Raw genomic sequence first — 72,089 nt, 5'->3', positions numbered from 1 at the left:
CTTATTATATCAACTGTCTTAGAACAAATTTACATTTCCAAAATAAGTGCTATAGCAGAATTGACTGTGTAAGAAAATATAGGCATGCATATTCCTTGGACATTGAGGTCTGGAAAAAACTTCCTAAATAGATGGAAAAAATTTAAACCAAAAATAGGGATAAATTTGACTGTACTTAATAAAATGATATCAGAAACAAAAAGTAAGAACCTTACCAAGTGGCTGATTTGGGGAGGATTAGAATTTTGCTTTTACAGAGAACTTCTCCACATTAATATGAGAAAGGTTACCTTTTCTACTTAAATCATCTGTGCAGATTTTTGTCCTTTAGGAAAGGGGTCATGGGAGCATTGTGGATATGAGGTGGACCCGAACTTGGGCCCCATGAATGGCAGACTATAAGTATAGTTGCTTTAGAAAACACATCTGATTTTGGGAGAGAGAAAGGCCCCAGGATGCAGAGTAACAGAAGGTTTATTTTGAAGCCAGTAAGCTATAAATTTTATAATATAAAGAAAATTCTGCCTGGAAATTCTCAGAGTTGGCCCTTCCTGGTGGAAGCAGAGAAAATGCGATAGACTGTGACCATCAGTTGCTCTACTGGCCTTAACCCTCTCACAGCTGGAAATGAGGAGCCTAGGCAATATCACATCCCTGATGAGGGATGCTGTGATGCCAAGGGGTTAACAGGCACTTTGTGTGAAGTTTTAATATTCCACAAATGAAATGTGCATGTGAAATGGGAAAAAAAGAGGAAAAGATTATATTTGTCAGCTGGGCTGCCATATGCTGTTCTGGCCGGAGTGCAGCAAAAATGGTGACAGTTCTTTCCTGAATGAGAATCTCCATCAACTCCTGATTTCATGCCTTTTCTTTGGGCAACCAAGAGGCTTCTTCATCACCAGAGAGTCTACTGTGGGGCATCCTACACCCACTTTTAAAAGCAGAATGATGGTAGTTTGTTTTGAGTTTTTGGAAATAGAAAAGGCACATAAGTCCCAGAACTCACTGTGTGTGTTTTTCTTTTATTTCGTACATAAAATTGGCCTTGAGGCTAAAAACAGCCCTCTCAAACAATGAACTGAGTAACAAATGAATGAGCTGAGTGACAAAGAGAGAGGAAGGAAGATTTACTATGGACCTATCAGTTGTCATCAAAGTCAGATCAGTTTCAAAGAATTGATTCTGTCAGGTTTCCCCTGAGCCAGGCTGTGGTTGCATGCTCCTTTAATCTCAACAGAGGTGGACCAATCTCTGTGAGTTCAAGGCTAGCCTTAACCTGTCTCAAAAAAAAAATTCTTGTTCAAATTTGGCTTAAGAAATAAATGTCCAAATCTATGTATCATAAAAAAAAATGAATAAGATGATACAGTCTCGGGGTGTGAGAATGTAGCTGTTTTAAAATTACATTTTTCTGTCTTTGCATTTGAAAATCCTACACTAAACAGAATTACTTTTTCTTTAAATAAATTTTCATAAGTTCTCTTTATGGACTGAATAAATGATATAATCCAGAAATCTTAGAAATGTAAAAGTTTATAAAACAAAAACTTGCCATAATCTAAAGATAATATTACAATAGCTTGCTTACTGTCAGTTAGTATATAAACATAGCATAACATATTTGACAATATATTATTATGCTGTACATATGATTCTTAACAGCTTTATATATCCTCCTGATAGAATGCTTCAATCTTTGTGAAGAACCCCCCTATTATTGGCATTTCCTTTTTTTTTCTCAGTTTATTTCCCACTCGTTGACAAGGGAGTCAAATCTTTTGACTCTGTGGCTTTTCTTTGCAGAAGTGGAACTCTTTGAAAGAAATGAAAGTGGAGGTCACTTTGACCCATCAACAGTTAGAGTCCTATAGAAATTGTTCTAAGTTATTTAATATAGTTCATTATTTTACCTGAAAGATTACATGGGATAATACTTACTCTATACCTACCTGACTACCTGGGTTGGGCTCAAGTAATATAAACATAAAGAGTAAAATCAATGCTTTTTATAGTCAGTTGCTATGGTGTCTGATATGAGGCATAGTTTAAAGAAGACATACTATCAGTGGGAACAAATTCTGACAAGTGCTAGCATGTTGAGAGTTCTAGTTGTAGATGGAAAAATAAAACTAGAACATAGGGCTTCGTTTCTTTGAATTTCAATAAGTTTGCTAAAAATTAGAAAATAAAAAAGTAAGCAAACAAACAAAAAAAGGGATAAAAACCAAGTGGAATTTCAGAGGTGGAGGATTACTAGGCATTATGACACAAACCTTTAATTCTGTCACTTGGGAACCTCAGACAGGAGAGTAGGAGTTTAAGACCCAACCTAGGCTACATTGTCTGTTCAAGACAGGCTGAATATATAGTGAGACTTTATCTCAAAAAATCAAGGTCTCTTGATGTGTTGTAGTTTTCTATAATTGAAACATTCCCTCTAGAAAATAGGAAGGAAGCTCATGAGACTCGGGAGCTAAACAACTCACAAGTTTCAATGAAGTCCTAAAACTAACAAGATCCTCAAGGCCCTCCTCTCAAGGTTACAAAAGCAGTAAATGGCTGCTGGGGGAGGAGACTTCCAGACTTGTTAAGCAGCATGGCATCATGCAGAGAGTTCTAGAATGATAACTTTTGTGAATCAGTACCTAGTTTTGATGCTACAGCTGATTTGAAATGTTTTTGTTAGTAACCCCCTGGCCATATGCCTGTAAGTAACTCCAGTAAACTTAGTGTTTCTCCGAGATGACCTTTGGTGGAATCATTTCTTTGATTTGTCATTGGTGCCCTATGAGGTGAGCCGACACATCTCAGGAAAATATGTCACAATAGTTGGATTTACAGTTCAGTGCGACAGTGCTTGCTTAGTATATGCAAAGCCCTGGATTTGGTCCAAAGCTCTGCAACCATCAATCAATCAATCAATGAATAATAAGACAAACAAAGAGAAAGAAGATTGTGGCATTATGTGATACCTAAGTACTTATTTGCTCCATCTATGCAGAAGCAGAGTGCTGCATCAGTAAGGGCTGGTAGCGGCAAGTGTGAAGGGAGGCAGATGCAGGGCTTTGTCTCTTTTTCTCACTCCTGAATAGTAGGGAGGACTGGGAGGACTATATGAGTAGAGAAGGTGAAGATAGGCTAGAGTTGGATGGCGGTGAAACCCGAGGCTCTACACTGAATGAGCACAACATCTGAACAGAGGAATCCTTCTGTGGTGGTGCAATCTTCTATCTGCTCTGGATTAGAGCAGACTCACAAGCAGTTGAGTATTTCCCAAAGTCTAAAAGGAAGAGCAAATAGCAAGAACTATGTTGAGCCTGGAACACCTGTACTTTTCTTCACAGAGCTACCTGCTGGGAACGTGACAAGAGTAGAAGGGGCAGAAAAGGAAGAGGAGGAAGAGGTGAAAGAGGAGGAGGAGGAAAGATTATAGACACATTTGACAGCAAGTCCCATAACTTTCATTGAGAACAACCTAACATGAAAAATAAATTTTTTGAAAATGATGACAAAAGCCACTGAATGAGGAGAAAGAGGAGACAGCAGAATTAAGAAAGTAATGGTTGGACTAAGTTAGTATCATAAAAGACTAATAAACCATTTTCTAGGGTTACTGTTAGGACTCACATTGTTTCATGGGTCAGTGTGTTTGGTCCTTTAGATGTTCTATGAGTAAGTGGCATCTCAACGTCAACGGAGGAAACTAAAGGCACATGGGTTATTCACTAGAAAGTAAGGAAAGCAAGATTTACCCCAGATATGTTCTTTGAGTTCGAGTTCTTAAAAGTTAAGTTTTTTCAATCAGGATGTAAACTAAGTAAATAAATAAACAAATGCAAAAAAGTTAAGTTTTTTATTTGGCCATCTTCTACCTTATCTATGCAGAGACAAAAATCACCAAATACTAACAATAGATCTTCCCATGGGATTTTTTTTTCCTCCTGTATTTCAGGAATTAAAACAACAACAACAACAGTATTTTACTAATTTCTTAAAACAATTAACTTAATATTATAACAGTATAACAATGTGATTGTAATAAGCCTTTTATTTTATTCTTCACACACTCAATTTGCCTACTTGTTTGAAATTTACAGAAGTAATATTTAATGTTACTTTCATGCTGCACATAACTGTTGATTGCTTGCAATCATTCTTGATCAGCTTTGGACATTTGAAGACATCTCAGAACACCACACAGATAGTATTTTGGTTTTAGGTATTCTTCACATTTGAAAGTTGTGAATCTAATCTCCCACACACATCATGTTCCAGTAAAATTAACTTTTAAAGATGAATTGTTAGTCTCTGCTTCCCATTAGAATGTAAGTTTCATGAAGGCAGGGAGTCTTATATCCCTTACATGTAGAACAGAGGTACTCCATATGTGTTTGCTGAATGAATGAGTGAATAAAAACATGAATAGGAGACGTATTTCATTAATAGCAAATAAAATGGGTAGAAAAGATGGTTAGAATTGTAAAATCCTTGAGATTAATTTAAGTGCTATCCAACTTAATTATGATTGTTAACATAATGTTTTTCCACATTTAAACAAACCACATTAATAGTTCTAAATGAATATAATAAGCATTTCATATGCTTCAAGTATTTGAAAGCCAGGTATCTTATCTAATGCTAATCCAAGTGTTGATCTTGAAAGAATTAGATGCAGGATATGAGCAAACACTTCTGACTAGGTCCCTCTGCAGGTGTGTGACAATAGTTTTCTTTCAGAAATTCCAGGCTGGGATTAGTGGGTTTAGCACAGTTGAAAGAGTGAATAAGGTTCGCTTCTCTAGCAAAGAAGATGATAAAACAAAAGAAAACAAGACAGAAAACCACCTTTGAGGACTGGTTTAGTCTATTTTGGTAATGATAAAGAGAATTGATAGAATTTTCATGTGCCCTTTCTGTCTATGAGAGTTCCAGTTTATTCCTAGTAAATTGCTCTAATTATTAATTGTATTATGTTTACTCTCAAAGTGTCCTTGTTTAGATGATTAAATTATAGGGGCACTCTATTAATTAGGCCTTAGAAAATCAGAAGCTCTTTTTGCCACTAGTTCAGGGACTTAAGCATTTTCCATAGTATTATTTTGGTAGAAGATGAAGATTATGTGACTAAAATTGAAATTACAAAATTTCACTGTCATACATACATACAGTACCTTTGTGATAGTGCCTTGTGTTATTTTTTTTTAATTTTTTTATTGGCTTCATTAAGAACATGTCCATGTAAAGATTATATTTATTTTAGTTTTTTTCTCAACACCTTACAAAGGATTTTATACTCAATTAATATTAGTTGAATGGAATTACATAAATTGGAACCAAATTGTAAAATTGTTTCATGATGGATAATCTGTGTGTTTGCATTTTAATCATAAAATGGGGAAGAACAATGGGCCTATATAAAAATTCCAAATTTATTATACTAAATGACCTCTTCAAGCTTCTTTATAGTCACTTTACTACTTCCTTGGGGCTCCTGTTGTCTATCATTGCAAAACATTTGTACTCTGAAGTAGATTTTTAAAAATCTTCAAATGCAAAACACTCTGTTCACTATGGAAAATCTCTACGATGGGCTTTGATCTGGGGTTATTCTGTATAGAACAGAGATATATCTTTATCGACCCGGGTTTTCAGCAGAAGGACAACAGAGAATTACCAATAGAATAGTTGGCCATAGATTACAATTTTCATTAGTCAAAAATCCAATGAATAATTTTTTGGCCCTGGTGAAATTTCAAGAGCCTGAAATAAGAACCAGATAGAGGACCGATCTTGGAGACTGTGCGTTTTGTATTTGAGTGCCGAAATGCTTGGCCAACTGGCAGGGTACTTAACTCTTCTCACAAGTTATAGGGTAGAAATTATTTCTCTCTTCACCCATCTGCTCTTGGAGCTCATGTTTAGTAGCACAATTTACTGTTAGGGGAAAAAGAAGATCAACGAATTTGAAAAGAAGAGAAAAATGAAACACCCACATTGACATAATAGCAAATATGATGGCAATGAGGGTTAGTCACTGTGTGCATTCATACAAAGTCCTACCTTTATGTTATTATCACCAAGTCTAATCAGCTCACAGAGGTTCTTGTATTACCTCTGGAAAGGGAGGAAATGACATTTTAATAATATTAGTGTTTCTCAGTGAAGGAAAATCAATAGCCCTTTACTAAGTACTTACTTAAGCAGAGACAAAGGAGTTGAGAGTCTGGATATGAAAAAAATTCACAGCAGGTACAAAGAATCAAAGAAGGAAAGATTGTGTGGAGAGATGAGGAAAGAGTATGCTTCCTTCTGTGTTTAATTTTCTTTCATTAGCTTTAAACATCAAAGGAAGTTAACTTATCCTCCCACCTTGGCTACACTTCCTTAAAACCCAACCTCTGCAACTAGCAGAGAGGAAGATACTGTCTGCTATTGGGAGGGGGAACTCTTGAGGTACAGCTGAGTTCATAGCTGGACATAGAAGCATTAGGTCCTCAAATGCACACTGTTGCATTTTCAAAGAGCTTCTTACTCAAATGGAAGGATACATTCCATCGTAAGACAAACTTTGAAAAAAAGGGCGATACAAGTCATTTCAAAGGATTATATCACCTTAAGAATTATAAACTGTCTTAGTTACTTTATAACTTGTGACAAAATACCTGACCAAAAGAAAAAAAAAAAAAGCTTAAGGGAAGGAATGTATTATGGCTCACAGTTTCAAGGATACACAGTCCATCATGATGGGCAAGGCATGAAAGGAGGAACGTTAGTCTAGCTGGTAACATGTGTCGAAGCAGAGAGAGAGCAGTAAGATGCTGGGGGGGGGGAGTTAAGAACTACAAAGGCCCTTCCTATTGAAGTTTCTCCAGCAAGTCTCTAGCTCCTAAAGGTTCCACAACTCTCTCAAACAGTACCATCAGCTGAGATCCAAATGAGCCTGCAGGGGACATTTCACATTGAAATCATAATCCTTTCATTATAATGCCTCTTAAAAGGCTGCCTTGACTTGCATGTCTTTGAGTTGACCCAAATAGGGTAACAGAAAGTGGAGAAATGACAGACACACAAAGAGAAATGCTATGATTGGGTGGGCCATACACTCTGGTGGAGACAGATCAACAGCTCAGAAACTCTGAATGTTTATTGTATACAGTTGGATGAGGAAGTGGACTTATCTATCATATACATCTAAATGAGGAGGCAAGCTAGCTAATCTCAGGAATGACATGGCTAGGAGACAGTCTCAGCTATGGCAATCTGGGAGAAGAAAGCTGTGGGTAACAACTTTCTGCATGCGCTTTCAACAACCATACCCCTACCAGGGCAAGGCCTGGCCCTAGGCATTGGACTGAGGCATTGCTGTTCTTTCCATTGCTATGCTCATATCAATAATACCCATTTACTTAGAATCTCATCCATGCCCCACAAAAGACTAATGTTTTATGAAACTGAATGCATCTGATGGTTTAATGAGTGATTTGTCCTTTAAAATATGTTTTCACACACACACACACACACACACACACACACACACACACACACACACAACTCTCACTCAGCTAGTGTGAGCTCTGTTCATATACATAACCTATTGTCTTATCTACCAGAGAAAAACTTACACATCTCTTTCCAAACCCATAGTCTAGAAGAAAAGAATAAAAACAGTAGGTATGCTAGCTTGTTTTAAAGTGTATACAGTTTCTAATTCTTGGAATTTTTAAAATATATTTTCCTTCTACTACACTTACTCTACAAAAATTATAGGATTTTTCAATATCTGAGGAGCTCTTAACTGGAATGTTGCAAAATTTGTCTACTCTGAATTTATGTGTCTTTGAGACTCAGTTAAAAAGCCATCTCCTTTTGTATTCCCTGACTCTCAGAATGTATTTGCCTCTCCTTGTCTCCAGTTGTGCTATAGTGCTATAGTAGAGTGATTAGGGAAGGGTGGATAAGATTAGGTCTAAGTGGAAGAGTCAGAGAAGATTTTGGAAAATGATAAGCAAGCCTTCCTTAGAAGAAAGTGTGGCCCACCAAATGAAAAATAATGTTTTTAGAGTTTGTAATTCCTTACCTTCTGCCTTTGTGAATAGAAAATAATTCCACAGAATTTTCTCCAGTAATGATCACCTGTATGCAATAAAGTTGATATTTAACAGTGAGTACTTGATTGAATGACTGTTAAGCTGAGATAGGCATGCTGTTCTGTCATTTAGTTCCTCATATAGGAACTCATTGAGTTTTCCCACCAGATCCTTCCTAAGTATATGAGGCTCCTATGTATGTAGAAGATTCAACTAGCCGTGATGACATTCTATATTTTTTTTCTATTTTGTCCAGGGGTTTTTAAGAAGGCATTTTATTTCCAAGGAAAGACAATGCTCTAAGACTTCTAAAATGTGTTGCCAATAACTTCATGGTATTCCATACATGGTTGCCTATACAAAGAATGTGGCATCATTAATGTGACTATTAGTACTTTTTAAGGTGTCATTACATGGCTTTTATATTCAGATTTGGTCTGGTGAATCTTAGCTAGAAGCAGTAAGATCTCTAGCCCTGTCCCCTTGAATTTCACCATCATGTAAATGCTGGGAGAGAGATTTTTATGTAGCAAGTCTCACTGGAACGAGAAATCATGGTTATGCTCACAGGGCATAGATGTTTTACAAGAAACATTTAAGGGCTGTCATCTTATGGATCTTGACTTAATAAATTTGTTCCTTTCTACCAAAGACTTAACCAGAAATAGATTTGAAAAAAAATTTGCATTTTGGGAAGGGTTTATGTTATTGCCTTTTCTGAGTGCTTGCTGTAATTGTTGAAATATATTTCATGGTATCTTCATCTTTTTTTTTTTCCTATCACTGAGCAAACAGCCTTATTTTTTTGAGACAGAAAAATGCATGTTGGGAAAGTGAGAAATCTTCCTTAGGTAACCTCAGAACAGAGGAACTTTGTGCATTATGCAGCCAAGGCCATGCCAAAATGCAATTTGGAGGGTGTCCAGCCCTTCATTGGAAAGTAATGGTTTTCACTGAACTGAGTTATGACCAGCTGTTTACAGACAGTCTGTGACATACTGATAGAGCAGAACACCGTATGTTGCTTTCCAAATCAAATGATACAAGAAGTGTGACAGAGTGGAGAAACATCTGTCATTAGCAATTTTCAGCACGCTTCACTAATTCTGGACAAAATACGAGTAATGAACTTACCGCAGGAAACTTCAAATACTACCACTGCTGAAACAAGCATGGAAACAGTGAGTCCTCCTAATGGTGTCTTATTTAATTCATTTGCAGTAAGAAACAAACGAAATGGGTTATTTGTTTTTGATCATGGGATAGTAAATACTAATGTGAATCACAATGCTTATTTTAATCAAAGAGAAGAGATCTGGGAATTTGGCTTTCTTTGAGTTCAGATAGGCAGCTTTATTCTTTTTTTAATTGTTGACGAGTAGGGGTTTATTTTTGTAAGCAGCAGAGTTAAAAAAATGTGCCCTGATGCAATATTCGCCAAGTTGTGTCTAAGACCGATGCTCTAAGCTCAGGCATTCTTGGTGTTTGTTGAATCCATGTGCTATTTGCATATTGCGTTTTCCCAGTCTTTCTACTAAGCCACTCGTATAGAAGAATGTGTCAGGTCTTTCTCAAGCTGTTTTCTTTCTACCATTTCTTCTTGCCTTTTTATTTTTTTTTTCCTGGCTGATAATTTTCATTTTGCGGTCCCACAAATTTTCACAGTTCTGTAACGAGCGCATGGTCCTCATACAGTATCCACATGGTTCTCTACTGGTCGACGTCACACTGTTTATGAGATCTCAGAGCCAAACCAAGTGAAGGCTGCAATCTGTGAACATTTTCCTTTTGTATCCTTGCAATCAATTGAGCTATTAAGCCATTAACATTCAAGGCCTACTCTGTGCTCAGTTTATTCCCACACTTAACCGCCAAAAGGGCAAAATTCCTAAACAGATGAAGATGTTCTTGACTCCAGAAGGAAATGTGGTGAATAAAGATAATAATAAAGATAATAATTCTTTATCCAAAGTTTCAACTAACATTCAGAAAATAGTCATGTGGAATTCAGACATGAGAGATTGCCCAACCCATTGGTGCTCTACCAAGGGGACCTACTTTGGACTGTGTCCCAGAACAAAAAGACTGAATACCATTTGAAATTGTTGACTGTAAAATGTCTGGAGGAAGACTTCAAGGAGCTTCTTAATTACAAAGTTATTCATGATAAAATGATAGTAACCTCAGATTTCCAGTTTCTTGTAAATTTTAGTGTGATGTCACATAAAAATGGTTTGTAGCTTCTTGACATCCTAGAGAAACCAGATTTAGCCTTGGAATGCTATGGGGCATCATCTTCATCTCTAAAATCTTTAACTCTTTTTTTTTTCTTTTTCTTTTTTTTTTTTTTTTTTTTTGAGGAGAATGCTTCTCTTACTGATGTATTTATTTTTTAAAGCAGTTCCTGAAATTATTTTATGGTTGAGAAGAAATATTCCAAGATATGCAAATGCTAAATTCTTCCATTTTTATAGACATCTGCATTGAAAAACAAAACAAAGCAAAAATATAGATGCCATTGAAACCCATCATTACATTTGTGATCTAGATAATAAAGTAAGCAGACCCGAGCAATTCGCTAACACTAACGCTATTCTTTACATAAACAGTAAATGTTTAGATTTTCCTGTTCACTGACTAACAGCACACATATCATAAACACTAAGCTGTTATAGTACGTTTCGTGTGTTGATTCACTTTAACAGTTGTTAGTGTGAAGACAGGAAAAGAAAAGTGGGTGTAATGAGACCATGTGCAGTATGCTGTGAAAACAGAGGCCCTTATTTGGCATAATGGGTTGCACCATAAGGGCCATAAAATTGTGCATGTGTTAGTATCATTTTAATTATTACGGGTGCCACATGTTAAGCAGAATAGCGGAACTACTAAAACAGCTTCAAAATCCTTACTGCTGATCGCTGCATTTAATTACAAATAGGAACATTTGGAGATAGGTCACCATAAACCCTTCTGTTGTCCAAATGAGCTCAAATCTGATTTGTGCAATTATGTTTTTATACCACAGATCCTGTTGAATAACTATCGGGAATAAAATTTTAATAAGTGCTGATTAAATGTAGGTACATCTTGCTTCCTAAGAATATTTATGAGCGTACATCAAACTTAAATCAAGGTATCATCTCTATTTTTCTATGGACAGGGTCTTGATCATTCACTCGTAATGCAAATAAGCCAAATAAATTTATGTGCTATGAAATATTGTTATTTTTCTATTGGAGCATAACAGCTCTGGACTTCAATTATTCACTGTGTTTGTGATCCCCATGCACTATACTGTAATTCTCTGGAACTGTGGTCCCCATGCACTACACTGTCACTCTCTAGAACTGTGTTCTCATTACCACACTACATCTCAGACTTCATGGTTTTGTTGCTACGTGTCCTTCCAAAGCTTTTATGGGAAGTGAAAAGGAAGTTTTGCCCTCAACTAGAATACATATGATTGGAGAAGTTAAGTTCACTTTCCAAAATTGCTCTTCTATGCAATTATTTATTTATTCATCTGTTCATTTGTTTGTTGGTTACTTGGGCTGTAAAAATCATGAGTCCATTGTGAGAAAGCTGGTACTCTCGGGTGCTTCACATATGTTACTTCTCTGTCTCATGAAACATGTTTTTGAACCTTTACATCAGGCTTAGGCCTCATTGGTACTTTGAACATGAAATTACCACTGTGTTTCCAACAGAGATAAGAGAAATACATGATGAACCAAGAATTTACTGATGGGTAATAGCACCATGAAAGTTGTGAGTTAATACAGAGAAAAAGACCTAGCCTAGAACTGGAATCTGTTTATACTGTTATATGAGATAATAACAGATATCCATATTCATCCATATGGACGTATGGATTTGTGGATTGTATAATCCCAGATGGCATGAACTCCTTGTTACTCTGATCTTCTGAGTTAGTGCCGTCCTTTTAGAGCATCCCCATCCTTTTGTTTGCACTAGAAGATTGTGAAGAAGTCACTCGCTGTGCTGGAAGCATAGAATCCATTTCTCTACCAAAGAATATTTCTCAAGATAAGTTGTGATGTGTTTGTAAGGCTCTCTGGGTTGTGTATGGTTAAGCACCTATCCACATGGCTCTACTGTATAGTCCCAAATGTACTCTAGCCCACGCCTCTATACCCAGTTTCAGGTGGAAGGAAGACAAGGGACCACTTCAGTAAAGACCTTAAAATCTGTCCACCATAGAGACAGATGCCAGCCTGAATGCCTTGTTCTGTCTCAGAGGGTACAAAACAAGGATAACAGAAAAAACCATGCTTCTCTTTGACATAAACTCCCAGTGTACATGTGTAGGCCTGAAGATACAGGACAGCTACATTCTCAGAATCCAGCATCTATCATTTCAATCTATTGTCTCATAGCAATTGCATTTAAGAAACAAGGAGACAGCTAGGCAATGCTAAAAGCAAGGGTTTCAAAATTCTCTTTTGAAAGTTTCACTTGACAGTGTGAAGTTATTCAGCTAAGTTCTACTGTGTCTACAAAACTCTCGTTGCCATTAAGCAGCTTCTTTTAACTTTGGTAGTGAGACACTGAAGAGAGACTACCAGTTTTATTAGGATTACATCTTTGATGGACTAATTAACTAATTAATTATGGAAAACTCTGAAAGTCAATTAAATCATTCATAAGAATAGGTCAGGAGAAACCCTATGTATTCTAAGAGCATTTGTGAGGAGTCATGTTCAACACACTGATCTCCACTAACTTTTACCTCTCAACACATTTTATAATCAGTAAGAATAAAATGAAAGGGAAGCAGAAATGAGTAACAGATGGGAGTGGAAGAATTTCTCATTTTCCAAATTATTGATCCCTTCATTTGTAAATGTGTAATATTGAGCTTTGAACCGAAATTCATCATGAAGACTGTTTTAACAATTTTCTGAAAGTATCACATCAGTGTTGGCCTCTGGGTGTTCACTTTAGCTTCCCACTGTGGTGGGGAAGCATCTTAGTGCAGGGCATCTGTGCCCTGGGAATATCCTTCTGGGTTGCAGTGCACTCCCATGGAGACTTTTTGTGCTAGCTTTTAGCGATTATTCCTTTGCATGAAGAAGAAGCAAATGAATTAACCCTTTGACCCTTTTATTACATGGAGCCCTGGTATGTGTTTGGTAGTGGAGACTGGATGATTAGTCTTAGGGTGGTTGATTTGTCTTTAGGGAGCCTGTGTCTACATGGAGAGGCAGGACACAGACCAGAAAATATATACCAAACACGTCAAATTCCTGGTAAATCAAAGTGATATGCCCATAGCTTTGGATTTTTAAATGTAGCCAGGCTCTCTTCCCCTACTAATGAATTGGCTGCATCGTGAGCTTCAGTTGCAGATCAGTTGAGAAGCTATTACCACTACCTCTGCCATTATTCTCTGCCACTACCCATCACTTTGGTCTGAGCTAGAGTCCTTAGAAACCTTTCACTGGAAATTCTTATGATTTTTTTTTTGAGGAAAATTAGTGTTCTTTCCAGCTGCAGGAGGACTAAGAGGGAGCACCAGTGACTTTAAGAAGCCTTTTAACTATTTTATTTATGCCATCAGGGTCAAGAAGCATGAGTATCAGAAATTACCTTCTAAGCAGAACCACTTACCTCCCAAGATTCCTATGTCTCCTGATATTCCTAAGGGAAGTTTGTGTTCACTGCTAACTCTAGGTATAAAAGAACAGATTCCTTTATGACATATTTTATGAAGATAATTAAAGTTTAGCAATTTTTTATTTAAATTGAGAATTCCCATGAAAATGATAACCATCAATTTTCTATCCTTTATGACATTTTTATACATGCTTAGTTTTGGTTGATTCTCCTCTTCCCCCATTTCCCTCCCCCCACCCCTAGCTTGTAGCCTTCTACTCCCTGTAATTTTCTTGTCACATGTATTCTATTACACACCCAAAACACACACACACACACACACACACACACACACACACACACACACACACGAGAGAGAGAGAGAGAGAGAGAGAGAGAGTGAGAGAGAGACTGCTTTTTAAAATCTCATTTTCTTCTCTCATGTCTCCTTCCTAATGTGACGAACTCCATGAACTCTTACCACACTTAATGTCACAGAACTATAACTACATAAAAGCTGGAGTGAACAGATGATGGAGAATGGTGACATGTATTTCTGAGCCTATGTTACCTTGCTTAATATTTTCCAGCTTCATTCATTTGCTTTTAAATTTTATAATTTTGTTTTTCTTTATGGCTAAACAAACTTCCATTGTACATATCGACCAACTTTTCATTAGCCATTTATCTGTTGATGGAAACCTAGGTTGATTTCATTTTCTTGCTGTTGTAAAATGAGCATCAAAGAATGTGCAAGCACAGTAGGATATAGAGCTCCTTGGGTATGTTCATGGGAGTGGTATGGCTCGGTCATGTGGTAATTTTAATTTTAGATTTTTTGAAAACTCCACACTATTTATTTTTTTTTTTTATGGCAGTGCTAGTTTGTATTCCCACCAACAGTGAATAATCATTCCTCTTTTCCCACATACTCATTAGCATTTGTTATTACTTGTTTTAATTGGAGGACACAATTGCTCATGACCATGGTCAGAGTTCATTATTTACATAGGTAGGTATAGTTAGATGCCTGTCACTTTCTTATGACCCATCATGGTCTCTGGTTTTCTTTCCTTCCCAGTGTTCAGATCTCTTTTGAAAAATCTGTCACAAATAAAACAATTCCAGGGCTGTGATTTCATAAGGATTTTAAGCATAGTAAGTTAGATTATGCAACATCTCAAAAGTTGTCACTATGATGGAATTTAGTTGCCTTCCTGTCTATTGGAAAATTCAGTTGTGTTTATCTTGATGTCTTCTTTCTTCAATGCAACAAGAGTGATGGTCACCGAAGTTTCATTTCCCTAAGACATGAAGTATTTAAAAACATTTTCTGAAATGAATCTGAAAGACAAAAGTCAGTTGTGCTTTTGAAAAAATTGATAGAATAATTTGTTGTAGGAGATTACATCTTTTGGTGGATATATTTTGAGGAACACCGCATTCATCGGCTACCCACCAATTTTCCAAGTTTCAGATGTTTTTGTTTGTCATCTCTTGAATTTTCTGTACAAACTAGAAGTGAAGCTTATCCCAATAATATCTAGTGTTATTTTAAAATTTGGTGGCAAACATAAGCAAATATATAAACAAGAGTACCATATCATGTGTATATATACCCTTAATGTAAACATATATGCCTTTAGTTTATGCTTCAAGTTGTCTCAATACTTTTCTATTGCTGTGATTAAAAAAAATCATTACCAAGACAACTTATTAAAGAAAGCATTTGATTTGGGACACAATGAATTCCTGTTAGACCCAGGCAGGTCCTGATTAGATTCACTTTCCTACCTGCACTCTGGGACGTTTTGGGGAATCATCAATTATAGAGTGAATGAGACAATCAATTATTTAATTTATTCCTATGGATACATTTACCAAATGCTTATATTTTGCTGAATTTTCAACACGCAGTACAGATGAAGTGATTTCTGGATCATTCTCAAAGGGAAAAATGCATTCATTGGTACTACACCCATGCCAGGACCTCAGACTTCAGCAATACAACATAGCTAGAAGTAAAGACTTGGATTTTTGGCCAGAATTGTTTATTATAGAAGATGAAAGTAGAAAGCGCCTTGACGACACGACCTTGCATGCTGAGTCCCACACTCTGCTCCAACAGAAGAGAGGAGGATCAGAGTCCAGATGTGCTTCATAGACACGGAGCACACGTGCTCAGTCTACACCAAACACACCGTGTTTGCCTGTGTGGCAGAGTTCTTTTAATCGCCAAAAAAATTTGTACCAAACTCAAAAGATGCTCAGGCTCCAATTTAATTTTGCACTTCTCAGTGCTTCCCCAAACCTTCATATTGTTTGACAGTATGTTGCATGACTGTTGCCTGTAAGTGTGAAAAGTCAGTATGAGAGTTCACAGCAGGTTGATGGCCTGGAGAAGAGAAGTGTGTCTGAGGACATTTGAAAGTTGTAAAGGTATTATTCTCACATGGAGTTATTTCTCAGTGGGTGTGAACAACAGCAACTCAGCAAGATGGTGTAGTGTGAAAAAGAGTTTCCTGAAAAATGATGTGCAGACATATGCAGGAAGCCACATGCTTAATACATGCACAGACTGCATGCTGAACTTCCAAGGGTGGGGATATTTGCCCATGAGATGAACTGAGGATGAAACAGCCCCCGGTGTAACACAAGCCAGAAAGAAATGCACTGGGGCTGTCACTGACCCTCGCAGGCAAGCTGTACACCTCCTGATGGTTGAAAAAGGATGCGTGCAGTTGCACAGGAGATGGGGGTGGATGAGATAGAACACCAGAAATCTTTCTATAAATAGTGCTAGAGGACCTACCTCTCCTCTGAAAAATGTTTTGTTTATTTTTTGGTAAATTGTGTCACCATTGTGGAGTCCCACGGGGGTTTTATGGATCCCCGTAATGGAGTGAAGGGATTCATATATAAAACTATACCATTCTTCCAGTCGCGTCGATCTGCTGAGGAAACACGCGTTCAAGTTCGTGTCTAGCCTTTGAACTCAGTGTGCTATTTACATGCCAGGTTTGTCTGGAACTTTTCTCTATGTGGCATAAAGATCTTTTTTAGAATCCTCTTCTTTGCATGTTAGTGTGTGTGTTTGTGGGCTGTGTGGTGGTGGTAGTTATAAGCGTGTGCCCCAGGACACACAGTTTGTGGGGATCAGTAGAAATCAGTTCTCTGTGCCATGTGGTTTTTCAGGGACAGAACACAGGTCATTAGTCCGGAAGGTAGGTGCCTTCACCTACTGAAGCAGTTCACTGACCTGCATAAGAGTCTTCATGGGAACTTTTCTTCTCAGCTGTATACTTCTCCTGAGGCTTCTGTTAACTGCAGGTAAGGGAGATGTGATAGTTAGAAGAGGGAACAGCATGATGTGACTAAGACATAATACAGATAATTATCCAGTCAAAAGGAGAAGTGGAAAAATATGTATTCAGTATGTATTTATTTTACTCCACATGCTTTTAAAAAGGAATTTGATGTGGCTTACAAAAAAATAAATAAATAAAAGGTATGTATGCCATAAGGCCTGCAAAAATGTAAACAGAAAATAAGAATTTAAAAAGGAGGAAGATTCAAATATGCTAACTAAGAGGGTTAATGAGAATCAGAATTAGTCATTTCACTACACAGATGGAGGTTTACTTATGCGCCTTGGCTGGCAGGTGTGCTGGATCCGTGGTGTTAATCTCCAGGTTCATTGTGTGGGAGGCCCCAGTGCATTTTCCCCTTCAGTTAGAAAAGACCCAAATAAAGAGCTGCAACTTGCCATGAGTCCTAAAACTGGACAATCTGGGGTCAGATATGACTTCATTTTCCAGACCTGTAACTTGCTATTCTGAGGTTTGGTCACCCTGCAACAAGGGGCTGCTGACCGCAGAAACACGCACTATGGCCACCTGTTTCTCATTGGTGTGGCATTAGTTTATTTTCTAAAATAGCTTTTTAAATGATCGAAGCAGCACACGCTTCTTGCAAAACTCCAAACAAGAGCTGAAGGATGAAAATGAAGATCTGCTATCCAGTCACACTCGAGGAACCTGTTATTTTAGGAGAGCATCATCTGCGGGAGGCTCTGCTTGCACACTACACGCAACCTGTGGGTCGTTCTTGGCTCGCTGTTTTCCCACTCATATCAGATACACTGGGAAATACCACTTGCTTGACCATCTCATTTATAGGCTCCCAGAACTTTTCCTACTCTGTGCTTTTGGCACCTGTTCTGTGCTGTCAACAGTCCTCCCCGGGTGTATTGCCATTGCCTCCTCCTACAGTGCTGCCACAATCTTTTCTCATCACAGCATGAAAATAATCCTTTGAGTATGAAGCACAAATTTGTGCCTTCTATGTTTAAAAATCTCCGATGACTTTCTAATTCAATTAAGAAAAGGTGAAAATACTATATTTTATAACCTACATTTCCTTCACAGCCTGGTCTTAACCTGTCCACTCTCACTTGCTTTAACATTTATATTTCAATTAACAATTGTATTATACTTAAATTAACCAACCACCTGCTATAGGTTAACGCTATTGCTTCTAATATTTCCTATTATGAGTAATGTCAGGATCAGTGTATTGATGAGTCTGTGATTGTGCAATTATATAATTTCACTTTCACTAGAGCTATGTTGTTGAATTTCTCTGAAAAAGGGTAGAGTGGTTGCACTGAAAATGACCCACCCTGGTCACAGTTATGGTGCAGGCTCCATGGAAGTGATAACAGGCTATGCAAGCCATGTATTTTGCATCCAGATTCCTATTTGGATAGTGGTTAAGATTTTTGAACTACTGTTGGCACCAAATTTAGTGCCAGTCTTCTTGCTTTGCCTTGTCAAATTGGACAGGGAAACGGCTGTCTTGCAAAAGTGGAATTGTCACTAATTGGCCACAGAGGAAAGATTCAAATTCTTGCCAAAAGTCTCCTGCTTTCTAACGGAATAAAATCTTCTATATAACTTTCCTCTCTCATTAAAAAGAAACAAACTCAATAGGAAAAGCACATTGTATGCTAGACGGTGCTCTGTGGCTGAGAGTTGCTGATGTTGATCTGGCCCAGGTGAGGCTGTCTGTCCTCTGTGGGAGGATTGCTGGACACAGGAGTAAGGAGATTCCTGTATGCAGACTTGCTTTCTTCGCTAGTTTGTAATGTCTGGTTAAGGGACGTCATGGAAGGAGCAACAGAAAATAACTTTTGACTTCACTTTGGCTTTTTCATTTAGTGAGAGAAGAGTGCTCCAGGTGCTGTCCACACAGGAAATGAATGCTTTGTAAAATGTTTTGTCACTTGGAATGTTTGGGAGTCAACTTGCTTCTCTTTATTGTGACAAAGTGAATTTAACAAGAATTAAACATTGATTTGTAGCGAAATACAAATCTCCTTACATTTTACTGCAAAGTGGACATTGTCAAAAGTTAGTGCTCTGAGAAATGAGAAGGAAATCATTGTCACATTTCTAAAGGTTTTTTTTTATTAACATGTGATATATAATTTATAAAAATCTAGCCAGATGATACTTTCCTGAACATTTCTGAGAACTGGATTTTAACAAATCTATTTCTATTTAAATTTAAAAGAATGCAAATATGTTTACAAGTCTAGAAATATGTATGTTGGAGTTTAAAATGTGATTGAATAAATTTTCAGGAGTTAAACCACTTATTTTTAGAATGTAAAGTAGGTTTTAATTTTAGAATTTCCTAAAATGAATAAAAAAGTATGAATGCTGCCTTCCATACCATGTCAGAACTTTGGGATATAGTTCATCTTTGAGTTATTCACTGACACAAATGATTTCATTAGTATTTAAGGTCTTTGCTGTTGTTTTATTATAAAGGATTTTTTATGAAATTCTCACTCTGGATCCTCCTTTCTTGTACTTGCCAAGGCATCCAGCCCATGTGAGTCCATTCCTTAAATACCCCAAGAATGAGACCTGGCAAATGGGAGCAACAGATAACTGAGAAATATTGCTATATTAGACTGTGACATTTGTTACGGGTTAATATCTATGCACAATTGAGTGCTTATGAGTTTAGTATTGTGCTGGTATCTCAAAAAAATTTCCCCAAGGCTCCATGGCTTTAGCATCAAACTATTGCATGCAAGCATAACCTAAGTTAACTTGGAATGCTTAAAAGTTAGAGAATCAATTTAAAATTTTTCATGAAAATATAACCAGATTTTGTTTAATTTCATTAACTTTTAGAAATCACAAGAAATTTAAAAAATTCTCTCCTCTCTCTCTGTCTCTCTATCTCTCTGTCTCTATCTAAGCATATATATATATATATATATATCTAAGCATATATATATATATATATATATATATATATATACACTAATTAAGCACCTCTATTCTATTCTTTCCTTCTGAACCAGGTATATGAAGGGTGAAAACTGTCACAAGAGATTCTACCATCAGATTCTACCATGTCTCACTTTATCTTAGCTCTATGACTAGAGATGTCAACTCATCACTTTCAGTAGTATATAAATAATAAACAATGATCTATAAAAGACCAATAAGACAATGACCTGCCTCTTGACAAAGACAATGTGCCATTTTCTCTCAATACTCAATAGCAGGTGTTCACTTCATGCTCTCAAAATACATTCTGTCCAGAACTAGCACACTACATGTGTCCTTTACCTCCTCCCCTCCTTACTTTTCCTGAATGTTTTGTGAGTACATTCTTCTAAGTCTGTATACTGGCATTCTGTAGTGTTTGTTTCTTTGCTCATTTGCCATTTTACAGGCAAACACATTTCATTTCCATGTAACTTCACTCAAATGATCTTCAGAGTCTCCCTTGAACTAAAATTCAAGTATTCTTTTGGCTGTTTCTCCCCTTCCCCAGAGAGGCCTTTTCCTCTTCTGCCCAGTCACTTTCCACAGATTTATCATATTTTACTTTGCCATGACACTTTCTATTACTGTTTGTTCATATGCTTTTTGTTGGTCTTTCCATTCCTTCTACTAAGATATACAGAAGGATAAAACTCTGGTCATAGTTAGGTGTCTTGTTGACTACCTGTAATACTAGCACTTGGAAAATATATGTAGGAAGATCAGGAGTTCAAAGTTATTCTGGCCTAAACAGTGAGTTCAAGGCCAACATGGGTTATATGAAATCCTTTCTCAAAAAGACAAAATAAAGAAGGTTAGATGGACTAAACAGAAAAACAAGCAAACAACAACAAAAAATCCCTCTTGAGATCACCAATGCATTCCCAAAATTTAAAATGGGGAAGAACACCCATGTTCATCTCTCTGTGACTATTTAACCTCCTCATTTAACAGATCAGAACACTAAGACCAGGAATGGTTAAGTAACTTGCCCAAAGCTTAGAAATTAACCAAAATAGAGGTGCCATATATACAAAACAAGTTGTTGAATGGAGACATATACAGAGAGCTATGGAAGCAGAGGTGGAGGAAGCTTTGAGATGACCACCTTGGGAAGAAAAGGTGTCCTAGCTATTCTGATCTTGAGAAAGCCATTTAGACAGAAGATATGGCCTGTCCAGAGTCTAGGTGCAGAAAGCCATGTGGAGTCCAGAACAACATCAACCACCATTAAGATTTTATCCAAAGCAGTATCCTGGCCACAGATATATTTTGTATCTGTTAAAGATGTTAAAGAAGACAAGCCATGTGAACTTTGTTCTTTTCTGTGACTACAGGGAATTTTAAAGACTTTTTAATGAGTAATGTGAAGAAAAGTACACCCAGCTTTGAGCTAGATAGGGTGAGGGGCTACGTCTTTGCCATAGAGGTGTACCCCAGCTGGTATGAAAGCACGTCCAGGATTTGGAGGCCTCTCTGGATAGAAGCAAAGACCTTCAGAGTAGGCACTTCCTGCTGGATTAGCACCAGACAGTATTTAGGTCTTGATCTAACCCTGATGGCCGTACTTAAACTTGTCAACCTGGGGGAATACTTGTTACAACTCTGATCATCTTCTGTAACCAACAATGTGAGGGTTGCCTCTGTATTTGTGAGAGAACACTGTCCAGGCCTCTTTGTGGACACTAAGCCAAAGCATACTTGAGTCTTTTATAGGAAACAGTAAAGCATTTGTGTCTAACCTCCAGCGTCCTTCTATGCATTATATATCCTCTTTGGATCACTTTTGTATATTGCATGGCATTAATTTTGTTGAATGAGTTGTCCTGTATTTCTAATGACTAATAATAAGAAAAAGTTTGTATGTATTCATACAGATGTAATTTTTTTTTCAATTGGCACTGGGAGATGAATCTTCAGACGTATAGAGGGCATGACAGAAAGAATCCCACCATCCTAGAAAATTCATCTGCTTGTGCAGAGAAATTAGAAAGGAGATCAGTCAGACTGAGAACGTGGTTTGTGTAAGGGCTCCAGTTAGAGCCAGAAGTCTAACCTTTCCTTTTTGATTTAGTGTGGTCAACTCATTGTCTTTTACAGTTTGGCTGGGAATCCCTGCCAGTTCTTTCTTTCCAGGAACCTTTCATCACTTAACCTCTCTTAGTGAGACTCTGTGGGTAAATTTCCCAGATTTTTAATTTTATAAGTCCTAACTACAATAAAAACTATTACATTGTGTGTACTCTTATCTTCCTGTAATATAATCATATTTATTTTTATTTAACATAATTTATCATACGGTTTTTGTTATCTTAATCATAAAATGTTTTACAGAAAAACCTACATAAAATATCCAGCATATTTAATTCACTCAAGGCCTGGAAGTTTATGTAATCCAAAAAAGACTTAATGACCCCATAAATTTATACTTTGATTTTGAATATATTCTGGCAAACAAGAAGAATATGAGATTGGAAGTCATTCTGGCTTCCACACTTGATTTATATTTATTTGTGAACTGCGGTTCCATTGGCTGGAATGCACTGAAAACTGGTGCTAATGAGATTTAAGTCCCTGTGAAAACTGAATCTCAGATGCTATCATGTTCTAAAGTGTGATTTTTCACTCACTTTTTTCAATTTTATTTCTAAAATAATTATTATGTTAATCTCTTTCTAACAATCCCAAATATGCCACCAGCTTTAAATTCAATAATCCTTTATGAGACAGGCAAGAACCAAACACAATTAACCCTTAGTTACAACTTCAGAGAAATCTGTCCATATCTGCAGGCTGATTGCTAAGATTTGGGTGTTGATTGTTCACCCAAGAGGGCCAGAGTGGTGCTAACTAGGAGGTGATGAAACTTTGGGGGGAGGGACATAGCAGAAGGCCCTTAGTTCATTGGGAGTGTGCCCCCAAAAGGTACACTCATCTGTCTTATCTCTCTATTTCAATTCAAAATGCTTTATGGTTTCTGTTGTGATGTGTTGCCCTCACCTAAGGCCAAATCAAGGGAGTTGCCCAATCTTGGCCTTGAACCCCCCAAACTGAATGAAGCAAAATTTTCTGAAAGACTTTACTGTAACATAAAACTGACTAATCTATAGACATTCCTAGGTGATTTTAGCAGTGTATCTCCTGGAGTAAAAAAGGGTTATGTAGCTCTACTGTGTTTGCATTAATGTGTTTTGGGTTTTTTTCCCCCAATGTATAGAGAGTTTCTAATTCTATCTGTACTCTATTTAAAACAATAATCTTAATGGCGATTTTGTTTAATCAAAGCAACTGCATTTGCAGAGATCTATCTGTATATTCGACATTTTTTAAATGAAACAACCACTGTTCTGGTATAGCCAACAGGCATAGGTTAGCAAGCTCACCATTTTCTTTTAAACAATATAGAACTTTTATGTGAATAGGACTATCTTTGCTTGCCTTCTTTCCATTTCTTTTGCAATTGTTCAACTGAGATTTTTTTTTTTTCTGGGCATGTAAGATCTCAAGGCATCCCAGCATGCCTTGGGATTTTACATAGCACAGTGAATTCTCAAGCTGATTTTCCATCCCCCTTTTCGTGTTACATTTTCCAGAGTTATTTGTGTGTTAAGCTATACTGTGAAAACATTATCTTTTAAAGCTAACTTAGGAGTGGAAATTTTTTCGTATTCCTTTATAAATTTGGAACCGATAGAAGTTGTCTTATATAGACAATACAGGATGGTAGATTTTGCTTGTTATTACTTAAAATGTGAAGTTCTGAACCATGAACATGAGCACCTATTAGGTAACTCTGATTCTGTATGCTGCTGAATTCAGATATATGTGTATAGGAATTTCCAGCCCTGTTGCACCTGAAGCATGTTTGAATAGCATGGCTGTTTGATGGCTAGGGATTCAGAAATCATCACTGCCATCACAGTCATAAGACATCCAGAATTGGCATCTAAAACCATATAAACAGAAAACCTGAAGCCCAAAAAAGCAATTAACTTATCTTTACAAATTTTCATCTAGTTCCTTGCAGGTCTGTGTCAACACAGATTGACAGAATCATGAAATTTTATTAGACAATGTGAAAACTCATTTATTGTTTTGTTTTGTTTTGCCATCCATCATTGCTTGCAACCACAATCCACAGGCACTCCATTGTTGTGAATAACAACTGGGAGCCATGGCTGGCTGTGGCTGGTATGGAAGTACAATTTCTCACTGACAAGTGTTTTCTTCTAATGACTTTATTGAAGGCCTCTCTGTCCTGAGTCCTGATTTCTTTACTGAACACCAAACCAGAACTAGCAGCTTTGATGTGGTGCAAGACCAGTTGGTGCCCCCACCTGCCATATTCTGTTTCAGTTCAGGGTCTGCAATGGATCAGGCTGTGCCCATCCCATAGGTTGACTGCTTGCTGTCTCATCTGTGTAGTATAGACTGCACGGGAAAGAAATCAAGCAGAAAGTAAAATTTGTGATCAATAACCAGCGAAAGGTACAAAGAGAGAAGACACATGCTTCGGGAGGATGTGGTCACTGAACTCATTGCACAGGACACCAAACTTTCCCCTGAGGGAAAACCAGAGGCAACTGTAGTGTACTGGGTTTGTATCTACAGGCTATCTTACAATTGTGCCTTTATTAAGTCTTACAGCAGTCATGGCTTGTTTTCTTGGATTACTTTTTTTTTTTTTTTTTTTTTTTACAACATGCAGGGACTATTCACAGTATCTAAAGTAACATTTACAAGAAAGAACATTATATGATGTCCTGCATTACATATGCATTTGTGTTCTATACTTACTAATTTTTCACTATGGCCCTAAAACATGATTATTTCTACCTTCTTGTTTCTCTTCCTTCTTCCCACATTTAACAATTCCTTTTTCTGTGTGTTAGCTTTCTATCACTATAAAGAATGTTTGAGATAATTAACTAATAAACTGAAAAGATTAGCCAGTAAGGTGGCACATACCTGTGATCCCAGGACTTAGGAAGCAAAAGCAGGAAGAGTAGGAGTTCATGGCCATTGATTTTGATTTGTGGTGGTTCCAGCATGCCATCAGGTGGACCCAATGCTCTTAGACTCTTTGTGGGTGGTTGTAGTGGTTTGAATGAGAATGGCCACCATAGGCCCATATAGTTAAACGTTTGGTTCCCAGTTGGTGGACTGTTTAGGAAGGTTAGGAGATGCAGCCTTGTGGGAGGAGGTATATTACTGGGGGTGGGCTTGAGTTTTCTAAAGCTGTACCAGGCCCAGGCTCTAGCTCTCTGTCTCCTGATGTAGATCAGATGTAAGCTCTCAGCTACTCTCTGGTGTGCGTGCTTGACTGACACTAAGCTTCTGGCTTTGATGATCCTGGGCTCAGCCTCTGAACCTATAAGCAAGTTCCCAATGAAATGATTTTTATTGTAAGTTTCCTTGGCCATGGTGTCTTTTTACAGCAGTAGAATGGTGACTAAGATAGTGGTCATGCTGGGAGGCAATGGCACTGGGATCATGATGAACTCCTCTTTCGGCCAGGAAACAAAGGGGTCTGGGGAGCAATATTTCCTTCAAGACCCCTCATTCATTACATAAAGACACTTCTCAAGAGCTCAACATCTCCCAATAGCATCAACCTAGGAACCAGGCCTGTTGCACAGGGCTTTTGGGAGATTTTCCTGATCTAAACTATAGCACTCTTTGCCTTCCTTAGATCTTCCTCCCTTTACAAAGCAAGTAAGGAGATCTGAGGCCTTGTCTGTCTTTTTTTTTTCCTAGTTTATTTTTATCTTTTTTTTTTTTAAATTACAGTTTATTCACTTTGTATCCTAACTGTAGCCCCCCTCCCTCATCCCCTCACAATCTCACCCTCCCTCTCTTTTCTCCTCCCATGCCCCTCCCCTAGTCCACTGATAGGAGAAGTCTTCCTCTTCTATCTGACCCTAGTCTATCAGGTCTCATCAAGACTGGCTGCATTGTCTTCCTCTCTGGACTGGTAAGGCTGCCCTCCCTCCCAGGGGGAGCAGATCAGAGAGACAGCCACTTAGTTCATGTCAGAGACAGCCCCTTTCCCCTTACTAGGGTACCTGCTTGGAGACTGAGCTGCCATGAGCTACATCTGTGTGGAGGTTCTAGGTTATCTCCATGGAGCTCCTGTCCTCTCCAGGTCTTTCTGTCTTCCCCTTCTTTCATATGATTCCCTGCGCTCTGCCCAAAGTTTGGCTGTGAGTCTCAGCATCTGCTTCAATACCCTGCTGGGTAGATTCTTTCATAGGTCCTCTGTGGTAGGCTCCTGTCCTATATTACCCTGTTTTCTCTCTCTTCCAATGTCTGTCCCGTTTGCCTTTCTGGATGAAGATTAAGCATCTTACCCAGGGTCCTCCTTCTTGCTTAGCCTCTTTAGGTGTACAGATTTTAGTATGTTTGTCCTATATTATATGTCTAATATCCCATCCACTTATAAGTGAGTATATACCATGTGTGTCTTTCTGCTTCTGGGATACCTCACTCAGGATTATCTTTTCTAGTTTCCACCATTTGCCTGCAAATTTCATCATTTCCTTGTTTTTAATTGCTGAGTAGTATTCCATTGTGTAAATGTATCACAATTTCTGTATCCATTTCACAGTTGAGGGGCATCTGGGTTGTCTTCAGATTCTGGCTATTAAAAGTAAAGCTCCTACAAACATGATTGAGCAAATGTCCTTGTTGTACACTTGAGCATAGTTTGCCTATATGCCTAGGAATGGTATAGCTGGATCTTGAGGTAGCACTATTCCTAATTGTCTGAGGAACTGCCAGATTGATTTCCAGAGTGGATGTAGAAGTTTACATTCCCACCAGCAGTGGAGTAGGGTTTCCCTTTCTCCACATCCTCTCAAGCATATATTGTTACTTGAGTTTTTTATCTTAGCCATTCTGATGAGTGTAAGAAGAAAACTCAGGGTCATTTTGATTTGCATTTGCCTGATGACTAAGGACATTAAACATTTCTTTATGTGTTTCTCTGCCATTCAATATTCCTCTATTGAGAATTTTCTGTTTAGCTCTGTACACCATTTTTAATTACATTACTTAATTTGTTGCTGTTTAACTACTCTGTTTTTTTTTTTTTTGTTTGTTTGTTTGTTTTTTTCTTTTTGAGGTTTCAACAGAAGAGATGAGACAAGAAATTTGCTAGATTCCAAGGATTAGGTCTCCTCCCCCACTCTCTTCTGGATACTGTTTTATGGACTGTATATCAATAAAATCATGATAAGAAAAAAAAAGATCTTGTCACCAGTTGGAATCTGAAGAGTTGTATATGTGTCGTCATTCAAATGAAACATTTAAGTGACTGATGACACCCTCCCTTTCTGCCTCAATAAAGTCCAAGTGCAAATCCCTCTTGAAAGTACTTTTTTTTTACTTTTATTAATTACACTTTATTCACTTTGTATCCCCCCATAAGCCCCACCCTCCTCCCCTTCCAATCCCACCCTCCCTTCCCCTTCTTCATGCATGCCCCTCCCCAAGTCCACTGATAGGGGAGGTCCTCCTCTCCTTCCTTCTGATCCTAGTCTATCAGATCACATCAGGAATGGTTGCATTGTCATTTTCTGTGGCCTGGTAAGGCTGCTCCCCCCTCAGGGGGAGGTGGTCAAAGAGCAGGCCAATCAGATTATGTCAGAGGCAGTCCCTCTTCCCATTACTATGGAACCCACTTGCACACTAAACTGCCATGGGCTATATCTGTGCAGGGGTTCTAGGTTATCTCCTTGGTTGGAGTATGAGTCTCTGGGCAGACCCCTGTGTTCAAATTTTCTGGTTCTGTTGCTCTCCTTGTGGAGTTCCTGTCCTCTCCAGATCTTACTATTTCCCACTTCTTACATAAGATTCCATGCACTCTGCCCAAGAGTAGGCCATAAGTCTCAGTGTCTGCTTTGATAGTCTGCAGGGCAGAGCCTTTCAGAGGCCCTCTGTGGCAGGTTCCTAGTTTGTTTCCTGTTTTCTTCTTCTTCTGATGTCCATCCAACCTCTTTGCCTTTCGGGTGGGAATTGAGCATTTTAGTCAGGGTCCTCTCTCTTGATTAGTTTCTTTAGATGTACAGATTTTAGTAGGTTTATCCTATATTATATGTCTATATGAGTGAGTATATACCATGTGTGTCTTTCTGCTTCTGGGACAGCTCACTCAGGATGATCCTTTCCAGGTCCCACTATTTACCTGCAAATTTCATGATTTTCTTATTTTTCATTGCTGAGTAATATTCCATTATATAGATGTACCACAATTTCTGCATCCATTCTTCAGTTGGGGGGCATCTGGGCTGTTTCAAGCTTCTGGCTATTACAAATAAAGCTGCTACAAAGTATTTTTAATAAAACTTTATCTTTCTGCCCCCTTTAAATCCAAGGAAGAGGAACTCTTCTTCAGTTGATATACTACTTCACTGGGAAACTGGTCCTTGGGAATAAAAGATAAAGCCCGCAGAACTGAGGATGAAGCTCAGATATTCTCAATGGAACAGAAAACAAGTATTTGTCAGAAATTTAGAGTGCAACATTTAAAGGTATATTGATATCATATGAAAAATAAAAAATGTTATTTTATTTAAAGAAGTTGGGTAAGTCAAGGTACAACATTGAATGGAAATGTCTTTCAAATTCTATCTCAAATAACAGGTTTAGATTGAGAGCTTTCATTTTTGAATTATAAAGACACATCAAGTTACCCTATTGCTATATGATGTTTCTATTTCTTGTCTTTTCTATTTTCCTGTGCCCAGCCCTTCTTTCTCTTTCTCTGTTGCTAGATAACAAAACGAGGGCCTTGCATATGAAGACTGTAGCAAGGAGCTATCACCCTAATTCTTTCTCTAGGTCTGTTTTTGAAATGTCTGGAGTGGTAGCCGGGTTTGGGAGGGTATGAGTGTGGGGCTGTGTATTTCTCTCTGTCTGTCTTATTTAGCAAGCTCAGAAGTCATCTTGGTGTTTACACAGAGTTCCAGTGTGTTTCCTTAGAACAGCTGTGATTTGGGTTTTGGTTTCAAGTGATATAGACTGCAAACTTGGTAGAGAATGCTGTGCCCATGATGCCATCTCTGAAGGTGGTGTCTTCCCTGTCTCCCGCATCTTTTCATGATGTCACTTATTCCTTATGTTCCACTGATTGCCCCACACCATCCTAGATTCCCCCATGCTGTTTTGAGACCTTTTACAACCAGCCTACACACAGAATGTCTCCTGCAGAGATATCCTTTCATTAGTTTAACCACCTGTGGAAAAGCTGTACTGTTTAATCTATTTGTAAGCTTGTTATGTTCTGGTTTGTATCTTCAAAAATATTTAGAATTGTTTAAAAGAGGCTTGGCCCCTTTAAAAAGCAGCTTCAGCAGGCAGGATGACACAGGCAGTGATGAAAACCAAAGCTGTTGAGAGCTGCAGCTGTCTGGTCCTTTCGTATGCAGATTTATGGAGTTCGGAGGGTTTGGAGAAAGAGCTAAGGGAAGAATAACTAGTTGGCAAACACTGAAGAAAAGGGGCCTCCTGCTCAGGCTCTGAGTGTTTCAGGCTCACTTAGAAATCAATAGCTGTTAGAGTTGGCCAAGGTGTTTTCTAATCCAAATAATGTTACTTGGTCCAATTTCCTCTTCTGCAAAATGTCAGGTGATTTGCTGAAGGTCAGAATACTTCTAGAGAACATATGTAGTGGAGAGCAGGTAACCAATACAAGTGTTTCTACTGAATGAACAGAAACACACTTACAGAAACCAGTAGGTGTGCTGTACACATCTATTCTCTTCAAGCACAACACAGAATGTTAGAAGTCAAGGCAAGTGTGTCAGCAGCAGTGGAACACAGGCTGAAAAGAGCTCTGTGTTATTGCCTGCATAGCCTGAGAAGACCTTTCCAGGGACCTCTACCCAGATGGAGGAGAGATTCCCAACCTTGCATCAGAAAAGAAAAAAATCAATACAAGCCAGTATGAAGCAGAGTTGAAATTTACTAGAAAGAAAGTTTATCATAAATGCAAGAACAGGGGTTAATAGAGAGAGAGAGAGGCTCTAAGGGTGGAGATGGGGTAATATACATCCAAGTGTAGGCTTGCTTTGAGTGTGTTTAGAATAATTACATATACCTGGTTTTGGAGGCTTCTACAGGTATATCTCAAAGGGTTGGGAAGAACTTAAATAGATAATAGAGTGGTTCTGGAGGTAAACTGGATAAGATTATAGCTGATGAGGTACCCGAGTCACAGTGATTTCATGAGAAGTTGAGAGGTTCTCTTGTTTTTGTTGATTTATTTTTTTTTTCTGAAATCAAAAGTATATCATCTTGTTTGTGAGATTATAGGTTTACTCTGGGAAAGAAAAAAAATCGTATACACTTAAGCCTTAAGCACAACTCATTTGAGATATCTTTATGTAAAAGGTGAATTTCTTCTGTGTAGTCAACCTTTATAGCAAATTTTATCAATTGTGCTGAAAGTGTTGGCTCAACTAGTAAGGAATGCCAACTGGATTCTAGGGTGAGTGGCTCATTCCTATCTTTGGCTTCCTTAATCTTTTAAACATTCTGTCTTGCTTTAAGGAGATAGGTAGACAAGTAAACCCTGTTGCATTGTAACAAGACCTCAGACTTTAGTACAAACCACTTCATAGTTGGAGCAGCATCAGGACATAAAACTCAGCACATGGATAGTACCAGCTACTAAAATGAAAACAAAGACATGACTCATCCAAGTCCATAGTTCTGCAAAAGCATCAAAATATACTGATCTGGCTTTTAGCTTCTCTAGACCTGCTTCTGACTAATTGTTCTTGTTAACTGAAGTATGGATAGACTTTCCCTCAATCTTTGTTCCCTCATTATCTCTGCACTTCTTGTAGACAGAGTAATTTTTGGATCACAGGTTTTGCCAGTGGGTTGTTGTCTCCCTCCCTCCACTAGTCCTGCCTGGCTAGGAGGTGGTCACTTCAGTCTTCATGTCCTCTCTCCTCCATTAGGAGTCTCAGCCAGAGTCACACCCATGTCTTCCCAGGAGCCTACCCTGACAAAAAAATTTCCCTCCTCATATTCTTTTCTTGTTCCTCGCCCTCTCACCTTCCTTCCATTCTACCCACATCCGATCCCTACCCTTGTTTGTCTCCCCATTCCATCCCCTGCCCAGTTCCCTCTCTTCTTCTACTTCTGCTGTCTATTCTATTTCCCCTTCTGAGTGACAGTCCCTTGGGCCATCCTTGTTATTTAGCTTCTTTGGGTGTGTGGATTGTAGTATGGTTATCCAGTATTATAGGTCTAATATCCTAAATGAGTAAATACCATGTGTGTCTTTCTGGGTTTGTGTTACCTCACTTAGAATGATCTTTTCTAGTTCCTACCACTTCACTGCAAATTTCATGATGTTGTTTTGTTTTTAATAGCTGAGTAGTATTCCATTGTGCAAATGTTCCACAATTTCTGTATCCATGCTTCGATTGAGGAACATGTAGATTTGTTTCCAGTTTCCGGCTATTATGAATAAAGCCACTATGAACAGAGTTGAGAAAATGTTCTTGTTGAATGGTGGAACATCTTTTGGGTAAATGCCCAGGAGTGGTATAGCTAGATTTTGAGGTAGAACTATTTCCAATTTTCTGAGAAAGCACCAGATTGATTTCCAGAGAGATTTTACAAGTTTGCACTCCCACCAGCAATGGAGGAGTGTTCCCTTTCTCCACATTTTCACCAATATGTGTTGTCACTTGAGTTTTTGATCTTAGCCATTGTGACTGGTATAAGATGAAATCTTAGAATCATTTTAATTTTCATTTCTCTGCATTTACGTTTTTAAAGTTAGTTTTATTTAAGTGTATGGGTATATATCTGCATTTATATCTGTGCACCACATGCATGCTTGGTACCTTTGGAGGCCAGAAGAGGGCATCAGGTTCCCTGGGACTGGAGTGTAGAAAGTCTTTCAAATAAAGCTTTGAAATTTTCTATTGCATGATTTTCCAATCTCAACATTCTTAATATGTTAGTGAGGGATCTAATAACTCCAAAGCCCCTGAGAGGCCCCCAGAAGGCCCCCATCTGTTTGGCTAATCTGACTCCATGACAGGCTTCATTTTCAACTTTGCCTAACCAGGCCTGAATTTCTGTTTCTCGGAATGCAGAAAAATAATTTGTGGAAAAACTGCAGCTCGAAGGCAGCCTATCAGCTTAAAGGTTAACACATGGGACTGTCTAGTTTGTAAGCCTGGTGTTGGGGATTAAATCTAGGTCTTTGGAAAAGCTGACAGTGCTCTTAACCATCTATCCAGCCCAGCACATTTTTCTTTTTTGGTCATACATACACTTAGCACTGTGCAAAATATTTCATCCCTCTTCACCAAAACCCCTTTGTGCATGTGTATCAGTATATGTGTGTGCTGGGATGAGGGGGCCATCAATATGGGTTTTCTCTCATCAACAACCAATTATCCAGTACAGACAAACTTAGTGTCTTACTTGATTTTGATAGTATCTACCTTAAGAAAGTGTAAGATCCCACAGGGAAAGATCTTTTCCATCAGGTTCCCCCCTAGCTTTACCTGTTTCTTGTAAATATAAGTTCATGACTTGTATCTTAAGTGACCTATTACAGCCTGGGACTTCCATTATTAGGTAGCTAGCCAAATATTAGCAAGCTTAAAGGTCATTGACCTGTCTCGTAATAAACATTGTTTAAACAAGAACTCAAATTACAGGACTTTGGAATGAAATTGGAGTTGTATCTTTGGCTCTGAGTGAGGATATGACTTTCTAAACTGCTCAGAAGATCATGAGTCTTATCCTATCTAGTAATGAATAAAGACACACCATGGTCCCATCCCTTCAGAGTAAATGGGCTTGTCAATTACCTTAGCTGGATACTCCCTTCTCAGGAAAGCTCACTGCTCTAGGACTTAAAAAAAAAAAAAAAAAGCATAGAGTTTTACTACTTTGGAATGGTGGCTTTCTAAACTCAGGGGAATATATATAATGTTTTTCTTTAGTATAAATGAAAACAAATAAACAGCCAGATTATGATATTAAGTATGTGAGAAAAAGAGGAGTATCTCTGGTTAAGTCCGCTCCACATGTCCAGCAATACAGCTCTATAAACCCTATATCTTTGATTTCTTTGGAGACCCAAAAATACCAGCATGAGCAATTACATCATTGGCCATTCATGATCAATTTCCCCTCTACCTTCCATCCGTTGAAGTTAATCTTTAATCGTCACATAATAACTGGCCCCAGAGTTAATTCAGAAACTTACCAAGAGTTATCCTTTTAGAAAAAAAGATGCTCCTACTACATCCAAGAAACACCAAGGGCTTGAGGAGGCCAATGTCAGGAACCAAAGTTAAAGACAAAATATTAGAACAAAAGATTCCTTGATAAGAGATTCTTCTAGCACCCTATTTACCGGGGTTCAGGAACCCTGTCTCATAAACAAAGAGGCCAGATACATATTTTACGTCATTGTGTCCAGTCACCCCTGATTATAAATATAGCATGTGTACCACCCTTCAGTTGAGTAACTCAGCAGACTGACTCACAAAAGGCGAAAATTTAGGACTGTAGTTTTATTATTGTCAAACTCAGGGCTAGTCATATGACAAGAACGGTAGGATAAAGCCAGAGAGTATCCTAAGAACCTCTTTTGCTTTTAGGATGTCCGTCAGTGAGAACTAGTTGTCCTCCACTGTGCTAGCCATCTCAGGCTGGTATACTCCTAAGAAATGGGACAGTTTCGACACCACTTGTTTTCAGAAGACTGAAATCTGGGACCATGGTGCTAGCAGGGTCAGGTCTGGGGGGAATGAATTCTACTTCGTTTAATCAGCTATCTTCTTGATGTGGCTAAACATGATATAAAGAGAGCTAAAAGTCTTTGGCTTCTCCTTATAAGAGGACTATTCCTACCATTAGGGCTTCTCTTCATGACTTTATTTCTTCCAGGACCCTGCCTCCAAGTACCATTACAACAAGAACTAGATTTCAACATATTAATTGAGAAAAAAACATATCCCTACCACTTAGATCAATACATATCACAAGAACCCACACCTGAACTTAAGGGTCTAGAGTTTTGTTGGGAATTTTATTTATGTAGGCTTGATCATCCTGTGGTTGAACTCCAAATCCATCTCTCCTCATCTTCTTCAGACAATATCAAGTGACTCAAACTCCCAACTTTCTAACCACATGATTGGTCTTTCTGATGTCCAAGTCCCATCTTGGGTCATCTACCTTATCAGAATAACCATGTTACTTGTCATTTATGAAAATCTAGGGATAAGAGGGATATGGAATAATTATCCCAGGAATAATTTTTTTGTTAATGATTTTTTTTACTCTATCAATTAAAAAATGTGTTTATTACTATTACGTGTGTGGTATGTATGTGTTGGGGGTATGCCTGTGCATTGGTGCACATGGAGGTGAGAGAAAAACTGTGTGGGGTCAGATGTCTCCTGCTATCTTTATACAGGTTCTGGTTATCAAATTTAAGTCCTCAGACATGCACAACAAGTACTTTACACTAAGCCATTTTGTTGGTGCTATAATTATCAATATTTTACTAAAGAATATACTTTGTTTTAGGAAGGGGTAGAAAAAAATGTGTGTGGACAACTATTCTAACTAACAGTTCTTTGAGAGAGAAAAATGTCTTGTTACGGTGCCAGCCAGGCCAGTTCTGCATGTAGATTCTGATGCCTGGAAGATTGTGACTACTAAGGGACATGAAGGAATAAACGTTATGGGTTACTATCATGAAGGGCAGGACATCATGCTGCCTCTTGGATGATTTTGTGTGGCTGCTCTTCCCCAGGGAAAGTCAGCATTTGAAATAAGTAATGTAGTTATGGGACACTACTAACAACGTAAAAAGCTAATATTGACGCACACAGACCGAGCGGAAGATAATTCCCTCAGCTTAGCACATGTCATTACCATATCTCATTCCTAAACATCCCATTGGACAGATGAAAAAGTGCATGGTCCCAGAAAAGAACAGTGCCAGTTCCCTGCTGGCACTGCTACTGAAATGGTAGCCAGAGCACCTCCAGGCCTCCAGTGTTGACCATGCTGTAGACTATACTCAGGGTACTGAACTGTGAGGCCATTTCAGAATCTAAACCAAGTGTGAGTCATTTTTTTTTTTCTTACGGACTTATAAGACTCTGCTTTTTATTAATTTCTGCATTTTATAGTTAGTTCTAAAGCACCATTTTGTCTTTGCTTCTAAGGTCTTATAGTGCACTGGCCTAGCCTGCATGGCTTTCCTTGATAGCTCTGTGACTTAGTGATTTTCCCAACCTCCCTTGAGCCTAATTTCTCCATTTGTAATGATAGCACAGGAATAATTATTTTAGTTTGTTATGAGAAATTTCAATAATTTGTTTTCCTGTTGTTGTTGAGACAAGGTCTTACTATATAATTGTGGTTGGCCTTGAATTTTTGATACTCTTGTCTCAGTCTCCTGACTTCTGAGATTATAGGTATGCGCTCCAAACTTCGTTCAATGAGTTCTTATGTATAAAGTGCAGAGCACAGCATCTGGACAAAATAAACATTGTGAGCTTTTTAGTCCTTGTTATTTTTCTGTAACGTTCTCAGGTATGAATGTTGCAATTTTAACAATAATCCCTTTTCTCCACACATCTTAATTATAAAGGAAAGTCATTTTCCCTGTCTTAGAGCCAAAATGCTAACTTACAACCCTTTTTTATTCTCCAAGCTACCTACTCTGTTCTTTGTTTTTTCCTGAAAAGTTTCTTTTCAGTATTTAAACACTCACCTTCTGTGATACTTCCCAGGCCTTTCTGCTTTCCCAGAGTTCCACACAGGGCTCCCCACTCCCAAGCATATAGCACTTTGACCACCTCCTTTCTCAGGGCTATTATCAGCTGATTTACAATCTGCCTCTGCTTAGGGAGTGTGGACTCTAAAGCTGCAGCCTGTGCAGCCTTAGTCTTCCAGACTGCGCAAAACTTATAATGTCGTCAGCACACAATTGAAAATTCAGAATTCTATCTAAAAGGTCAGCCTGAGCTAAACTCAGGCCAAAGTGTTCTCAGTATCTTCTTCCAGAGCTAACCGTCATTTTAAAATCAATTTCTGCTATCTTCTTATTAATGCTTTGTTTTAATCAGCTTTATATTGTGATAATCAATAACTAAGGCAATCAATTCGTAAATTAACTTATAAAGGGAAAAGATTTGTTTTAGGTCAGTTTTGGAGGTTCTAGTGCATACTAAGCACACGTGCTTATTGCTTAAAGGTTTTGTTTTGTAACATCTTATTGATTCTTTGTGAATTTCACATTATGTATCCCAATATCACTCATCTCCCTGTCCCTTTGTATCCAACCTTTGCCTTTGCAACCTTCCCCCAAAAGAAAAATAAGATAAGATAGAATAAAAAAACAAAACAGAACTAAAAACCTAAAACATCTTGTCATGGAAGCTGTAGTATCTCACAGTGTGTCACACAGTATAGCCTTTTGTCTCTACATCTTAGCTTGCGATGTTCATTACAATGAGTCATTGGTCTGGCTAAAGGCCTCTGGCTTCTGCTATCCTATCAATGCTGGATCCTCACTGGGATGCTGCTCAGACATTCTTTTGCTGCCCTGTGTCATAGTGATCCTGCAGCTTTTGATCTGCAGGACTTGCTCTTTTATGTGTTCCAGCAGTTCCTCAATGGGTAGGTGTTGGGGTGGGCCAACTCAAAGCCCTGGATCTGGGCCTGGATGGTAGCTGAGTTGGTCAGCCTGCCAGCACTGCTGCACCTGAACTACCAGGGTGAGTTCTCCAGCACATCCTTAGCTATCCCACCCAAAGCTTCAGCCAGAAAGGGGCAGGATCAAGTTTCCTGCTTTCCCGACCTTGGGGCAGGCTCACTTGTACCTTTGTCACCATAGCCAGACCTATGCTGCCCAGGTGAGGGGTAAGGCTTGCTCTCCCAAGTGCTGTAGCCAGCTCTCCTGTTCTTGTAACCTCAAAGCCATCTCTCCTTCCTGACACAGGCAGTGAGGGGAAGTAGAGGAGGAAATCTCTCCCTTCCCCAAGCCACCACATGGCAGACTAGGGATGGGGTCAGCTCTCTCTCACTCATGCCCTCAGGGGTGGCTCACCTGTCCATAAGGGTCAGCTCTACTGTGCTGCCCAGGTGATGGACAGAGCCAGCTCAGCACAGTGCCTCAGCAGCAGTCCTGACCATGTACAACTTCATGGTGGTAACACAGGTCTGGGACATCAACACAGACCCTAGCTGGCATAGGACCATGGACCCAGACATGGACACTGGCAGCAGCATGGATCTGGCTCTCCCCATGGCTTCTGGTCTTCATCACACACTCGTCCATCATAGTGATGACCACAGCAGGTGCTTGGGCATCTTTCTTTGGGCTGCCCTACCTGGAGGGGCTGCTTGAAGTTTTTGATAGGCGTGCTATATGCAGAGCCCACCAATTTACTTGGCAACAAGAAAGTGAAAAGAGGCTGAGATTTTACAATTCTTTTCAAGTATACACCTTTCAATGATCTAAAGATCTCCCTTTTGGCCCCATTTGGTTTTACCATATCTCAGTAGCTCCTCCCTAGGGAATCAAGATTTAAACACATGGCTATTTGGGGATAATTAAGATCCAACTATATACATATGAGGATTAATGTCAGCTTTTTAAAAAAATATTCAACTAGCAAGCCTAACTACTCACAGAATAAAAAAGAGTAGTTACCTAACCTCTATATGCAATGATCCTCTGGTGAAAGGGCAGTTGTGTGCAAGGAGGAGAAGATACACTCTTTATGGCTTTGGGCCAGTTTTCTCTCCTATGGAAAAGCCTGGCAAATCTATTCAACACCAAACTTCATTTGTCTTATGAACATAATGGCCTACCCTGAGCATTTTACTGTTCTTTCCTCACTCATCATTTTCCCAGTTTGGAAACTGTCCTAAAGATTTAGCGTTAGAGTAGGAAAGATGGCTTAGCAGTTAATAGTTGATAATACTGGTTGTTCTTGCAACATACCCAGGTTTAGTTTCCAGCACCAACATGATATCTTGGTAATCATCAGTACCTTCAGTTCTAGGAAAGTTAACTCCATAGGCTACACCCACAGTGCGCACATATGTGTACATGTGGACAAAATACTCAGACACATAAAATAAATCTAAAAAATTATTTTAAATATTTAGAATCAGATTTTTGTTTCTGTTTGAGTTATGTCTGAAGTAGACATCAAGACAAAGAAGATATTTGTAAATTGTTCCCAGAAAACCATTGTAGGAAAGTTGGGCTTAGAGTTCAAAAGGAAAATGTGTCCGTTAAAGGATTTGTTGTCAAGTAAGGCTTCTTCTTATACACACATGCCATATCTAAGTCACTGGAATCAAAATGTAGTCATGCTGAAACTAGCAAAACTAAAGAGGCCATGAAGGTATGGCTTTCACATACATTTGCTTGAAAACAAGAACTACTATGAAGGAGTCTGCCAAAACTGCGACCTGGGATAAAAGTTGTGACAGTTTTGCATGAAATAATTTTGTAGGGTGCCTATCTAGCAATAACTCTTGTCGTTGATTTTTATATTTTATATTATATTAATTTGTTGAAAAACAAATTAAGCAATCTGCATTCATCTTTCAACCACTGTATTCCTTACATCATTGGATATCCCTGGAGTCAGCTTTGGTATACCTATAGCTGAATTGCAATTCTTTGTCATTCATTTCTCAATAAGCTTTTTTATAGAGTATCTCTCTCTTCTAGACATAGATAGATAGACGATATACAGACAGACATATGGATAGATGACAGGAACTATATGTATATTAGTTATTATTTAGGATGTTATCCCCTTTGGAGGTGTGAGAGCTGGAATATTGGTACACCAGTTTTTGTCTTTTGTAACTGTGAGGCGAGATCATTCACATATATGTCTAGTTAACTTCTAGAGCCAGCAAAATGGGCATCAGAGATAGGAAAAAGCCTTAAGCAAACACATGCAACTGTATGTGCTGAGAAATGGAGATTGGAAGCCAGTGATCATATTAAGAGAACATAAGCACTGAATCTACCTTAGTTTGAACTCTGCTCATCATGATTTTTGGACAAGTTAAATAACATCCCTATGCCAGAGTGTCTCACTGTAAAGGGAAAGAACACCTCCTTCTCAATGCTCACAGGGTTCACTGGAATCCTTTGTATAAATTACCAGGCGTGGATTAAAGACTCAGATATATGGAATGACTAAACCAGTGTTCAGTGTGTATGGGTATTTAATTCATTGCTTCAATAATACATTCACCTTTCCAGGGGGTTTAGCAAAGACTGGAAGGTATAAAAGTATGAAATATTTAGCATTTGGATCTTAGGTAATTGAGCCCTGTTGAATCAGCTAATAGCAGCTCACTCATGGAGCTTTTTAGGGTCTGACTTCACTTATAGGTGTGCATAGGATTGTGTTTTTTAAACATCATAGGCTAAAATTCCTTACCACTATTTTGCAGCTCCCGATGCTCTCCTTGCCCATACCTCAAGGGGCATCCCAATGAAAAAGAAGAATTACTTCAGCTCCCCTCATTCCATGAGCATAAAGAATTCCATGAAAGTAAATTTCTAGTACTCTTCATGGGGCAAAACTTTTACAGCTAAGAAATAATTATGCACAGAATTTAGTTATATAATCTCAAATAGCTTTTTGAAGATTTGAGGCTTCATAAACACCTTAAAATGCTAAACTGTGGACATTCTGTTGACATTGTTGTGAATGTTAATTTCATTTTCTGTAACTTTATGTTGAATGTTAACTATTGAAAATATTAGGAAAAAATAAAACATATGACAAATTGTCTTTGCGCATCATACCAAGCTGGAAGTCATTAGTGAAGGCTGAGCAGAAACCAGGTAACAGGGGAGAGCAAAACTGAATCAGACTTGAATTCTGACTTATTAAGTAAGAGGAGGCTTAAAAAGCCCACTATGTCTGCCACTTACTGGAGACCATATATCTGAAAAAGCCGATGAACATTGCAGAGGATGGATAGGCTTTTCTGTTCCGGGACTTCCAGTGTTGCTGTGCGTCACAGGCTGCTACAGACAGAAACTGTGGTATCTTAAGAGGTTTGGGGTTTCTAAGTGAAATCTTTCCTTTCTCAGAAACTCTGATAGCTTTACCATTATGTGGTAGACACATCATTAGTCACTGCCAGAAACCTCTCTTGTCTTTAGAGTTTTCTGTCCGTTACCTTATTTTAATTGTGATGCAGAGGAGTTCTGGTGAGGATGACAGCAGGAACTGTAAACACTGGTAAGTGGGAGAGAAAGTTGGTGTCAAGGATCTCCTTTCGGTTGTTTTCCACCTTTAGAGAAAAAAAGTCTCTCACTGAAACTAGAGCTCTCTGATTTCAACTAGGCTGGCTGACTGGCAGGACCCTGGGCTCCTCCTGTCTCTACCTACTTCCTCCAGAGCTGGGATTACAGGCACCTGTTGCATGCTCAGCTTGTTTTGTTTTGTTTTGTTTTGTTTTTTTTTAAAGAAATATTGGGGATTCAAACTCAGGTTCTTATGCTTATGTTTGGACAAGCAGTTTACTGACCAAGCCAGATCCAGACCCCGTTTTGTAACTCTCATGTGGGAATTTAAAAAAACCTATACAAATTATAGTTTAACATGCTCTTTTCACCTTTCACCAAGTTTCAGTAAAATATACTTTAGAGCCAACAGTAGCCTCTGTTGGCTTCAATTCAGCCTTCAAAGAATGCAATGTTTTGAACTGTAAAGAAGCAGATCTTAGCAGTAGGAGATCTTACATCTCTGTTAGTAGCTGTGGTGTGTATGTGTGTGTAGGGGATGGGGTGTTGTTAAACACCAACTTTGTGTTTCTCTGTCTTTCTCTCTCTTTTTTTTTCCTTTTTCTTTTTTGGCTAGCTCAGTCTTGTACACCTGGGCTTTCCATGGATTAGAAATGACCCAGAACGCGTTACCTTCTTCTGACCCATGGAATGCTCCAAATCCCCCTTAATATGAGACAGCAGCTGGTCTAGAAAAGATGACCAGAATGGTCAACAGCCTGGGACAGATTTCCAAGGTCAGTGAGGAGACAATCCTATTTGCTCAGACTTCGCTGACTTGAGGGAAAAAGCTTTTCAGATCAGTGAGAGCTTCCATTCACGTTTGGAGACAAATCTTCATTTCTTGGGGTGGTTTTGCCATTTGCCCATCAGAATGTGTTTATTGTGAGTCATGAATGAGAGGAAATGAGTTGAGGATGCCAGAGTATTATTCTTGTATTTCACTGGAGCTGTTTATGCTGAACTGCTTTCACTTACTACCTCCTGTGCCACCACCTGCCAGAAGCAGCCCGCCTCATCGGAGTGCCGTCTGGTATTGCTGGAGCATGAGGGCCTTGGCCTCCCTGTGAAGGTGCTGTATGTTGGCACTGTGGGCCAGCAACCCCTCATGCTTGAACATAGTTGGCACCTACAGGATGAGCAGGAGTCATTTATTTTCTGGTCCAAGTACTCTAGCTAAACCAAATCCTCTTACCATGAAATCACAAACTGAGAAAAAAAAAAAAAAAAAAAAAAAGAAAAAACCTTCTTCCCAGAAAACAATGCTTTCCTCTGTTGAGAAAGCAAATTGGAAGATTCACTGCTAACACAGTACTGTGATTTGTGTGTGTATTAATGCCAGTTGTATCTTTACTTTTTCTCGGATATATTCACTTGTGTTTATATAAAGTGACAGAGATTGTAAGATTCCTTTAAGATAGATTAGTAGAGAATTAAGAAAAGAATTGTAGGGAAAGCACATAAAATAAGGTTGTTGATTTATTTTAAGAACTGTCCAGGGTAGACATAACAATCCAGCCTCAACAGCAGGTTGTTGGTGTTCCAGGAAGCTTAGTGCATTCAGCTTTTATTCCCCCCACTCAAATTCTTAAGAAAAAGGAAAAAAAAATATCATATGAATCACCATTCACCCTTTCTATAATTTGTTTGGCTATAAAAACATCTAAATGAGGATGAATATTGTGACCTTTTGATATTTTTGGACCAATTATTTATGAGAGAAAATGGAGGGCTTTTGTTTTGTTTCTTATCAGTTTTGTTTCTTATCAACCTTAAGTTTTCTGAACAAAGTGTACAAGGGCACTTTGTTCATAGTCTGGATATATTTTCTTGCTATGACAGATAGAATAAAAACAATGACTGGCATATAACAATGAAGTTATTTTTCCTATTCATTAATTGTCTTTGGCAGGTCTGAGTAAGTGGGAGAACGTTGATCTGTATAGTAACTTGTGCTGTTGCCTGACAGGGACTTTGCTGATTTCTCACAGCCATGTGAGTGTTTGTATTCAATAGTGTAGAACGTTCTTTATTGGGAATATTTTATAACCAAGGTTGGACATAACATTTTTGACGTCACTTTCACTCCTACTATTGGCTAGAACTATTCATATGATCATAACTGAAAGATAAACTGGGAAGTGCAGCCTAAAGATATGCTCCAGTAGAAGGAGAGCTGTTCTCTGGAATAATGTCTCCTCAGTGACTATTTTAGGAGGGACAAGATGACATGATCAACTCTTATATGGAGTTTGACACTCTACTAAGTAAATATGCAAATACCTCCATTAAAGGCTTTCTAGTAAGCAGTGGTACTCAGAAGATTAAAAAAACAAAAAACAAAAAACGAGTGAACTTAAAATTTAAGAGAAATATAAAAGTAAAATAGATACTGAGTATATTAACTTTTGAAGGTGACATTGCACCTACATAAAAGGAAATAGTTGACATAATTCTGTATTAAATGAAAATATCAAGGACATTAGCTTTCTCTTTCTTGCTTTCTTTCTTGCTTTCTTTCTACATCTGAGCAGATCTTCCCGGCCTGGACGCTCCATCTTTTACAAACTAAAAACCCTCCAGTGTTGAACTTTAATGAAGGGATTTTTATTCTGCATTTTCAGGTAGTGACAGTCCTTTGTCCTCACATATCTATAATATTTAAAGGACCCTCCAAAGACACACTTAGCAGTTGACAAATGAGGTAATAAGAATTTCTTTTACTTAAGCAAGACTACAAACTGGATTTATCTCTCCAGTATGGGTCATTACTAATATCATAAGTATTTGCAGAAAAGATTTCTGCCATCATTATCAAGTTTTTATTAGCTGTCAAAGTGTAGCAAAAAGCCAATGTATTTTCTGCTCCAGTGTGCATGTCTCTCTGCCACCCCATCTCCTCCATCTCTCCAGCTTCTTAGACTCTGCTTGGATTTCTCAGTATGAGAGAGGTTCAGGCTCCATAGGCAAGAATAACTGTTTGATCTCTATAACACAACATGGGGGCACATTGTTTGGAACTGTGGGTGTTATTTAAATAAATGATTAGGAACCAGCCGCTCATAACTTTGCTGTGAACATTTCCTCATTTGTTCCAGGAACACCTCAGACTGAATTTGTATGGCTCCATTTCAAGATGAAGTTGAGAAGTATATTTAATTTGGAACTCAGAATAGAGTTTACTTCAAAATGACTAAATTAAATCTTCTTCAAATGGGTGACTTGGGATTTTGATATATACTATCTCCATGATTAGATTTGATCCATAAAAAAAAAATAATCGTTTTAACTTTCCAAGCAGATTCAAACTGTCTTGATTCAGTATCTGCCTCCAGATCAGTCTCTCGGAAAACATAGCCCTCCAAATCTTTTCCCCCTGTTCTTTCTATTAGGCCAGGTCCAAAGCAAATGCCACTGCCTTCCTTGGAACATTATTTAAACATTACTGGTATCATTCACTTAATTCTTCCTTTTGTAAAGTTTCTGTGAATTGACATTGTTCCTTCATCGTTTTATTTTTTACACAGTACAATCATTGAGCCAGTCATATAGAAGTCAAATAATGCTCATTTGAACTGACAAAAAGAATGGACTCAACATGGAGAACAGTTGAAAAACATCCTGCAAGAATGGGAGAGGGGCTCACAAGACCCCAACACCTCACTAAAAGCTGATGGCAGTTGATGGCTACTAGGGGCAAGGAGAGTCATTTTTCTTTAGGGCTGTGGCTACAGGTAGGCTGCCCATGCTCTGTCAGTAGCCCCACACCCATGAGAACACGGATACCATATTTTCATGCACTACTTGGACCCAGTGACATATTAAAAAGATAAAAAGGAAGAGGGCCTAAAACTGGGAGAATGGTGTATTGGATGGGTCCAGGAGAGGTTGACGGGGGAAATAAATGGAGAGTATATATATGAACAAAACACATTGTGTACATGCATGGAATTCTCAAAGAATAAATGAAAATTATCTTGAAGGTTTTAGGAATGTGATGTAGTCACTACTAAATAGAATAATAACTCGAGGTTTGTAATTGGTATAGGAAACAGTCTAACTACACATAGGTTCCTATGTGTAGTGTTGAAAGAAAATACATGACTGTATATTATAGGAGAGAACAGAGAAATGTAAAAACATCAGCAAGACAGCTCACCCACGGGGAACTCCCCCCTCACATACACACTAAAGTAAAGCAGTGGCTCTGATTTACCTTTCCAAAGATTTTTCTTTTCCTTTCAAGAAAGCATGTCTAAGAGATAGCAGATCGTCCCATCAGTGGCCACTGTTGAGTGATGACTCTCAAATGGAGCTACATACACCCATCTAGTACATTTCATAATCAATTGGAGGCTCTTCCAGGTGTCTCCCAGTGCACATGCCATCCACACATTCACGACTGTGGCAGAGGTATATGTCAATATCATTTTTACAGTTTTTATTGCACAATAAAGTCTTACATAGTGGTGCATGCCTCCTTTTAATATACCACATATGTTCCAGTGTACATGCCATGTAATACTGCACTACTGAGGCATTGGTATTATTTTAAAACTTTGACATTCAAACATAGAAATAAATACTGCTGTTACAGTGTGTTTCAAATGCAACATGTAAAAGGATTGGAATTTGTCACTTCTAACCATAGGTAGAACAATCTGAAGAAACAGAAAATCAACAGATTTTTTTGTCATCATCAAAATGATGGAATATTAGTCACAGTTCTCTAGAGAAATGAAACCAATAGAATTCATATATATATATATATATATATATATATATATATATATATATATATATGGGACATAGTAAATTTGCCTATGCTATCAGAATCAGCTAGACCAAAGATGACCATCTGTACATTGGAGAGGCTGAGAATCCACGAGTTGCTCTGGTGGTTTGAACGACAAATGTCCCAAGTTAAGTTTACATATTTAAATACTTGGTCTTCAGTTGATGGCATTGTTTATTGAGGTTATAGAATTTTTATGACTTCCTTACTGGAGGAAGTGTGTCACTGGGGGCAGGCACCAGAAGTTGATATGGCCTGTTCTTTCATTTTGCTCTCTGCTTTCTTCTTGGAGTTGGAGCTGCGTTCTCTTCCCACTCTGCTCTTGCTACTGCCTCCAATCCTCTCCTGCCACGATGGATTCTCTCTTTGAAACTGTAATCCAAAATAAACTCTTTCTCCTATTGGTTGCTTCTAGTTACGACATTTTATTACAGCAACTGAAAAGCAACTGGTACATGTGCAGTCTACAAGGCTGGTTACCTCAGCACTTTCATGGTGCTGGAGACCTCAAATAAACCCATATGTCTTCAGTCCTTGCTGGGATGCCAGCAGTTGGGTTTTGATGTTAGCAAATTATGGCGGCGGCGGCAGCGGCAGCGGCAGTGGCAGCAACGGCAGCAGCAGGGGCAACAGAGTTGATGCCCTCACCAACCAAGCATGGCGTAAAGACCGACCTGCCTGAAAGTGCTGCCGACTGTACTGAAGGATCTTCCTACCTCAATCCCAGTTAATTCTTCCTCAATATGCTCTCCATCCAGAAGCATGTCTCTTGGTTGATTCCGGATTCAATTAAGTTGAAAGCTACTCTTGCTATCAAGAATTCACCAAGCATAGAAGTAATTAGAAAAGCTCTTCCAAAATTTGTCTTCAGTAGTCAACGGGAGATCAACAAATAGTATGGATATTGGCCCAGGTTCTTAAGGAACTGGGAAGCACATCTAATAGTAAATTAGATGATATAAAAATAGTAAATAAAACATGTTGCAGTACCTTAATAATTAATGGAGACACAGGAAATATGGCTTATAGGTTTTGATAAGTGATCTTCTTTGTATTGTTACCCAGAGATAGACAGGGCAACACACCTCATCATCAGCTTTGCTAAATCAGAAAAACACCTTGGTAGGTACCAGATCCTGCCCAATAATACACAGAGCATTAAGAACAAGTAAGAGTGAGAGATTTCTGTGAGTAGCTTCCTTGAGAGAAAGGGATAGAGCGGTGCTGAAGCCAGGTTTTTTTGTTTATCAAAAATATTAGGCAGAATAGAGAGGAGCATTAATTAAACTTGGTCTAAAAGTTATTTCAATAATTTAAAAAAGTATCTTTTATCACTTTTCAACAATCAATTGCTTTCTAGAACTAAACATTTACTCTATGAATAAATCTCTTCTCCCTTTTCATTACATATTTAGATGATTTTTTTAAGTCCTCCAGTTTATCACCTGAAATTCAGACAATAATCATCATTTTTCTTTTAAAACATTGGTTATTTTGTCATTTTATGTGAATGGGTGGTTTTACCTGCGCATGTTTGTGTGCTATGCACATGCTTGGTAACCTGGGAGGCCAGAAGAGGGCGTTAGATGCCCTGGAATTGGAGTTAAAGGTGGTTGTGAGTCACTGTGTATCCTCTGATTCGTTTGGAAGAGCAACCAGTACTCTTAATCACTGAGCCATCTCTCCAGCCCCCTCATTTCACTTTCTAAATTTCACTTTGTTGAGCAGTTAGCATCATGATAAAGAGGATGAGCTCATGCTTACTGTAAAATGAGTAAACATTCCCACATTTTATCCCATGCTTAAAAATGGTGGTGTGTTTTTGCTGGTCTGTTTCACCCATGGATCAGGACTCTTGTATGTAATGTTTCCCTAGACTCTCCAGTATTTAAAGTGAAACTCCTTCCAGTCATGCACCTTTCCTCCTAGATATTTGCCAGAATCCTTGATTAGCTCTTTTTGAATGACTGATTGCTTTAGTGACATGCTTCAGGTGCAGGGTTACGATACTGTATTTATTCCTGATTCTGACTTGTGTGTCTTGACATACAAATTAGATTTGATATTGTTATTATATAAACAGAAATTCCAAAGCATTAGAGCCCTCTTCCCCTCTTCCCATTTACTCCTTCATATCACTTTATTCTGCTCTTCCTTTCTTAGCCTCCTGTCACCCATTTGCTTTATACTTTTCTGGTTTCTTAAGTTATTCCAAGTTATATACTCATATCTGAAGATTTGGAGCTAGAAACCACAGATAAGAGAGAACATGTGACTTTTGTTATTCCTTCACTTAATATGAGTTTTTCAAGTTCTACTAAAAATTTCATAATTTTATTTTGTTAACAGCTAAATAGTATTCTATTGTGTATATGTATCACAGTTTCATTATCCATTCATCTATCAAACAACATTTAGGTTTTTTTCTATTTCCTAGAGGAAACTGCTAAGGAAGTATGTGTGGAGTAGGATGTAAAGTCCTTTGGTCATACGGTAAATATAGGGTTATATGATAGATTTATCTTTAGCTTTTACAGGATTCTCCATACTGATGTCTAGAGTGGCTGCACCAGTTTGCATTCTCACCAAGAGTGAATGGGAGTTCCCTTTCCCCCAAATTCTAGCCAGAATTTGTTATCAGTTGTTTTGTTGATCTTACCAATCTGAATGATGAACTTCTTAAAATTGTTTTAATTTGTATTTCTTTAGTTGCTAAAAACGAACAATTTGGGGGACATTTTCTTAGCTGTTTTTATTTCTTCTATTGAAAATCTCTGTTTAAATCCCAAAGGAAGGGAAAAGGACAAAATACACCAAAATTGTTTGAAAAATCTTCAAGGAATCATGTTAGTTTATACTTACCTAAAATGATATGCAATACATATAAGTATGTATACACACACACACACACACACACACACACACGTGTGTGTGTGCATGTGTGTATGTGTATTAAACAAAATTATACCATTGAGGCTGTCAGTGATCACCACAAGATCTGTAGACTGCCTAACAAAAACTCTACAATCAGGAATGAGAAACCTTTGTTCTAATTTTTGGTGAGGGTAGTCAAAGTGACTACCAAAACAATATACGATATTGCTGTTTCCCACCTCAGAGTTTGGAACTGAGTCTCTATTGCTGAAGACACTGCACGCTTATAACATAGGACTTGGATGATTTGAGCTGAATGTAGCCTGAATGCCTCCTTCATTCTTTCTTCCCTTTTTCTTCCATAGTACCAGACGGAACTGTGCAAGTTGCCAAAGGAAGGAGCAATCAATAGTCTTAGCCAGCTGTGACATCTATGAACCAAAACACTGAACAGCTAGCAAGATATCTTTAATGGTGCAATAGTGGCACTCATATCTTTACAGCAACCAATAGCTGTATAAAAACTGGACTTAGGATCCACTTCACAGGACAAAAATCACACCTGTTACTAGAAACCTAGACAATTATCCAGGGATAGTGAGGTCATGGATCTTAGAAGAGAATCCTCTACTGCCACCTTACATAATTCCTAATTACAGTTTAACATGTATCCTTATGCTCACAGACAAGATTTGTTCTCACACCTAATCAAAGAAGTTTCTCTTTACAGCAAATGGAGACCATTTAGGAAAACTACAAGTTCCGCTCTTCTTCTGAGTTATATATGCATTATACAATAATTAGCACACATAAAAGAACTTCATGTGGGAATAAACCTGTCAAGATTGCAAAAGAGAACATGGAGATAAATCTTTGTGTCCTTTGATTTATCAAAACATTCTTAAACAGGATACCAAAAGCATAAGTGAGAGAATTTATCAAAATTTTTTAAACAAAGGACAAGGACCTGAGGTGGTTCAGTGAGTGAATGTGCTTGCTGTCAAGCCTGAGGTCCTGGGTTTGATCCCCAGAGCCACATAGTAGAAGGAGAGAACTTTTTCTTGCAATTTGTCCAATAACCAACAAGCGAGTGCATCTGCATGTACATATGCAGACACTTGAACACACCATTTACATAGATACATATATAAAATTGTAATTAAAAAGAGTGTGAAAGTCAGCCTGCAGAGTAGGCAACAGCTGTTAAAATCATGTTTTTGTTAAGAAACTTATAAGTAGGATATATAAAGAACCCTTATACCTTAATAGTAAAAAGACGACCTAATTGAAATGGACGTAAGATCCAAATAGAGATTACTTGTAAGAGTATATGATAGTAATCAATAAGTTACTTTAAAAGATATTCAAAACCGTTTGTTGTCGGGAAATGGCAAGACTAAACCACAGGGAGCTACCACGTCACACGCATGAGGATGACTGCAGTCAGAAAACTGTGAAATCCCAGTATTAACAAGAAATTGGAATCTTCACGTGGTACAAGTGAAACTACAAAACAATGCAGCTACTTTGGAAAGCAGTTTGACAGTTCTTCAGGCAGGTAGGCATCGAGTTCCTTTACTACTTGGCATTTTCATTCTTAGTTTATTTTGTGCTGCTCTGACAAATTCCTGAGACTGAATATTCTATGAAGAAAAGATGTTTAGTTGGCTCATAGACCAGGAAATTCAAAAGCAGAGTGCTAATATCTGCTTGGCACTGGCAAGGAGCTTACATGGATGGTAAGTATCACCCAGTAGGTGTGGAAGAGAAGTCACATAATGAAATAAGAAGCAAGATGTAACATTTTTAGTTCAGCCCTGAGGGAACCACCTCCATGAGAACCAATGCACTTTGTGATGCACAATAGGTGCACTCATTAGAGCAGAGCTTTCATGATGTAACTTCCCCCAAGTCTTTCTCAGTATTCCATCAGCTTAACATAGACACCCTAACACCCAGCTTACTGTATGTGAGACTTGGGCGTGTTCCCAAGCCATAGGTATATACATACCCACCCACACACACACACACACACACACACACATGTATATATGTGTACATATATGTTTATATATAAACTGAAGATCTGCTTACATAAATATGTGCATACTGTTTATAGCACCATTAGCCAGACTGTGGAAACAACCCAAATATTCATCAGTTGGAGAAACAAAATGTGATGCAAACATACAAGAAAGCATTATTTGGTCATAAAAAGTCTGTTACATTGAACAACATAGATGAACCTTAAATACATTGTGCAAGAGGACAGAAGCTGGCCATAGAAGACAGCATTCATAGCAAATCTTCCAACCATGGAAATCCATGGAGACAAACAGTGGAGACAGAGCTAGGGGAGGGCAGCTTATCTGTAGTAGGTGGGTGACTGCTCAGAGCTAGAACTAGGCAGGTGGGGGTCTAGCTGGGATGGACAGATAATTTATTGGGGCTCAGAGAGGGCAGTTGGAGGTCTAGTTGGGACAGCTAAAGAGTATGGAGCTTCTTCAAGGTGGCACACTATCAAAACTTGATTACATCGATGGCTTCACATACCTGCGAATGTACAAAAACCATTGGTTTGTCTACTTTAAATGACTGACTTACAGAGATCAAGGGTTGCCTCAGTAAAACTCAAAAATAAACATAAACTCTACTTGGCTGGAATTAGGTTTGCAGCTTTTTTCTTTCTTTCTTGTGTGTATTGAACTCAGAGCCCTGAATGTGCCAGGCTCTTTCACCGAGCAAAACCCAGCCCCAGATTTGTTTTTGTTCTTTCTATTGCTTATATTTCTTCAACCATTTACTGAAGATGAATATTGATTTTTATTGACTTTTATGACTTCCCAGTTTGTGTCATTGGGTGATATCTGCTTTGTTCATTTTAATATTTTTATCTTCTACCATGCTGATCTTGTCTTTGCTATTACTGTTCTGTAATGATTGGAGCAGGCAACAAGTGCTTTCTTTAATTCTGTTAGTTATTTAAAGACTTAAAAATGTTCCTGGTCTTGTTTACCTGTGATGGCCCAGCCACCTTCAGAAACTCACTCCCAAAGATGAATTCAACTAAAATCCAGAACAAAAACTAGAAACAATCCAGCCTTCACACTCTGAAGGGATAAGGGCAGCAGGATGATTATGAACAGGAATCAAACTTAGAGAAACAAACATTAAAGGAATTAGCTTCTTGAAGCCATCTCATATACCCTGTCCTGGATATTTCTGACATAGTAGGACAGGCACCTAAAATGCCAAGGGCAGTTCATTCTGTGACCAGAAGTAACAGAAAAGTAAAAGGGGGGACAGGAGGGAAGCTTGCATGAAGAGAACTGAAGAATGAGATATCTAAATTTTTTCCTGTGACTCACAAGTCATGGGCTAAACTCTGAGTGTTGGAGAATCAAGGAATTCGGTGAAGGCTTGTTGAACAGAAGTGAGATTGGAGCACACCTCACAAGTTTCAGATTCATTCCTGGAGGATGACTGACACATTTTGGACACAGACCAAGTAGCAAATGCTAAGAAATTAGACTGAATGGTAACTCAGAAAAAATAATTCTGAAATTATGATCCAAACCTAAGTAGGAGACTTGGCTATTGAAAATAGGAGGGAGAAAAGGTGCACAATGGTTTCAGAGTTTCTGTTTTGTGTGAAGTCGGTACATATTAACTCTAAGTAGGCTAAGATATAACTCTAAGATGTAAAGCACAATCCCCGTGGTAACTACTGTGAGAAGTATACAGATAGAGTTAAAAAAAAATGAAAAGTGATTAAGTTAAAACGGGTCTTGAACAATATCAAAATTATCCAAGAGACTACAATAATTACATTAAATATCAATACAGTCTGTTTACTCTTATTAAATGATTAAGTTTGATGAAGGGAACTAAAACTAAAACCTTAAACCTAAACCTAAAACCTTAGAATACAGGTTACAGGACTGTGGTAGAATGATGACAAGGCCCTAGATTTCTTTCCTAACACTGAAAGAAAGACATACAAATGACCCTACTCAGTACAGCTTTACACATTTTAAATGGATGGACTGAACATAAATTGCAAAGTTAATGCAAAAGGTGCATCATGAATACAGTAAATATGTAAGGCTAGAGTGGCCATTTTTATCCAAGAAAACAGATTTAACACATACACACACACACACACACACACACACACACACACACACGTACATACACACCTGAGATAATTCAGAAGGTTTAAGAGGGCCATTCGTCAGAAATAGACACAACTGTGAATATTTTTTACTAAATTAGCCTTAAAATACAAACAAAACAAAATGTGCAGAATTAAATAGAAAATTAGGCTAATTTTTAACACATCTTTTAGAAATTGATGAAAAAAACCAGTAATGAAAGAGAAAAGCTAACTGCCATGCTCTCTTGATCTGATAATAGAAAACTACAGTTTTTAACATGCTGTAATTTAAACTAGATATTATTTTCACCTGCACACAGCACATTCACCAAAATAAACAATATGCACATGGCGTGCTTTTGAAAATAAATTTTATAGAAAATAAGTGCCACTATAATTTAAAGAACGGAAAATTTGCAGAGTGTTCTCTCTTACCATAACAGGATTAATGATCTAATCAAAACAATGTACTCCAAATATATTACTTTTCTATGGCTGTTATAACAAACTACCCAAAACTTAATGGCTTATAACAAGGATTTTACATATTACAGTTTTGTAGTTCAGAAGTCCAAAAGGGTAAAATGAAGATGTCTATAAGGAAAACAGAACCACTAGATTGTTACATACATGCAGCTGTGTACACAATACACACAGAAAACCTGAACTGCAATATGCTGTGTGTGTGCATAGATGCATGAGAGAGAGAAGAAGAAGAAAGAAGAAGAAGGAGGAGGAAAAGAAGAAAAAAAGATGAAAAATGAGGCAGAAGAGACAAATGAGGAACAGAGAAGTGGATGGTGAGATTTATGGAAGTTAACCAGCCCTAACTCATATCTGCAGGTTGAGGAGCTAAAAATGCAAGCGTAGCTCAGTTCAAGTCCAAAGGCCTAAGTGCCGGGAGTAGGGCTGGAAGGAGTGCTGGTTTAAGTCTTGTTGTCTAGAAGCCTGAGAACCAGGACCCCAGTTGTCCATGTTCAGAAGATGCATGTCCTAATTCAAGAAGACAATGAAAGAGAATTCACCTTTCCATTGTCTTTGTGTTGTATTTGGTTCCTCAGGCAATTGAATGATTCCCTCCACGGTGTAGAGATGGGTCACTATTCATTCAACTGTTTCAAATTCCAATCTCTTACAAAATCAGTGTTACTCAGGCTTATCTAGTCATGGCACTTTACCAGCTGTAGGTATATTCCTTAATTCAGTGAATTTTACACATAGAACTAAACATCCTACATCTGCTTTTTTTGCCAAGATAACCATAGACTATTCCTTAAGCTATACTCAATTTCAAGTAGATAATAAGAATGCTCCACATCTGTGCAGGGGTCTTAGGTTATCTCCATGCATAGTCCTTGGTTGGAGTATCAGTCTCAGGAAAGACCCCTGTGTTTAGATTTTCTGGTTCTGTTGCTCTCCTTGTGGAGTTCCTGTCCTCTCCAGATCTTACTGTTTCCCACTTCTTTTCTAAGATTCCCTGCACTCTGCCCAAAGGTTGGCTATAAGTCTCAGCATCTACATTGATAGTCTGCAGGGCAGAGCTTTTCAGAGGTCCTCTGTGTCAGGCTCCTGACTTGTTCCCTCCTTTCTCCTTCTTCTGATGTCCAGCCTCTTTGCCTTTCTGGATAGGAATTGAGCATTTTAGCAAGAGTCCTCCCTCTTGATTAGTTTCTTTATCCAAGTGGGTTCCATTGTAATAGGAACAGGGACTGTCTCTGACATGAACTGATTGGCCTGCTCTTTAATTACCTCCCCCTGAGGGGGAAGCAGCATTACCAGGCCACAGAAGAAGACAATGTAGCCACTCCTGATGAGACCTAATTGACTAGGATCAGAAGGAAGGAAAAGAAGTCCTCCCCTATCAGTGGACTTGGGGAGGGGCATGCATGCAAAGGGTGGAGGAAGGGAGGGATTGGGACTGGAAGAGGGAGAGAACCACAGGGGGGGGGATACAAAGTGAATAAAGTGTAATTAATAAAGAAAAAAAAGACAAAAAAATGAATGCTCTAACTGGAACTAACATAATATAACCATCCTGTGTACATCTAAATAACCCCAGTACCTACATTAAGAGGAAGAAAAGCTTTGAATCAACATGAAAAGATAAAAGGGTGTTGCTGGGGAGATTAATCTGGAATGCTAAGGAACACTGGACTGTCTTTCTGAGGGAAGAGGAGGAACAGTAGTGATTCATGTTGCTGAGTATTAATTTATGAGTTTAGGTAATTTTGTATAATATCTACTTCCATGTTGTATTAATACTTATTCTTGAAGGAGTACAGGAAGAGTATTCATTAGTTAGCAGGCTAGGTCAATTACAATCCACACACACACACACACACACACACACACACATATATATATATATATATTTTTTTTCTCAGTGTCATATGAGGGTGCTTCAAGCCTAAGTCATAGTTATGAATCCTAATAGTTTAAAAAATCACTTTTCTAAATATTCTGGACCATTTTTAATAACATACACATAAGTAATGCATGCCCAAACAATTTATAGTTTTGTATGTGCTGTTTTGTATGTTTTCTAAATTATCTTGGATACTGGTTAAGAAGAGGACTATGCACTGGTGTGTCTGTTACTAGTGTCAGATTATTTTGTTAAAGATATTAGGCTGACTGGTACCTAAACCTCTCAAAGACCCAACAAAGAAGGAGAATTTCAGGCCAATCTCCCTTATGAATACTGATGCAAAAATAATCAACAAAATACTTGCAAACCGAACACAAGAACACATCAAAGATATTATCCACTATGACCAAGTAGGCTTCATCCCAGGTATGCAGGGTAGTTCAATACATGGAAATCCATCAATGTGATCTACCATATAAACAAACTGAAAGAAAGAAAGAAAAAAAAAAAACACACATGATAATCTCCTTAGATGCTGAAAAGCATTTGATAAAAATCTAACTCCCATTCATGTTTAAAGTGTTAGAGAGATTAGGAATACAAGGTATATACCTAAACATAGTAAAGGCAATATACAGCAAGCCTATAGCCAACATCAAACTAAACGGAGAGAAACTTAAGTCAGTCTCACTGAAGTCAGGGATAAGGCAATGCTGCCCACTCTCTCCATACCTCTTCAGCATAGTACTTGAAGTCCTTGCTAGAGCAATAAGACAGCTAAAGGAGATCAAGGGGATTCAGTTCAGAAAGGAAGAAGTCAAAGTATCACAATTTGCAGGTGATTGTATACATGAGTCACCCCAGGGAACTCATACAGCTGATAAACACCTTCAGCCCAGTGGATGGATACAAAAATCAACTAAAAAAAATCAGTATCCCTCCTGTATACAAAAGACAAAGGGGTGGAGGAAGAAATTAGGGAAATAACTCCCTTCACGATCACCACAAAGGACATAAAGTATCTTGGTGTAACTCTAACCAAGCAAGTCAAAGACTTGTATGAAGAAAACTTTCAGTCTCTGAAGAAAGAAATAGAAAAATTTATCAGAAGATGGAAAGATCTCCCATACTCATGGCTTGGCAGGATTAACATAGTAAAAATAGCCATCTTACCAAAAGCAATCTACAGATTCAATGCAATTCCCATCAAATTATCAATACAATTCTTTACAGACCTGGAAAGAAAAATCCTCAACTTTTATGGAATAACAAGAAACTCAGAATTGCTAAAACAATTCTCTACAATAAAAGATCTTCTGGAGGTATCTCCTTCCCTGATCTTAAGCTATACTATAGAGCAACAGTAATAAAAACTGCATGGTACTAGCATAGAAACAGAATAGTGGATCAATGGAATTGAATAGAAGAACCAGAAATAAACCCACATACTTTTGGACACCTGATTTTTGACAAAGATGCCAAAACCATACAATAGAAAAAGATAGCATCTTTAACAAATGGTGCTGGTGTAACTGGCTGTCTACATGTAGAAAAATGCAAATAGACCCATATTTATCACCACGCACAAAACTAAAATCCAAGTGGATCAAATATCTCAACATAAAAAAGACACACTAAGCCTGTTAGAAGAAAAAGTGGGGAAGAGCCTTGAACTCATTGGCACAGTATACAACTTCCTGAACAGAATACCAACAACAAAGGATCTAAGATCAACAACCAATAAATGGGACCTCATGAAACTGAAAAGCTTCTGTAAAACAAAGGACACTGTCATCAGAACAAAATGACTGTGAAAGGATCTTCACCAATCCTATATCTGACAGAGGGCTAATATTCAGAATATATAAAGAACTTAAGAAGTTAAACAACAACAAATAAAGTAACCCAATTTAAAAATTGGGTAAAGAGCTAAACAGAGAATTCTCAATAGAGGAACATCGAATGGCAGAGAAACAATTAAAGAAATGCTCAATGTCCTTAGTCATCAGGGGAATGCAAATCAAAACGACCCTGAGATTTCACCTTACACTCATCAGAATGGCTAAGACCAAGAACTCAAATGACAAGACATGCTGGAGTGGGTGTGAAGAAAGGGAAACCATCCTCCACTGCTGGTGGGACAGTAAACTTGTACAACCACTTTGGAAATCAATCTAGTGCTTTCTCAGACAATTAGGAACAGTGCTTCCTCAAGACCCAGCTATACTACTCCTAGGCATATATGCAAAAGATGCCCAGGTATACAACAAGGACATTTGCTCAACCATGATTGTAGCAGCTTTATTTGTAATAGCCAGAACCTGGAAACAACCCAGATATCCTGTAACGGAGAAAAGGATACAGAAATTGTGGTACATTTACACAATGGATTATTGCTCATCAATTAAAAACAGGGAAATCATGAAATTTGCAGGCAAATGGTGGGAACTAGAAAAGATCATCCTGAGGGAGGTATCCCAGAAGCAGAAAGACACACAGGGTATGTACTCACTCAGAAGTGGATATCAGACATATAATAAAGGATAAACATACTAAAATCTGTGCACCTAAAGAAAGTAATCAAGAAAGAGGACTCTGGGAAAGATGCTCAAGCCTCATTCAGAAAACCAAAGAGGATGGACATGAGAAGGGGGAGAAAACAGGGAACAGGACAGGAGCCTATCACAGAGGACCTCTGAAAGACTCTACCCTGCAGGGTATCAAAGCAGATGCTGAGACTTAGCACCAAACTTTGGGCAGAGTGCAGGGAATGTTATGAAAGAAGTGGTAAATAGTAAGACCTGAAGAGGACAGGAGCTCCATAAGGAGAACAACAGAACCAAAAAATCTGGGCATAGGGGTCTTTTCTGAGACTGATACTCCAACCAAGGACCATGTATGGAGATAGCCCAGAAACCCTGCACAGATGTAGCCTGGCATCTCAGATTCCAAGTGGGTTCCATAGTAATGGGAACAGGGACTGTCTCTGACATGAACTGATTGGCCTGTTCTTTGATCACCTCCCCCTCAGGGGGGTGCAGCCTTACCAGGCCTCTTCCACAGAGGAAGAGAATGCAGCCACTCCTGTTGAGACTGGTAGACTAGGATCAGAGGAAGGGGAGAAAGACCTGCCCTATCAGTAGATTGGGGGAGGGGTATGGGAGAAGAAGAGAAAGGGAAGATGGGATTGGGAAGGGAGGAGGGAAGGAGCTACAGGTGGGATACAAACTAAATAAACTATAATTAATAAAATATATATATTTAAGTTAAAAAAGATATTAGGCTAAACTGGTTTTTCAGTATCAAAATTCTCATTGTAACATGGAATCAAATATCTCAAAGTCTAAGTCTAATGTCCTTTTTTGCAACAATGTTTCTGGAATTTACTTTGTAGAATAGGCTGACCTTGAACTCACAGAGATTTCCTTGCTTCTCTCTCCCAGGTGCTGGGATTAAAAGTGAGTGCCACTATGCCTGGCATATAGCTGTACTTTTCCAGTATAATCATCTGTACTATTTTTGAGATATTTTTGCCTGTGAGTCGGTTTTCTATACTATTAGCTCCTTGAGGAGTTCAAGACCATTTAGATCACTGCTTTATCCTCAAAGTCTCAACAAATATTTATTAAATGATTTTTAAGAGAAAGTTTTTACAAGGCAAATAATTATAAACATTTAAATGATTCCTTGTGGCTCACTTTAAATGTAATTCCTCAAATACTTAGTGAATGAAACAGTCTTGTTTAATAAATTATATTAATAAACTTTTATTTTTCTACCTCTATTCTTCTGTCTTCTTTATAGAGCTTCATGCATGCATTTGTTAGGTTTCTCCACATTTTTAGTTATGCTTTTCTGCATCTTTGTTAATTAACTATGGCAAAGCAATCACAACATGACTAGAGTTTGAGTTATGGACAACTCTTCAGAATGTTTGTTGTGGTATAGTGATTTCTCTATAGTACAGAGAAAAAAACAGAACATTTTCTTCTTTAAACATTTTATGAAATTATTAATTTGTTTTGTATTCATTTCCTATTGCTGCTATTGTTATATTGCCATAAACCCAGGGGCTTAAAATCACAAAAATTCATTCTCTTTCAGTTCTAGAGGTCAGAAGTCTATAATCAGATTTATCACACTAAGATTTATCACACTGCTTTTCAAAAAGGCTTACTCAGCGTACATCTTCAGGGTATGATGTGCTCAGTCTCTTCCAGTTCCAAGAGGCTTAGGCTCATGGCCTCTTTCCGTGATCCTCACAATAGCTTCTTGCTATTATTGGTGCCCTCCTTCCTTCTACAGCTAAGTCTCTCTGCCTCCCTGTTGCAGGGAAGTTTGTAGTTCCATTTTCATCACCATAAGATAGTGTAGGCCAATCTTCCAAACTCAATACTCTTCAGTGTATCATCTGTAAAGTTCCATTTGCCATACAAGATAATCTTTACAGGCTCTAGGAATTTGGACCCAAGTATCCTTGTGGGACTGTTATCTAGCCTTAACAGTCTGTTATCTAACCTTAACAGTCTGTTATCTAGCTCTGCTCTGTTCATTTAATTTTTATAATAAATATAAGATGCTCTTATAATAAAATGTTTTAGGGTATATGTTATGACATTGATTTTCACAGACGCTATGATGTTATTCCACACGTTGTGTTTTGAAGAATTTAGTCACTGTGCTATAAACATGCTGAGTTATATCTTAACAGAAAACAAGAACTTATCAAGTTCATTGTCCAAACATTCTAGGCCTGTTCTTGGATATTCTAGTGTGGAAGACTGGAAGTACCAAGGGTTAGAAAGGGGCTTACATGGTTCTCTGTGTTCCTCACTCACTACCTCTTTTGTTGCTTATTTATTATTTTGGAAGGTAAAAATATTGAAGATAACAACCCCATGTTTTCTCAGTTTAACATTTCTACTTGAAATGTTTGAACTCTTTGACTATGCCCTCTCTCCCTTAAAATGTCCAACCGAGTCTCCTTGCTGTCTTTCATTCTCTTTAAAGCTCTTCCAATCATGTCCTTCATCAAGAATATTTAACAACAATAATGACAACAAGAAACTTAGTTTTTGAGACTTGCCAGGAAGTCTATGCTATTTCGGCACCCAGGCCCACAGCTACTGTACTCTGTATCACCCAGGACTGTAATCCTCATTCATTCCTGTCTCTGGACTTTGGGCTTCTTTAAAGAGTTAGATCTTGCTGATAGTAATACCTTAAATGGACCCAGAGAGGGGTTTGTCAAAGCTGTGTGACTAAGTGAGGCTTTATTTCTTACCATGTGTTGAGCAGGTGAATAAAGTTTTGGTAACCCAAGAGTTTACCATTTGACCAACTTCTCCACCTTTGCAATTTATGACATGTGAACCTTCTCTGTATTGTGAGGAGTAGTAAAAAAAAGAAAAGTGTTGTCATCAATGCTCACAGTATTTAACTATAAGTGCATAAGACATTTCATTTATTTTGGAGTGAGATTTATAACTCAGAACTTGGACAGTTATTTTGAGACTATAGCTATATTTATACTACCAACCACACCCAAACAAAATTATGTTCCCACTAAGAGAAATGATTATTTAATGTTTTGGAAACTAAGCTCATAAATGTACTTTTATTAATTAAATTTTTTTCATACTACTAAATAAAAATAATTAATGATTTTACCGTAAAATCTGTATAAATATACTTCACCTAAAGTACTTTAAGATTAAAAAGCCAGTTTCCCTACGTGAAGTACTTGTCATTTCAGGCCTCTGGAATGAAAAGTTTGAGTTGAGAGAAGAGTCATTTTCTTTGTGAAATTTAGAAATATGTACAATTTGTTGCTAAAGTAGAAATCTTGATAAATATCTGGCCTACAACTATAAGTTCTCAAAACAGTCACTTCTGTGTAAAATCTATAAATATCCACAATCAAAAGTCATTAATTTCTCACTTTATTTTGTGAAGGTGACATTAATCAATCAATCAATCAATCAATCAATTTTTATTACCAATTGCATATATTATTGGATCAGTTAGCTATTTAATAATGAAGTATAAATTAATGTTCATGTCAAGTATCTATAAATAATTTTTATTGATTGAGCTTTAGGTTTTAGTAAAACATGCCAATGATGGGAAATAGAAACAGGAAACAAGAAATAACACTCACTTTCACACTTGTTCAAATGGTATAAAGCACCATGTCAAGTCATTATGTTGTAGGGAATGCCCAGGCACAGGATACAGATTGCACAGGAAGACCACCCATTTCCAGTGTACCTTTGTGTGCACTGGATTCAGGCTGTATTATAAAATAAATAATTGCCTTTGTGATGTTCCATGAGGCTAGTTCTAACCTGTCAGGACCCTGATTTTAAATTTGTTCTCATTTATGCAGACTTTTAACAAGAATTTTTATTCAGGAAAATTCACAATCATAAAACAAATTGAAAGCCCTCATAGTTTCCTAGGTCAAGCAGAGAACTTGAAGTTTACCAGTTCTCAGTGAGAGACTGGCAAACTTAAAAGTCTGAAAGATAGCTAGACAGGTGAATAATAAGTAGATAGATGATACATGAGTAGATAGTTAGACGATAGATAGACAGATAAATAGATAGATAGATAGATAGATAGATAGATAGATAGATAGATAGATAGATAGATAGACAGACCTATATATGTGAAGGGCTAAGGAATCCCTGATTTGGTTTATTGTGTAGGCAATAATTGTAAGATACAGACACAACTAGATAGAAAAATAATTTGCCTAAAATTAGAGAACCTTACCTAAGGCTAGAATCTAGTTTTATTGTCAATTAATTTATTTCTGTCTCTATAATATCATAAGAAGTTTTAAGAAATTATTAGGCCTCCCAAAATTATGACCCAGTGACAGATTTCCATTATTCTTCACCTGTGGTATGACGAGATGAGCAACAACTAAAATGAGACCTAAGGACTTGGTACTCTTGCTGAAGCACCTGGAACTTATTCTGGTCAACTGATGCAAGAAGAAAGTCTCTAAAACATAACCTAGTGGCACCACTTGGACATTGCTGCCCATCCATGACAGAGATGGAATCTGAAAAATCTGAAGGCCAATTAGAGGTTTGCTAAATCAGCACGCTGACACCAGAGCTATTGTCTCCAAAATACTGTTAGCTGGCACAGTTTGAAGCCCCCAAATATGTACTCTGTCTTCAGTCTCTTGCTTTCTCTTAATACTCCATCCATCTTTCTTTGTGTCTCTATTTCCCTTACCTGGGACATTCTAATGGGAACCGGAGTCAGCCTGCCTGAGTGGCAGCACAGTAAACTCCCTTTTCAAACTGCAGTTATTATCTGTGATTTCAGTCATCTGCAGCCAACAGTGATTTGAAAATATTACCTGGAAAATTCTGGAGATTCAAAAAAAATTAACTCATGTTTTCAATTGCACCTTATTCTAAGTTGTGAGGTGAATTATTACACTGTTGGTTGGATGCTGCCCTAGTTGGGAACCAGTCCTTCATCTTCAGGATCCTTTGGCTGCTCACCTGACCCACTCATAATCTACTTAGTGACTGTGTTAGCTCTCAGACAGACTGTGACTGTCTCTCAATGCCCACAGTTTTTGAACCCTTACCTCTTCAAAGGCAAACAAGTCAGTGAATGTGGAAGCCGGGTGTTGTTCAGAAAGGCAGGCTTGATGGATACTTAGCAATGCTCTTCATGACATTTGTGCCCTCCTACTTATTCCTGCTTCTGTTTAGCCTGAGTGGTATGCCAATTGGATAAAAACAACCATCCTACCAGAATACTATCCTCTAACCCAATCCCTGAATATATCTGCCCATGAAAATAGTACAAAAGGGAGTAGGGAGTAGGATATCTTTAGCTTGGACTTATTTCCATGACTAAGTTTAGAGAAGTGTTTTAATGAGTCTTGTTAGCAGGCTATAGCTTAATGCCATTTGGCTCTCCTTGAAGACTTTTCTATTCCTGGTCTTGAGACTTCTTTCACTTTAAAATAATCTGGCGCTCTCTGAGGCTTTAGCTGGTTTATTAGTCACTGGTGAGGCATTAGTTACTTTAAAAACTCACTATTGTCTATTAACAAAATGTTTTCTTATTAATAACATTTTCAAAATTATATCCAGCACTTGCTTACCTTAGAAAACTCATCCCCACGTGAACAATCACTTTTTCTTGGGCACCCTGGGTTAACCTCATGCCTGCTTTCTGTCTAGCTCATCCCCATCATTTTGCCATGGCCTCCCTTAATTATCTTTAATTCCACATCTATAGAAAATAGAAATGTAAAGTATAATCCAACATATGCTCATTAAGTTCTCTTGGATGGCGAGCAATAGTTATTATGGGTGAGAAAGAATGATCGCTGCTTCATTTTGTAGAGCAAACATGGCATAAATTAATTTTCAGCATTGGCAGGTATTTGTACTTACACTTCTGTGCTTAAAATGTATTCCTTGCCAGTTAAAAAAGGAATTGAACATGATGGTTGGTAAATATTGCTTCTGAGGATTATTTCCTCTCCTGCAAGATGTAGGTTCACTGTGAGTACAGGATGGGTTCTGGACCCTTCTGAAGATGCTCATGTCCTTGAGCCATCTTTTTGGTCTTTATTTTCCCAGATGTAAACAGCAAAGTGACCATCAGCTGGACTTTTCTAATGGTTCATGAATGTGGAGCTGTTCAGTTTAAAATGGGGATGCTTGCTAATCTTGATCTCTACCCAAATAAGACAGTCAAGGCATGGACTTCGATGGACATTGTTGAACTTGCTGGTGTATCTTCCTTGTCTTTCCTTCTCCTGTCTACCTTTCTCCTCTAAACAGACTCCTAGGGATTGTGAATTTATGTGACCTGGCCTAGTGGCAGTCACACTAGAGGCCAGACAGATCTTCAAACCTCCTTATTTTTCTGTAAGGGAAGTACCAGGACCTATCTCGACAGAACTGTAGCAGAGGGAAGGTTTCATTTTCTTCCTTAGCCTAGTTGCTCATCACCAGCAGTTACATATTCAAATGAATCTGTCAGGGACAAGAGTCTGGTGCTAGAGTTCCTGCTCGGCTTGATGACATTGATTTGTGAGCATAATGCTCGGCTGCGGGATGTGTGACAGATAAATTTTATCAAAATTAAGGCACAATTAAACATTTCATCTTCCTAATTACTGGCTGTAGATTCAGCCTGATGACCATGTGCTGTAAGAAATCAGCAACCATTACACATTTTAATGGAGCACAGCTGTCTTACAGCTTGGTAATATTTGCACAGTGCCACAGAACTGTAATTTATGATAAAAAGAAAAAATGTCTATTGGTGCTTTTTTGCCAAAATAGATTAAGGATTCATATACTTTAATGAGATTTGGACTTAGTCTTGGATTATCGTTATAAATGATTTATGTGCATGTTGGTGGAGTCCTGTAGTTCTGAGTTGATTTGTGTTTTGCTCTACTGATATGTAACTCAATATTTGTTCTTCAGCCAGTACCTATCACTACCCCTTCTTGATGTCTTGTAGAGGATAGATGTGAAAGTGAGCAAGACACAGGGCAAAGGGCTCTGTTCAAAACAACAGTGTCTTCTTCACAACTCCTTGGCAGTGAGTTGAGGGAGAGATAGAAATCTCCCTGATGGCAAGAGCAGGCAGAGCAGTTTTGGTCTTCCATGGGAGCATGGAAATTCAGCCAACCGGGGCTGCCACAGGTGGCCCTGCGGTGAGCAAGCATCCTCTTTGCTGAATCCCCTTTGCTCTTCAGGGAAGAAGATGATGGCAATTAAACTTTCTTCCTGTTTCTGTCCTTTAAAATGGATCTCACTCATTTCACCTTTCTTCCTGACATCCCTGAGATACACGTAAGATGGTCACGAGTGGTTTCTAATGCTAAAAGGTAGTGTGTGCACACATGTTTTCACTGAAGCCCTTCAGGCTGTGAAGGAGGCGCTGCTGACTGTTAACTGCTGTCAGTGCGTGTCTCTGTTTAGGACCATTATTGCTAAAAAGAAAAACTTGAGCATGTCTAGGTTTGTCAATGGGTTGTTTTCAGTAGATTGGTCTCCAACAGGGTCAAGAACACTAAAAAGAAAATGGAAAAGGAAAATGCCTAGAACTAGCAAGTGGAACAGCCTGGCAGAGCTGTTGTTAATAAATTAGGAAGCAAACGTGAATTGTGATAGCTCACTAATTATTTTGAGCATTAAATTTGTCCAGACAAGTTGATGTCATCATATCCAGGCCTTCTATGAAAAAGAGGCATCTCTCTTCAGAAATACTTCTTTAGGATGCATGCTGGCTGGGAAAAACAAGTAAGATACCAGAACCTACAGGAATCTGCTCAATGTAGGTGTCAGCTTGCCTCCTGAAAACAGGGAGCATATCCTAATGAATTCAGCAAGCCTAAATATATATGTGTAACAGAGAAAGAAGAGCTCATCACTTCACCATCCCAATCTTCTCCAGGCTTGATTTATTTCGGCACTCATATGCTGGAATGCTTCATACTGTACCAGGTTGCATATGCTTGCACACTAATTCTCAATTGCCGTATGCAGTTTGTGACAACCATCTGCTTCAACCTCCCTTTGAGTTCTTTCTCCCACTCAGCCCAGCTGAAGTAAAAATATGGACAGAAACAACTTCTGCAGGGAGATGAAAAAGTTAACAGGAGAATTAGAATTACACTGTGAATCTGGCTTTCTCGTGGGTGTGCCCCTGCCCCTGGAGTCCCAAGGATCAATATTTCTCAAGTGCAAAGCCATGTGCGTAGCAGAGAAAGTGGAAAGAAATAGCATGTTCCCCTTGCCAGCCTTGGCTGTGGGAGATAGGTAATCATAAAGCGTGCACATGCAGTGCACTTGAGGGTGCAAGAGTCCCCAGTACTGCTTCAGCCATCCCGGTTTACAGCAGCTTGCACCTAGTCAAATACCAGAAAGAGTTGGGAGGGGAAGAAGAAGGAAGAACTGAGCATATTTGAAAATGTATGAAAAACAAAAACAATATATCTTCAAGTCTGACTTGAAAGGCAAAGTTGTTATGAATTTCTTTTAAGAAATGTATTCAAAAACAGGAGAAAGAGCCTCTGTAACAACCAAGCTCACACCTCGTATTCTGTACGGAATATGAAAAGGGAAAACCGGCAAAGGTTTTCGAGAATTTTAAAGGGACTTCTGCTTGTGTGCTTGAGATTCGGGGGAGGGAGTGCTTGGTTACTAGGTTGCATATGCCACTGTTGCCTATGTGATGCACCAAACCAAAGGGACCCTAGACTGCATTGGCACTGTGTCAGTTCTAATGAATGCTGAAGTGGGGGAAAATTACATTTTCAAATTAGTGACAACCCTGATTGATCAACTTATCTGCAAGCTGATCAAAATCAGGATCTGGATCTTTAATACAAACATGGTCATGACAAGAATGACTGGCATAGGAGAGGTGTGGATGGAGAGGAAGGAGAGCAATAAGAGGAGATGAGAAAGGAGAAAAGAAAGAGTACATGGGTATAGAGATCACGAGCAAGGTAGTCTAAAATAGCACTGCTATGTTAATACTCAGAGGTACCACCACAGTCTCTGGCCTTACAAATATTAGAACTTCCTCAGAAAAAGCAGAATGAGAACATTAAGTGAAACCAGCAGATAAGGAAAAAAGAAACTTCCTGGATTGACAAACTTCAGATGGAATAGATACAACCCGGGCAAATAATTACTAAAATGGGCAATGTACAAGTTCAATGTGTTCTCTCAGCATCTGAACTGCCAGATTCTAATTATAATTGATAATTCTAAAAGCCACAGTTACATAGTGACTGATTTTTTGCCTTCTCTTTGTGTTCATGAACATGTTTAGAGCATGGGGTGAGTGTGTGTGTGTGTGTGTGTGTGTGTGTGTGCGCGCGCGCGTGCGCGTTTGCATGTGGACATGTGAATGCATATGTCCTGAGACCAAAGTCTTTTATAGGTGTTTTCTTCAATATCTCTCCAAGTTAATTTTTGAGACAGGATCTCTCACTGAACAGGAGCTCACTGGCTACTGCTTGGCCAGCAGGTTGCAGAGAAACTCTTATTTCTGCCTCTCAAGCACTGGGATTACAGGTGTAATCAGATTCAGATTCAGATTCAGGATCTGAACTCAGGCCCTTATGTTTGCACAGTGAGCACTTTAGTAACTGAGCTATCTTGCTCGCTTCTTTCCTTCTCTTTTAAACTGAATTACAAGTTCATCAGAAGAATTTCATTTTTCGCCGGTACCAAGTTGCATAGCTGGAGTATCCTACTGTGGTGGTTTGAGTAGGTTTGGCCCTCACAGATGCATGTGTTTGAATGCTTGGCCATAGAGAGTAGCACCATTTAGGAGTTGTGGCCTTCTTGGAGGAGGTGTGGCCTTGTTAGAGGAAGTGTGTCACTGGGGAATCGAGACTTTGAGGTCTTAAATACTATGCTATGGCCAGTGTGAAGCACACCCAGTACCGTTCTGCTGCCTGAGGATGAAGATGGAGAACTCCTCCAGCGCCATGTTTGCCAGCACACTGCCATGCTTCCTGCCATAATGACAGTGGACTAACCTCTGAAACTGTAAGCCAGTCCAAATTAAGTGTAATTGTCTTGGTCATAGTTTCTCTTTGCAGCGGTAAAACCCAAATGGAGACAATGACCTTGATACTATCTTTATTGCTGTTTCTGACATGGGGCTCATATAGCCCAGGTTGGCTTCAAACTCAATGTGAAGCCAAGGTTGGCTTTCAATTCCTGAGTCTCCTATCTTCTATGTGATGAGATTACAGGTTGTGCCACCAAACCTTGTCCCTGCTGAAAAAAAAAAAATTCCCTTAAAAACACAAAGTTTTATAAGATTGTGCAGTCATTTAGACCATAAGATTTGGAATCAAGAAGACTGGGTTAAAATTCAAGTATTGTTTACTTATTAGCTTCTGAGCCGGAGCCTCAGTTTCTTTATTTGTCAAAGGACTAAAAAGTAGCACGTGTCTTGTAAAAAAAAAAAAAAGTGCATGGAAGTCACTTAGCACACTTATTGGTACTTAATAACTGCGTGGTATGTGGCAGCCACGCCTATGAGAAGGAGAACCGTGGAGAGTGGGTGGTGAGGTACTGAAATGACCTAAGACAGTTATGGTGGTCAAGGGCCCTTTCTTCGACAGGTTGGGGTGTAGCATGTTGAATTTGGTCATTTGAGCATCCACTCTTGATGGAGCATGATGTAAGGACTGTACACATTGCTGATGCTTCTGCAGATATTTTATGGACCCAGCATACTTTCCTCCATTCCTGGAAATATAGTTGCTTCCCTCCCAGACTGGACTGCTCTGTATTGTAAAGGATGCACTTGTGATACCGTTTGTTGACTCATGTTTATCACAGTTTGAAACATACATGACAAAGAACGTTGGACATGTGCTTATTACATGTATTACAAGCATATATTATATCTCTCTTTTTAAAAAAAAAACCTTTTGTAATTTCAATTTTCAGAGTTATTTCTGTACTGTTTTTCTCACTTAATCTCTTCCAGAAATTGAGTTGAAGCCCCCTTGTTATTCTCAGTTAACTGGTTTCATCTACAATCATTTGTTTTGTGTGGCAGCATTTTTAGGTACCAGATGCCTAAAACACATAGGTTAAAAGCAGGTCAATTTCGATACAAGGCTATCATTTTACAGCTTAATGAATATAGTTACAAACTCCATAGTAACAGGCATGTTGACAGAGGCACGGTGAAAAATTTTCCTCAGCCTATAAAAATGTTTGCTTCAGACCTTAGCTACCCATCAGCGGCTGATGCCCAGCACCTGACTGTAAGGCTTGTGAAAGTTTCCAGTGGAAGAAATGGAGACTTAGCTTGGGGCTCTTGTTTATGGTTACAGACTCCTCATTACCCGCAGCCAAGGCTGGCAAAGTCAACAAGAAACAGCAGGGCTTAAATAGCTCACTGCTAATCCTAGCAGGGTTCTTGTCAGTCAAATATATTCACTGCATACCTATTGTGTGCAGAGAACATCTTTTCACTTGCCAATTCCACACTGAGAGGTTGGTTAGCTCTTTTTATCTTTATGACCTACAGACTGGTAACAGCCTTTCTAACAGTGTGTTCATTTTAACAATAATTTATTCCAATAAAAAAAGGTGGATGTTCCCTAGATATAGCCACCATATGCCCTAAATTTTCTGTGATAAACTTAATTTCATGTAGTTTTATTTTCCTTCCATAAAGGCAATTAGTGAAAGACAATGAAATATGATTTCTGTGTTTTATATTGTTCAGATATGTTATACAATGAGCTGAAATAGAAAAAAAAAAAGCTAGATTGTGTCTATGGAGTTCTAGTTTGGGGATTATGATTATTGGGTACCAGGGTTCTCTCTACAAATGAGGTTATCTTCTACGTTTTGCACAAAAATTATGTTTCAGGAGATGAGCCAGATTGACAGACAGCTTTGCTTCACTGATGTCTTTCTTACTCTCCTCTGTCCTCCGGTAAGGAGCACTTTGAGGTATTTAAGGGTCTTTCATGCCAGGAAACTTTAGATTTCAAGAATCAACTCACTGTGACACAAACAACAGAAAACTTATAGGTCACAGAACAGTACAGAACAGCCAAAGGTGGTGACAATTCACTAAATTTAAAACTGGTTTTGTCTCAGTTTCTTTTTCTTCTGTGGAGCCTTTCTTCTTAGAGTCTACAGAGCCCACTCAGGTACACCAGTGTCTCCATGTGACCCCAGTGGTTCTGGATCTCACATCTTCATAACACCATGGTGAAAAGTTTCCTCTTATGCCCTCCATGGAAGACAGAAGCTCTTCATTCCCAGCAGCTCAGCAAACATCTACTCTATGCCATGCCCTCTGTTCATTTTCCATGTCCTTTCTTCCACTGGTTCCTTGGCCAGAAGCATGAGACATGTAAATAGGTTTAAGCCAACTGACTTCCACTTTAACATTTGGGTGTGAAGAAAGTCTTGTGTACAGCATGTCACATGACTAAAAGTGATTCTTCTAAAGCAAACTTGAGTTCTTTGCCGGGAAATATGAGAGATACTTGACGTGATAAAATTACAGACCTTTTGTACGAATCTTGGTGAATATTCACAATCTCCTGAAATAAAAGTCTGGAATGTAAAACTACTAATATATGCTGCTGTCTACACCAGGAGTGATCCACTAGACTCAGATGCTATAGAAAGTATCAAACTCCAGGTTTAGAGGTCACTAGCCAAAATTTTATGCCTTGACAAAGTTGTCCCCGCAGATCATGTGTTCCCTTATTAATTGTTAATATGGTAAGCCTTAAATCAGGAAATTCCAAATGGTCAGAACAAAGAATTATAATAATACTACTATTTCCTTTTGGAAATATGGAGCATATATGATGTGAATATTATGTAGGTCTGTTCACTGAAAGAGAAACATGGATCTAAGACAATAGAGACTCTTAATATAGTGTCTCTCAAACTTGCTTCATTGTAATAATCACCCAGGGAACCTGGGAAGGGAGGACAAGGGACAAGAAAGAGTGAAAGGGGACAAATAACATCAAGGTTGTTTGATAAAACCTGAAGGAGTCATTATTTCATATTTTTCAAAAATTATGGATAAGACATATATATATGTGTGTGTGTGTATGCGGATCTCTCTCTCTTTGTGTGTGCATGCATACACACATGTGTATCTTAAAGGAAGATATGCCACTTGGAATAATAGTGTTACCCATAAGAATCATAAACGACCCCCCCTAACAGTACCAGGTACAAAAATTCCTTCTTTTGAATGGTTGGTAAGAGTAGTTTAGTTAACTCCCAAAATAATACAGACTATTGCTGTTGCTCTTGATTGTCTCTCTTATTACTATCACACGAAGAACACAGGGCTCAGATTATTCGATCTGGATTAAACCTGAAAGTTCCTTTTTTTGGTTTAGCTTCAAAAATAGTATGCAGGCTTTTAAAGGAAAAAAAAAAACAACAATTAGTAGTTCTACCCACTTGTGATACCTATGAATCAGAACAGCGACCAACATGGCAAGATGCCCATAAAGTTATAATAAGTGGTAATCATATGCTGGTGGCAATCAACAGCTGTTTAAGTAGATTTAAGGTCTACTCAATGGGAGGGAGATCTTGCCTGGTACTAAACCCCAAGGCAAGTTGCCTGGTCTAGTGAGGTCATAAATCTTAGAAGAAATCTGCTTACCACCACTTCATTAGAACAGCATACATTCCACTACCATCTAAAAAGCATTCTTATACCCACAAATAAGCATTGCTGTCATTCTTCATCAAAGAAGCTTTTCTTCAAAAGGAAATGATGACCATCTCAGAAAACCAAAACTGGACACAGTGCAGAGAACAATGGGCCATGGGGAACTCAGCCCTACTGGTACTTCTACATCACAGCCTGTTGTTGGTTAATAATATTTATTGTTGATTTATCTTTTAGTTAATCGGTGGCTATTTCTAATCCAGCTGTATACCCAAATCACCACACAGAGACTAGAATTTATTTAATTAACCCAGAATACAACGGCAGGCAATGATTACTCCATCCTAAACCTCCAAACCTGCATAGTTTCTTACCATTCAGATTTTACCCATTAAGCTTGCTTTTTGTGATATCTTAGGTCTGGTTCATCTCTCCATGTGGTTCCAAGTTCTTGCTTCTGACCTCTGCTCCCTCTCCTGCTTCCTTCCTCTCCCCTCTGGACCAGTTGTCCCACCCTATTCTCTCCATTGTTTACACAAACTTGAGACAAGCATCACCGGCAATGCCCAGATTGAAACCAGATAGTGGGGTAGAGAAATCAGCATTTGAATGAACAAGGGTACATTCCAGAAGAATATTATACCAACAATAGCCCCTGCATCTACAGCTCAAAAATACCTGACAAGAGGGAGTAAAAAATTTAGGAGCCAGAACACCATGAAGTCTGCTGTGAAATAGTCTCCTAGAAATGGTTGCATAAAGAGGACCCAAACAATGGCAACATCAATAGACATGCTAATGTGGGAGGTGGAAAAATCTCACAGAGTTCCACCCTTACACAAAGAACGACAGACAATTAGTGGCTTCTGGGAGAAGGAAAATTAGCCTCTTCTAGGATGAGCCCTCTAATAATAATTCAGTACAAATTGGTCAACCCTGAAACCATATACAAAAAGAATATATATATATCTGGCATACTTATATTCATGTAACAAAAGTGAACAAAAATAGATATCAGTTTAAAAGTGGAAGGGACATGAAAGGAGTTGGATGGAGGATTCTATCTTAAACCACCTGAACCCGCAGGTTTGTGGGAAGGGTCTTAAAGTGTGTGCTTCTCCACATCTCTCACTTGTCTATAGTAAAAGTCTCACTCAGAATTGCCTTGGTCATTTGACTAACATTTCTATATGCAACATACATAGAAAAGAATAGTCAGCTATTGCTTCTGAGTTGAAAATGTTAAAGGGATCACAATAATTGAGATATACATGGAGAGATGAATAGGACAATGAT

Source organism: Psammomys obesus, unplaced genomic scaffold, assembly GCF_907164565.1.
Source record: "Psammomys obesus unplaced genomic scaffold, mPsaObe1.curated_primary_1811, whole genome shotgun sequence".
NCBI classification, from domain to species: domain Eukaryota; kingdom Metazoa; phylum Chordata; class Mammalia; order Rodentia; family Muridae; genus Psammomys; species Psammomys obesus.
The sequence above is the reverse complement of the archived record's forward strand: the minus strand, read 5'-3'. Positions refer to the sequence as shown.